Consider the following 60,948-nt stretch of genomic DNA (forward strand, 5'->3'; position numbering starts at 1 on the left):
TCTATATTTCAGTTTGTCAGTGAAGCCTTCTTGGATTTGTGCAATTACCCCTACATGCTTCATACTATGCCTGTCTTTGGAGCCTTTTCTGTCAATTGGAGGATTTGGTGGTTGTCATGTACCTTCTGTATTTGCTGTCTTCTATCTTCATCATCAACTTACTGTCACCAACTAACTGCCTTCATATACTGTTCTTGCGTATTTGACTTTCCAATCATTGTGTTATGTTGATAGCTGTGTAGATCGCTATATATATATATATATATAATTTATTATATATTTTGTAACACCCACATCTAGCCATTCCCTCCCCAACTTAAAACTCAGTAATACATCATAGTGTCATCGAAAGAAGAAACAACGTCCCCAAATGCAAGACCATACTCTAATGCAATTCTCCTTAAAATTAACTTTGCATTGTACTCACAAAGTTTAACCGATAATTGTTCAGAAAGATTCCGGAGAGCTTGATTCAAAGTAGTCTCAGAGAACGTCGTTGTTTTCAAAGCTATAGTTTTTAGAGTCTTAAGACTGGCTGGAGTCCAATATCCCAAACTTTCTATAGAGATGGGAAAGAAATCTGCTACACATTGAGTCACATTAAACTCATGTCTCTCGTCTTTTTCCATTTCTCCAGCATTTCCGGTTGCACCAGCTTCAATGGCAGCAGTGCAGACAAAACGTGGTTGCAATGAATTGCAGACTGTGATGTCAAAAAAGCTGGGTTCCCATTAAGGAAGTCCGGATGATAAATGTCACCAGGACGAGACTGATGATTAGCAGAACATTTCTGTTTTCTTCTACAAGATTTGTTGTCAGACAGTAATGCATGCCACATCACATCACATAAAGCATTGTGAAGTTTCAACAAGGTACTGTCATAGCTTCAACCTAACAGATGATTGCCAAAGCGGTCAATGACTTGACCACATATACATCTTACAGCGTTGTTGGAATTTGCTGCAGGAAATATAGGAATGCCCAACCATAACCTGATGGCAACTATAAATTCATGTTGAAGCATGGCCAGGCTGAGATTTCTGTTTGGTGTTGTCCTTAATTAACCAAGCTCCAGCATAAGGAGAAGCTATAGTATTGATTCTTGCCCTGTCTCTGATGCTACACCCTTGTTACAAAAGCCTGCAGTTGAATTCTGTCAAGGTGTGACTGCAATGATTTTGTGAAGCAACAGAAAGATCGGGAAGAGTGGCTGGAAGGACACTCGATAACTGCTGACAAAGCAAATCTTTTATCACAACTTCTCCCTGCATTTCAACCACATCCACTGTAGAAGTGGAAGAAGCATCATCTAATCCTGATGACAAAGATTTAGAATATATATATATATATATATATATATATATATATATATATATATATATATATATATATATAAACTATGGTGCTACAACACCAAGATGTCACATGCACGTATGCAATTAGAAGTTTTAGGTGTTCGTAGTTGGGATTTGCCTACTTGACTTGGAAGAGATGTTGGGGTATTAGGGTATTGTAACATCTTGGCGTTGTAGCACCATAGTTTTACAGACAACTGTTCTAATATGTTCTTGAAAGCTCGAGGAAACAGTATCCCACTGATTGATGATGTCTTTGAACATATTCCTTTCAAAGTCTTCGGAGTGAAAGATGATATGAAGCCCAGAGATTCAAAAACTAGTGGATAGAATAGACCACCTTCTGTGGTAACATTGGCTTCATGCCTGGCATCTTTATCACATTCTGCTGCTTCTGCTGCTGCACCAGGACTGATTGCTGCTTTCAATATATAGGAAGGTTGTAAAGAGTTACAGATTGTAACATTGAAATATCCAGGTTGACCATTCATGAAATCTGGATGATGTATTTCTCCTGGTCTGCTTGAATCATAACCTGAGCAGTTCTGTTCTTTTTTTGACCTGCTTGTTTTCAACAAGCAAAGCTTGGAATATTACTTCACAAAGAGCATTGTGAAGTTGAACACTTAGCAGACCTCTGGGCAGCTGATTAGGTGGTCACCAAATGGATCAATTGTAGCGCCACAACTTCATAAAACGGAAGATGGTGGAAGAGGAAACATCAGAATGCCGAGCCATGTCCGGATCACAATTACGAATTCATGCGGAGCAATGATGAGGCCTAGATTGGGGTTGGGTAATGCCCGCAACTAAGCCCCTGCACGGTTCGATGAAATTGTGTTCAAACGAGCTTTGTCTCTTAAACTCCCGTTTTCCATTAAGGAGTTGAAAACATTGTAATGTATCTGTTTCTGAATATTCTGCTGAGAAGCTGTGTTGAGATCCAAAGTGTGCATTGCAGGCAATTTCTTTTCTTTCCAAGAATACTGTACGCTTCATTTTTGCCTTGAACTTGAAAATCAGGACAAAATACCTCTTCAGCAAATTCGGTGTTCGAATTGCTTGCGTTTCTTAAGAGATTTTGAATCAAGTTTGGTGGTATTGCAACTTCCTATGAAAGCAGCTGCTGATGAGGTTAGTGCTTCTCTGAGACTAAGACCTCCTGTGCGAACTGGTAGTGTCGCTTGGAGCCACAAGGAATCTGGAATAGATGAACGAGTGATTAGTTCAAGAGATTGTCTCAAACCTCTGTCAAAACGAGACAGACCAGGTGTTATATATATTATATATATATTATATTGTTAGAGGACTTTGTTCTGTTGGACACTTAGAGTATATATATTGCCATAACCTTACTGATATTTGCTCATGTGAATTATTAATTAACAGCTATGCTAAGAGTTGTATTATAAACAGTAGCTGAACGAGATGCTATTATTTTCAGTGTTTCTAAACTAGACTTAGCCCAATACCCAAGACTTTCTACAACTAGTGGTATAAATGAGTAACCAGATTTCAGGACTTCGGCGCCATGTTTCATATCTTTCTCTTCAGCTCCAGCCTCTGCAGCTGATTCAGGATTTGAAATGACATGTATAATGTGACTAGGCTGTAATGAGTCCCTCACTGAAACGTCGAAAAAGGCAGGACGTCCTTCTACAAAATCAGGATGATACAAGTTTGAAGTTTTCTGCACTGCCACAATGTTCAATTTTTGAGCCCTTGTTGTCAGAAAGGAGATAATGAAATCATGTACAGCATCATGGTGTTCCTAAGACTTCGGTTTCCACAATCTAGTAGATGATCTCCAAAGACATTGAGAATGTGCCCACAAGAACACCGGGAAACATTCGGTGGAGGAGGGAAGAGTGGTATACCGAGAAAGATCCGAATAGATATCACGAATTCCTCTCTAGACATGGATAGGCCAAGTTTAGGTTGGGGGTTGCCCAGTGCCATGCTCCAGTGTGAGGAGTCGCAAAAGTCTAGCTTGATCACAAAGACTACTTACAGACTTCAACTTACAGACTTCAACTTAATAAGCGCTGATGATGTGTCTTTGAAGCTGACATTGTTTCAAAGCTAATTTCTCGGAACGGGGCACTCTTCAGTGGGATATTAACAATCAATCTAATCAGCCCAGGCAAAGAACGGGATCTCATCTAGTATCTACATATATACTAATTGAATAACCCGTTCTCCACACGGGCAGATTAGATTATTAGTTGTTAGTTAATTATTTAACATTCTATACAAATATATGTTGTTGCATGAGTATCCCTTTCTGAAAATTTATCATGAAGTATATCTCATTGATTCACATGCAGTTTTACTTCTTTCTGAAGAATTATCAGCTAGACAGAATTCTCATAAAGTATTTAATTATTTCAGAGCTAGATCCCATTATGAGAAATTAGCAACGAGTTTCCTGTCAGAGTTGTATATCCAGGCAGCAGTAGTAAGACTATCAAGACATTGTGAGTATACACGGTTGAATGTGCACATTTAGGTAGACTGGTTTTGGACATCAGCAAAGGAGAAATTAAATACAGTACACCTGAACTCTTATAATCCTCAACATAAAGGCAAGAGCTGTAGCGGCACATATTCAGTATGTAGTCACTGAGTATGCATGTGTGCTTATTACAAAGTAACAATACACGTACTTTAATATGTAATGTTAGTCCTAACTTCTAAATCTAATGTTTCATATTTATTTTTAAAATTTATAATTCTAAATTAAGTTATTGTAGTTTTAATTTTGTGTTTATGCAAATTTAGTTTAGTGGTTATTATTTTTGGTGATCCTGTATTACTACATGACTTGCATGGCAGGTAGATGGTCTTCATTTTAACATGCACTAATACAGAAGTCTACAAGTAAAAAATATGGTGAAAAAATTCATTTTTTATGGAAGTATAAGTATTTCACTAGAATGTGTGTGTGTGTGTGTGTGTGTGTGTGTGTGTGTGTGTGTGTGTGTGTGTGTGTGTGTGTGTGTGTGTGTGTGTGTGTGTGTGTGTGTGTGTGTGTGTGTGTGTGTGTGTGTGTGTGTGTGGCTCGGTGGAGCGGATGGTAGAGCGTTGGTGATGACATTCAGGATCTTGTATTCCGTGATGAGGGTTGAAGGTTTGATCCTGGTGGAGGCGACACTGTCGCAGTTTCCTTGAGCAAGAAACTCACCCACACTTGCTTCTCTCGACTCAGGAGTATAAATGAGTACCTGGTCATTGACTGTGGTGGACAAGACCGCTGGCTTGGCAGCAACATCATGCAGCAGACGGGTACTTGTGGGTCTTGGTGTCCAGTCCCAGAGCTGCGCCATTCTCAGTGCCCCTGGATGACGCCCCAGATGGATTGTAGCGCTGGCCCCAAGACTCCACGTAGCGCATGGAGGCCCTGTCTATAGAGGCAGGGGAGCTATCTCCGCAACTGACCTCAAGGTTGACGTCGAAAGACGTGGAGGGCTTAACATTTGTCCATTTGTCCATGTGATGTGTGTGTGTGTGTGTGTGTGTGTGTGCGTGCGTGCGTGCGTGTGTGTGTGAAATACTTATACATATATACCCACATATTTATTACATACACGGACATTCCCACCCCAACATCCCCAACAACTCATGTATGCATATCCCAACTACATACATCCACTGTATCTCTAAATTCAAACGTTGTAAAACCAATTTAGCATTATATGACGCAATATATATGATAGTATGTCCACTGTAATCAGTGATGACCCTCCAGTGTCTTTGGCCACGTTGATAGGATACCAGACCAGACCAGCCCTTGACCAAACTTTTCCACATTGAGACAGGTTTGGATCCAGTTGATTTATCCAAAGACTGGTGACAGAGTTTACGCCATTGGCTCTATAAGTAGCAGAATGTTCAAATGTGTCCAGATTGATGGAACAAGATTTAAGACTGCTCTTTAGGGAGGCTTTTGAAACGGAGATATTGACGACCCAGGCGACGCTTTTCATGTCCGAGTTCTCCGAATAGCAGCTGTTTTTGTATTCTGTCATCATGACATGTCCAGCGGAGCTGACATTTTATGATGTAATATTGTATGCCAGTCATTGTGCAACGAGTATATATGTATGTATATCTATGCTTGGTAGATAGCTAGGTGTCATTTTGATGCAACTATATGTGCCTTTGAATATAGCAGTGTCATAAGCTCTTTCATTCACTTTAGAGAATTTATCAGATGTGAAGCTAGAAGGTGGAAAGTTCCTCTAAAGGACAAATGGTCTTGCAGGATTGGAAATGACTTGAGTATACGTACAGTGATTGAATGTTGTAAGCTATATGGTCAACAGCATGCTGTTTATCAAACATTGGGATTACCATTATTATTCTAATTGAAGCACTTCTCTTACTGAAGCGCCATCTGGAGTTGTAATTATTTATTAGGCCCTAATTAGAGCGCCTCTTGGAAACAAATTTATTGTTTAGAGGCGCTAACTATGTAGAAGCATTGCTAAACAAGTAACAGCAAGTCTTGATTGCCTAAATGGCGCCTCACTACTATATCCTGTAACGTTTTCTAGATGGTAATTGAGGAACAGCTGTATTTGAAGATTTGCAGAGCACAGTTTAGGGTGCACCTAATATGTTTTCCTTTTTTTCTAGTAGTGTAGTATCTTACATTCTACAATGAGCACTATGACTCTAATTACTTAAGCACCCCTCTAAGTGAGGCGCCTTGTGGAGCCATAATTATTTCTTAAACTCTAATTGGAGAGCCATTTAGATTGATAATTTTTATTTAAAGGCGTTATAATTAGAATAATGGTACAGCTTCAAACAGGTACACTTTACTTTCAGTTTGGGTGTATTAAAGGTTTAAGATTTTGCTTTTGCAGTTGCACATGTCAATTGCAAAACAAATGTCAATGGATTGCAAGTGTTCTTTGTTTACTTATAAATGGTGCTGAAAACTGGTTGGTGGTGCCCTGTTTGACCATTTGTGCTGTGGTGTTGTACATGTCTGTTGCATTGCATTGTGAATTTTCTAGTCCATGGAGGCCGACTAATACCTGTGGCCTGTGAAGTTGTAGCAACAAGTGAAGACTCAAGTGCAGAGAATGAATTAAGATATAAATTGCGCAAATGATTGTGGCGCTTGACCCTGCAGGCCAGCTAGATACTCTAATTAATTAACTACATATGCTGTCTAAGTCTGTCTTCTGTCTGTCTGCGATACATCTATATCAAATACAACAAACTTTTCATCAGCAAATCAGAACCAAAACTAAAGTCCTTTTTATAATCAATCTCTAATGACTTCATAATTATTAATTATAAAATTAATGATAAAAAATTTAGAAGAAATTACTTACCACAAATCTTAACTGACAGTCTCTAAAATGTGTGTACAGCATACATTTGCAATGTGAACAAACTGATATTAGAGATGCTTTTTCTCTACAGCTCGCTTCGTCTCCTCCCTTTCCCTCTAGATGTCTCAAATTACCTTGCACTCTAGCGCTAACATCAGTATGGTCAGATGAGTCACTGTCACATTGAATCAAGTCAATGCTAGTTTGTTTGTCATCATCCCCTTCTTCACAAGAACACCAAAAAAGTGATCATGCCTATAGCTGGCTACAGCTAGCTTCCCAGTCAAGTGTTTCTTCATAGAGAGAGGATCATCCTAAACAAGACAACAATCAAAAAGCAAAGCAAGAAACGGCACCATGAAATACCGTCTCCACGGAAAGGTGTTTATCGCTTCTTGGGGATTTATTGCCCGCCCTAGCTTCTAAAGTCTCAAGCTGCTTCTGGTTTATATGTTATACGCAAAGCATGGACATGGAACCGTGGATTTCTAGTTTTTCCGGGTAATTTGAGGGTTAGTGGTAGGTTTAGGGTTAAGGTTAATTCATGGTTAGAGTTAGGCTTAGCTATGCAAGGTTTGTGATCCATGGTTTGTATTACAATAACGAACGTTAGAAGCCCTAACCCATATACTGTTAATCATGTGATTAAATTGTCAATTATAATTGTTACGTTAGATTTTTATTTGTAAAAAAAGAATCACGTGATCTAAAATAATTGATATTAATGTATTTAAATCATTAATGTATTTAAATCATTAATATAAAGCGTACTTAATATAATTTGTTACATACAGAACATTGACACATTTCACACACACACACACACACACACACACACACACACACACACACACACACACACAGCATGTGAGGGTACACAACTTGGCACCAGGTGAGATCTCATGATTGTGAGTCAGAAAGTTGAACAGTCACAAGTCAGCACTCTGTTGGTGTGCAAACAGATGCTTGAGTCAGTGACTATAGTGTATGCATGTGTTATCGGTTTCTTCTGAGTTATTTGTTAGGGTAAACTTTAAAAAGGTGCTGTTTCAAGTGCGCAGGCGTGGTGTATGAATCTGCAAGGGTGTATAATCTCTACACAAATACGTATTATCTTGAACATAAAACACGTCCTTATTTTCAAAGACATAAATAGATGTGCCTTTATTAGAGATGTGTCTTTGTTGGAGACCGTGTCCTATATAATTTCAACCGTGCTTACTTTAATAATACAATATAGCTATCATTTATTACCATTTAATACATTACGTTTGACTACTGGTAATAGTTACTTCGCGAGATGTGTGCTTTTATTGGAGACTGTGATTTTTATTCTTTGGATGAGGTCCCGTAGTGTGAGACGTAACTGTATTTGTGACCTGGGTTTATGATAAAGATAATACGGTGACTTATAAGAACCTGTAGTCCACATGCATGCATGCATGCGCGCGCGCGCACACACACACACACAGTGACACACATACACACGCAGTGACACACACACACACACACACACACACACACACCACAGTGACACACACACACACACACACACACACACACACACACACACCACAGTGACACACACACACACACACACACACACACACACACACCACAGTGACACACACACACACACACACACACACACACACACACACACACACACACACCACAGTGACACACACACACACACACACACACACACACACACACACACACCACAGTGACACACACACACACACACACACACACACACACACACACACCACAGTGACACACACACACACACACACACACACACACACACACACACACCACAGTGACACACACACACACACCACAGTGACACACACACACACACACACACACACACACACACACACACACACACACACACACACACACACCACAGTGACACACACACACACACACACACACACACACACACACACACACACACACACACACACCACAGTGACACACACACACACACCACAGTGACACACCCACACCCACACACACACACACACACACACACACACACACAGTGACACACATACACACACGCAGTGACACACACACACACACGCAGTGACACACACACACACACACACACACACACACACACACACACACACCACAGTGACACACACACACACACACACACACACACACACACACACACACCACAGTGACACACACACACACACACACACACACACACACACACACACACACACACACCACAGTGACACACACACACACACAGTGACACACACACACACACGCAGTGACACACACACACACACACACACACACACACACACACACACAGTGACACACATACACACACGCAGTGACACACACACACACACACACACACACACACACACACACACACACATACACACACACACACACACATACACACACACCACAGTGACACACACACACACACACACACACACACACACACACACACACACACACACACACACACACACACACACACACACACACAGACAGACATAAACACACAACCACGAGCTCTCACTGTGCATGTGTGCAGTCACTAATCACACACCATGCATAACACAAGATACGATATCGAGGTAAGAAACAATTGATGTAATGCTAAATTCAAAATATAGTTACACCTGTGTAAGTACACTCTTAGCAAATCCACAATAGATCATATATAATAAAACAACCACGATTGTGTATAGTCAGACTCCCTCATACGCAATAACGAATGGCGTCAATATCAATACCCCAAGCTATTCACAAAAATTGACATCATTTAGACCTATTTCGTATAACCTTCATGTTTAATTCCATGAGATCGAGCTAGACTCGGCGAAGCAGCAGATCTCTTTCCCAATTTCTTACATTTCATTAGCATTCTTGCCTAATATATTGTAATTCAAAAGAAAAGGCAAACAACCATTCATTGTGACAGTCAACCAACAAAATAACTTACACTAACCTGCTCCGAACACCGCGTGATCACAATAGTACAATCACCATCCTGCATCCACGGCTCACCATCGACCTGCAACGGTATCGGGCCTCTCACGGTAAACTTGACCTACAATACAATCAACATAGATACACAAGATGTAACAGTCGTTGCTCAAAAGTGTGATATTACGTGAGAGCACTGAGCTAGCCGAATGCCTGTCCGAAGACCTCCCTGAATTTGTGCCTAAAATACAATACATAAACTTTGACTTTGCATCTACACTCGACGTCGAGTAAACAAACCATGTGCATGACTCCGTTCACGCCCACAACTTCAATAAAACCATCGTTAAATGCCGGAGTTAAAAACCTCTGCAAACACAACACCAAATCAATGCAATGTCACAGAGTTTAGTAAACAAACACACAAATAAATAAAGCAGAAATGAAATTTCTTGACGCTGACTTACATCGTCCCTATCGGAGCCCCATAAGTCTGCACCTGATCCCCAACTGCCGATGTTGAGCACTATGATCCCTTCCACGTCGGGCAACCGCACAACTTTGCCGTCACACTGCAAACAGCCGAGCATTCCACCAACTTCAATATACATAACCAAATCAATAATACTTACCTCCATTATAACCCGCCTCACGAGATCACTCGTATTACCTTTGCTTATCATCTTTGATAAAGACAGACGAACGTATACGCCCTTGTTATGAAATCTAGCAAATACATAACAATACAATACACAAACTGACAAACAACAGACGACTTCCACAAAGTCCTGACCTACTACTAAATTTTTCAGGCGCTTCTTCTCTGGCTTTATGAAATCCCAGTGTGATATCGGCATCAATTCCGATTCCAAAGTAGTTATTCAAAACTGTGATGTTCGGAGATCGTGAGTGTAATCGCATGTTGCCTGATATGCTGCCATTGCCGATAGAATCCATGGAACCTAATCCATCTCTTCTTCTTGATACAGATACCGTCTTTGAGCTTCGTTTGAATTCTGGACTTTCTTGCTCGGATAGCATTTGATCGGTATGTGCTCGACTTCTATGTGCATCTTCAAACTGTTGTTTCATTTCACTCACGTTTGTATGACAATTCCTTTGATCAGTCGTGACCGACAACTCATCTGAAGTCTCACTCAAATGTTTCAGTCGATTAGCTAATGTTTTGTGTTCTCCAAAATGTACTCCTACCGTTTCTTCAACACAAACTGTCCACCTGAATACAACAAGACCATGACAATGGCAGCATTGTGGGTATGTATGTATGTAGTGTGTGTGTGTGTGTGTGTGTGTGTGTGTGTGTGTGTGTGTGTGTGTGTGTGTGTGTGTGTGTGTGTGTTGTGTTGTGTACTAGCCTGTCCATGGATGTAAATTCTGCATTGTCTACTGCTATCAGGTAGTTAAGAAGTGACTCGTCAGTGCTACCATACCCGGAACCCCAACGAAGAACTCTTGAGAGATCGTTACCTGCAAACAGAGTAACCACATCAGACTACTGTTTTTGAACTGATGTAAACACGACTTGCACAGCACACTAGTAACATGTTTTGAGGATACCAGCTGCTGTTGATACCCTGTTTACACTGATAACACTGATCGTGACCAAGCAGTTTGATCGACTGTTTCAGGCAAGATGGAACATGAGCTGGCATCTGTTTACATGCACTGTGATTATCGGAGTGAGACAGATATTGTGTCACGCAATATATAAAACACGAATGTCAGGATCGCTGCACTTTGTTGGCTCTTACCTCAAACAAATACAAAGTGTTTGGTACAAAACAAGATAACCATTTAGTTTATCATGGCCGGCCACACATAGTACGACAACCTGTCCGAGATGCCCTGTACATATTTGCATCCAGCCGACCCATTCGGTGACCAAGTCAGCTTTATGTTCACAACTAGGAAGTTCAAACACACTCTGCCAAGCCAGCACAGTCTGTATCACTTAAACATGCCAGTGTGAACACGATACAAGACTTACAAGTCAAAGCACAAAACACAAGATGCAAAACACAGGATGCTAAGCAAGCCACCAATCATGAATAAAAACAAACTATACGAAGATTATCATGTAAAGTATAATGGAAAAACATTGATGTCTTCTTGAAAACTGTACGTATACTGACGTGACCAATGGCTTACCTGTGCCAAGAGGAAGAAGAGCTGATGGAGGATATTTACACGCCATATTCTGTCTTGCTTCATCCAGAACTGTCAAAACCCAACCAAACGTGCCGTCTCCACCACAAATAAGTATACGAAACTTGTGAACAAACCGAAAAACATGCAAACTAAAAATCACATTTAAGCCAAATATTCTCGTGATAATACTCGATGTACACGTACCCCGGAAGGGGACCTCCTTCACCCAGATTAAATACTTGAAGTGGGTTAACGAGCCTCTTCAGTGCTAAATACAACTCTTCACCGTATCCACCACCACTCTTCTTGTTAACAAATATAAGCAGCGGTTCAATGTCTTCTGGTAATATATGTGGCTGCAACGAAACGTCGTAAGACTCGGTTTCTAGCCATTACGCTTTGACCATGCATTCACCTCTATGTGTGGCAGTGAGAACACCTTCAACTGCTTCAGACCGGGTCTTGTTTGTTGTAGAACGGCACTCATTCTGGCTGCCGTGTCAGGAGCGTTAAATTCCATAAACATACAACCTATTGCCAGACAAATAAACTGATGTCAACCAAATCAAGTCAAGATGTCTTGTGTTAGCCTAACCAAAACTTGGATACACGGGACCGATGTGGGTGTCACTGTCGACTAACACAACCGATTACGTTAATTATTGCCACCTTGTTAATATCTACTCTTACGTGTTCCCACTAAGCCCTTGATCGAGCGTTCATAAAAGTCTTCTGGTTTGTTTTTCGGCATGCCTCCAACATAAAGTCCAACGCTGATGCTGTAAGACACTTCAGCGTCTCGTCGAAGGTAAAACCTCATCAGCTTGGCCTCACGAAGAGATCGCTACACGACAGACAACCTCAGAGATGATTCAACGCCAAAGACATACACACTTGAAAGCATTACAGCTGTTGCTGCTTTGATGACTTGCCAAGGGTGAGCGTCTTGAGGCAACACACTTTCCTGAACTACACAAAAATAAAGCTGTTGATGTGTAACAAAACACAGACGGCGCTCTACCTCCGTCGTGCAAAGTCACTTGAACTAATGAGAATGCTGAAGAGCCCTCTCCCTGAAAGACAAAATTGTGTGTAGCCATGACAAACACCCACCACACATACACACACACACACACACACACACACACACACACGAATACCACAATAGAGGTACGTACGACAGCGACTAACTGATCGCATATAAACACACACAACACAGCAAGCACCTTCAGCCCCATTTTATTCAAAGCCAATCGAATTATCTCTTCGGTACTTGTGTCTACACTGGCATTAACGGTCTTGAACTTCAACGCACTGTCAATGCTAACAGTAAAGCAGCAGAGAATGCAAACTTGCCATCCAACATCACAACATCATTGGTTACCTATTACCTTTGCATTCCTGAATAGACTCTGATAACTCCCTTGTCGGCATCGACATTCTATAGACATACAACAGTAAAGACTCGCTCACTATTTTGCCATTATCACAAGCATACAAACCATACGGGTGGGAAAGGTTAAGCAAGTGTGTATGCTTTTGTAAACGGTGACACACGATTTAGAATAATGCCATAATAGCTACAGATAGTGTAAACAAAGGATCAAAGACACATAGTAAAGGAACATGGCATCAACTTCTGTTTAATTAATTAAGGGTATAGCCAATTAAATAAGTACTATATTTGCAGTACTTTGTGTGTCAACCTTGCATTTTCTGGACATCAGTACTGCACAGTGCGACTTCTGTGTCAGTGAGAGGCAGTAGGATCAGAGCCCCAGCTGCTGAGTGAGGCTAAATTGTGTGGTAATGCATGGAAGTTCAAGGTTGCTGTAAGAGGTGCGTAGTGTGCAGGGACTGGTCATCATTCGCTTCCTATGCTCTGCAAAAAATAGACCACTCCCACATACTACTGTAAACTATCATTTAGTCTCGAGTGATGGCTAACATGTACGTATATGATGAAAAAATTCCTGACAAACAGATGGTTCCCTCTAATCCCAACAATCACTATCAGCAAATTACGAATGCACATGTTTTTGTAAACTTGAACGATCAATGTTGGGATGTTGGGAGCAGACGAATGTTTGGCAAAAGTTATCCAGAAATGAGATAGAGATGATCTACAGAGAGCTACCACAAAATGTCAAGGCCATGTAGTTGAGCCGTTTTCAATTTTATTGCTATAATACGTGAAGATGGCGCGTGGTGTCTGGCTGCAACACATGATCCATTGTTTTTCAAACGTTGACATTCCAGATATTAAAATTTGCATTAAGACTACGACAGAGACCACCTATTGAACCCTCAAATGCATCGATTGACAAAGAATGACTGCAAACTATTCTGAGATTCTCTGATCACAGTAACAGTCCAGAGTTTCAAACTACAACTAGCATCACACACAATATACATACTGGTAACGTTTACAAACAGTAGTAAGTTGTACTGTCAGCAAACTGGTATGTATGCCTTTGTCATAAGTAGTGTTGTGCATGTGCACAGTAATCCTGTATGTATATAAGTTGGGTTTCCAAAATATAGACAGTCTCGTGTTGCGTTACAGAAGAGTACTAGACACTTAGGTCACAGTGGTGACGGGAGTGGGATGGTTGTACAAGACTATCCAATAGGACCTGTACACTAGCAGATATGAAGAGATTGAGTATTTTAATTGGATGGTTTACCTAATTTGGTATGGGGAAGAGTGTCATAAGTAGTGGTGCACATGCGCATAGTATGTATATAATTTGGGTTTTCCAAATATATAGACAGTCTTCTGTCGCGTTACTGAAGGGTACACTTGAGTTGTCACACTTTGGTAAAGAGGGCAGGGAGTCAAAGAAAAGCATAGAGTTTGTACACTTGTAATAATGAGTGACCCCTAACTCTAATCACAAAACAACAGCTTTAATCTGACCCTGGCTCTCATGCAGAAAGTGAGCGAAGATCCACTGTGAGATCGAGAACGTGTTGGAACATCAAGCGGTTGTAATTCCTTTTCGACTTAGCAACAATAGTCAATTAACGAATGACCAAACTGGACATTGAAACACTTACTGCCATCTTCCACTTGCACTAGACAATAATTGGCAACATTATCACAAATTTGAAACTGTTTCAGAGACGCCGCCTGAAAAACATCGGAAATTAAATGGTTTGCAAAGGACGTCAATTCAATGATCAAAATCTCACTAGAATTTCCTCGGCTGTCGCTGAGCCATGAATTGGCACCACTTTATATGGTTGTTGTGTTGAACTGTCACATACCTTGTAAGAGTTTTGATCTTTTGAGCCTGCAATGAAAGACATATCATATGTACATTTCTATCCAAACATACCAAGTAAAGGAAAGAACATGACTAGAAAAAAATCAGTGCAAAGGAGTATATAGTACAATACGTACAAATGCAAGATTTCCCAGTCCAGTGAACCTTGCATTTAGTAACCTAGATTTAACGACACTTCCGTTCAACAACATGATTTCTTGCACACAGCAAAATAACCATAGGCCTTGTGTACTGACTATCAATCTAAAGACGAAGCACTTAAAGTGCTAAAGCCTCTCGCTGCTACCTTACTTTACGGAACAGCTCCTGCACACATACTGCACCTTAACTTAACATGATGCGAGCAAGAGAAAGGGGCTGAACACATTGACTGGCACGTCAGATTGTCGACATATAGCACACTAATTAACATCAGCGATAACAATAAGTGCATGTATGCTACGTCCATCCGTCTCTTGGGTTGTCTGCATCACAAAACAAAACAAAACAGTCAAGTACACATACTTCTACGAAAGACCAAGCCAACATTCTAACAAATGTGATTATTAAATTAAGATACAAACTCAAGGCAGCAAGAACATTGGAATGCAATGACAGCATGAGATAATTGGTGGAATCTGCTCTCATGACAATTTAGCACATGACCATAGGGTAACAATAAATAATGCTGTCATACCCTAAAGACCTTGATAAGCAAAATCCATATCCTCACGTGTAGATCTGGGTTGTGGTACGGCTGGCTGTGCTATTAGAAAAAATCCAAGCTCTAGAGATTTCAAATGATGCCAAGATCGTCTCGAGGGAGTTATTGCAATTTTTGTAAGTCTAAAGTGAGACTGAACAGAAAGTTAGACTGACATGTGCGGGTGTACAATGCACTGCTAATTAAAGGCACATTCCAGAGAAGTCAATCGAAATAGTGAGGTTCGGTGATCAACGGCGTTCATGCAAGTGTTCCTGAGTAGGGATGAGTGCCTCGTAAACTGTTAAGAGATGATTGACGACAGCGTACATTGCCTTCAATGCCAAGAATATCTCAAAACAACGATCCTCTTGAATGTTACTGGATGGAAACAAATCGCATGAAAAGGTCAGTCTCTAGACGATCTGAAGCACCACGACGGTTTCCAACATGCTGGGAGTGATGGAAACAACAGACAGACCACTTCTGGGAACGTGATTGCGTCAGAAAGGCTCACGTGATCTAACTGCATGTCAAAGCAAACACTCCACTTGGTGGACAAAATTCTTGAAACGACCTTGTCAGTTTTAAAATTTTTGAAAATTCTTAACATTAATTTGTCGGGTTTGCTCTGAGACAGTGCTCAGATACCCTACTTGTCTCTAGTAACGATCTCCCATTAGCTTTTAAGGTGGAGCCTAGCCTTATGCACTTCTCCAGCGTGTGCATTTAAAGGAGAAGTCCAACAAAAATGGAATTAACTTGCACGAGTAGGTGATAACTTATGAAGACAAATTAATTAGTATAAGTTACTCCGTTATGTTCGCTTTCGTTAACAAGAATGAGTGATGCTTCTGTGATGTGCAATGCCCACGCCCTCGCTCTCTGCTTCCTGGTCGATTACGTTCTGCCCACTGCAAACGAATCAATGCCTTTACGAATGACTGCTACGGATATATTGAGAATACCAAGATTTTATAAAAATCTGCCTTCTGCCGTCAGTGGTTCCTCTCTAAAGTAAAACGGTGTCGATAAAGCTCTTTTTTCCGTCAGACTTTCCAGCAGAATTCATCATTACTACGGCTTACCTAGAGAACACACCTTTGCTTGAGTATTTGTTTATCTTTGCTATTTTAATATCCGGAGAAATGTTCAGCGTGCCATCTAGCGTGTGCTACAGAGGACGTTCCTATTTTCATATCCGGTCTGTCACTTTCTTTTGCCGCTGATTGGTAGAAGGTTACAATCAAGCTGTGAGATCATCCTCTGTTGCAGACGCTAAACGGCATGCTAAATGTTTCTCTTCAGATATTAAGATAACAAAGATACACAAATACTCAAGTAAAAGCGTTCTCTAGGCAAGCTGTAGTAATGAGGAATTCTGATTGAAAGAGAGCTCTACCAAACACCATGTTACTTTGGAGAAAAACCACTGACGACGGCAAGAAGGCAGATCTTCATAATATCTTTGCATTCACATTTGGCCTTGTTGATATACCTGTAGCAGTCAAAAACTCATTGATTGGTTTGCAGTGGGCAGAGCTTAATTGACCAGGAAGTGAAGAACAGGTGTGTGGGTGTTACACATTACAGAAACATGGTTCGTTCTCATTTATGAAAGCGAAGATAACGAAGTAACTTATATCGATCTATTTGTCTTCGTAAGATCTACTCATACAAGTTACCTATATTTTTGTTGAACTTCCCCTTTGTAACATCTACTCATACAAATTAACTATATATTTGTTGGACTTCCCCTTTAACACCAGCAATATGATGATGTCACATCCCTTCGTTTATCTGTACACAGAGGTATGACTGTAACCCTAGCTCATACACCCTCGGGTTAACAACTTTACATTAATTAACAACAACTGACTTTTAGCGAATGCCTATTTGGACATGCTGTAGACTCAAGTACAACAAATTGATGCCATGTAGGTTGCCCCGTACGTTTAAAAAATTGTCATTTGCATTTTGTTTCTAAACAAGTGAGTTCATCAATGGAACAGAAAGATATATTCTTATCAGGTAAAGATGATGTCAAGGTTGTCTAGGAATAAAAACTGTCAAAACAAAGACATGAATGTGTACACGTTCAATAACAGCAGCTCAAATCTATTGACACCAGGCATTTAACAACAACAACAGTTTACTGGGTTTAGAAGTGTTGTTAAATCTGAGATTACTGTAATTTGAAAAAGTGCAGAAAAACCAATTTCAAAAAAACTGCACTCTACTAATACCCATAACCACTGACTGGGTTTTCGGCCTTCTTTATTAACTAAACCTAACATAATGCCATTCCGAATGTTCAAAACAGGAGACATCCATATTTTTGGCATTCCCAAAGTGTGCAAACATGTTGAAATAAAGGAGAATAAAACCAGATGCAAAGTTTTGGAAAACGTGTTTGCTTATGTACAAACAGTCACAGCAAGCAACAGTAACAGCAGGTCAGAATGCCCAAAAGGTTTAGGAAGACAGTAACAAAAGAAATATTTCATTAAATTTTTGGAAACCTACGAGTAGCAAATGAAATTGCCACACAGTTTAGACAACATTTACAAAAAAGTGAAATAAGATGGAAAGAAGTGCCAAAAATATGGACAACCCTTCCATCGGTAAACATTCACTACCAAACCTATGAACTGCACAGTACACCAGTACACCAGTAGCCTGTACCTGAGTCCCGATTTTTTTCAGTTGACGATGACACATTCTTGTCAACAGCTAGACAACCAGCGTTGTATTTATAATCCTTGCTGTCAGTATATTAGATATTCTTACTAGTGAGAACTTCATGTGTCGCACCAGTGCTCAGCTTGATTCTCGGCAAAGAGCAGCAGTATCGAGGCAAACTAAGCCTCTTCAACACACCCATATCACAATGTTGCTCCAAATGTTCAGAACAACCAGAATGTGCCTAAAGAGTAAATCACGTCCTAAATCATATCGAGACAGTGACAAAAGGTCAACACCATACTGATCTCCGACACCAGCTACAATGCACACTAGACAAAAATTCATTGGTTCCACAGTCTTTGTTGCACATGACACACTTCCCTCCAGGTGGAACACCACCCTCTCTCCAATGATGATTGAGTACGTAACCCTTTAGGACGACAACCACAATCCCACGTGGGGTAACGTATCTACTTAGAAATGTGCAAATGTTGGACAATTAGTGAACTGGCTTGCCACCTCATCCTGATTTGAAGAGTAAGTAGCACAGTTCCTACAGTCGTTGACGGCTAAATCGTAACATTCTTCGTGCACGTGGTAGTAACAAACTACCAAGAGAACGAAACTCTCAAGCTCATGCAATTACGTACATGTAACGCAATACGCGGACTTGTACCTTCACAACGCACTGCCCAGTTGTCTTCCAACCGCCGTCGACAAACACTACAAAACTCCTTTCGGAATTTCCCGGCCTTGCTCCAAGTGTGAGCGACTGGATTCTGCACACACACACACACATCCACACGTTTACGTACACGCCCCCTCGGTGGCAGTCCAATTGCTGCATACCTTAACAAGAGAAGCGGCAATTGCCGAACATGGCGTCCGGATGACCGACATACAGCGGTCGTGCGTTACGAAATTGCAAACTAGAAGAGAAAGGCCGGTTAGAAGCGTGTCTGAGACGACCAATGCCGTTGCCATCGCGAACGGCGCAAGAAAGGATGCGAACAGCTACACGTCGAATTACTCACAACACACACATAAACACAAAGATAAATGTTTCAGACTACAGGCTTTATGACTGACTGACTGACTACTTACTCCGACAGATGTTGCCTTGGTTGAGAAATCCCCACAACATGTCGGTGCAGTGGTGGCAGTACGTTAGTTTGCGAAACGACTTCTTGTGGAAAACGTGGCCTAGACGCTCCCCACTGCTCTGCCGACCGGGAATCGACTCCGACCGTCCGAACTGTTTGTCCGCCATCAGATGTCGACAAAAGTAGATATAAATAAACTCCCGAGTGTGTGTGCACACGTGCAGACAGTCTGATCACGTGACTTGACGTGTAGCACTAGACACTCGACTTGTTCTTGATCTCGAGAGGTAATGACTTCTCGTGAAGCACGTCATCGTGATGTCTCGACGCAGTCCGACGATACTGAGACCCAAAAGAAGGGCATGCGAGGTTGGGTGAGGTTGAACGTCGGAGGCACTTGCTTTATGACGAGTAAAGCCACCTTGTGCAAAGAACCGTTGTCGTTCTTGTGTCGTCTCGTACAAGATGATCCGGAATTGCCGTCAGCTAAAGTAAGGGTTTGCATAAAACATTGTGATTGACGCACGAGGCTTCGATTTCGCTGTCCAATTTTTGCGTTTCGCTCGAAAGTGTGCACGTGTCGAAGAGTTGCAGTTGCAGGCTGACACTTTTCGAGCGTGCAATTAGAATGCAGGTGGGTCTCTCCAAACGAGACGTCTCTGATTAAAACTGGTAAAAATCCCTGAATAAATTTTGTAATATTAAACTAGTATGTAGGATGTATAGTAATTAGATCAATGTGGTGATGTTATCTTGGAGTGGTTTGGTGGGCACGCTGAGTGATGAAAACTCCTGCAACTCGTATGGTTGATACTAGATTTTTTGAAAGGAGATGACTATTAAACAGTTTCCTCTAATGAAGGCGATATCCGTAAACATTTGTAGTAATCCATCTTGCAGGGCCATGGCCAGACCTAAAAAATAGAGGAGGCGAGACTTGTACTTATTCCAGACATGAGTATTTTCCAATCGTGTGAATACTACCCGTTCCTTTCCTTGCCTTGGGAACATAAGGTGTGTATTTTTGGAGCTCATTTGTTTTTTGAATTGTATTTTGCTCACTATGATATTGTCTAGCCTTTCTTGCATGGTTGATGATTCCTGGATCTGGTCCACTTCCTTGGAGTACCAGACCAGCTACTGGGCTTTTAACGCTGGCTGCAAGTACATCCCTTGTATGTGCATCTACTGTCTGACACTGAATTCTGCTCGTTTCGTCTACAGAAACAGACACATTTACCACAATTATGGCAGTCTAGCATATGGCAGCAAAATGTTGTGCTTGTATACCTGCCGAAAAATGTGAAAAGATCGATCCTTGTACATGTCCCTTTGTCTAGAGAGTGTTGTCATCATTCTAAACTCCAATTTCATAGCAGCCTCTGGTACTGTATACAGCGTCTTTCTCTGTCCTTGTCTTTCTCTGTCCTGGTTATTGGTTAGCTTGAGCCGTATGCCAGAGCCGTGAACTTCCACCTGTCTGTTGCCTGCACTGAAGTACCAGGCATTCTTACACTAAAAATTTTAAGGCTAGTGCCTAGAGTGAGTTAGTTAAGAATTGGCTTCAAGTTGAGCTTACAAAAGAGCAAAATTCGAATGCTCTTGAAAAACCAATAATACCTAAAGATTTATAAGCAGCTCTCTGTTATAGGTGAGGTACACACCAGAGCGTCTACTTCAATAGTTATGGCTGCAGCTTGATTATTGTGACACACCCTAAAAATCAGAGGAGGTGAAGACCTCCTCTGCCTCATCCTGGCTACGGGCCCTGTCCTGATAGAACTAGACGCTTAATTAAGGTAATAATTATTAGTTAAATACTTACATGAGGTATTATGTCAGCAGGCAATGTCTAAGAGTTTGAAAAGGTTAATCTCGGTATTGACGATTGGTTCAATCAGTTATTTTAGTTAGAGTGGCAACATTAGTAGACTGTGTTATAACACTACATATGAGCTGGTAGTATTTCATACTAATTAACTGTATTGAATTAGGACAGTTGTCCAATTTTTACTATTAATTAAGGATGTGTCGTGAGTGAAGATGATAGAAGTTTATCGACTGGTGACTAGAGATGAAGCAAACAGTGAGGGCATAAAACATTTCAATAATATAGTAGACACTTTGTGAAAATGAGTCACAAATTGCTTGTGTGAGCAATGATTCACTTCACATGGAAAACTGGTGCGAGCATGAACAGAGAGTAACTTTTGTCTGATTTATTGGCTTGGCATGAGTACATACAAACGTAACTCTACCTGTGTTTGCTGTAATCTATTTTACACGTTATCTACCAACCTTCATATCTGCAAGAGTATCTTTGAAGTGTTTTGATGTGAACTTGTTGCCAGTTGGTGTGAGTGTCCAATGAAGTTCATGAAGGAGCTGATGGGTATGTCGGTCAGGCCATCCCACTCTTGCGAAATGCTAATCTTTTGAGTAGAATATCATTATGTGGTCTACAAAGTGTTGCTTGTTTATTCAATAAGTAGTCCAGGAAATGTTTGTGCAGTCCTACCCAGTAAAATACCCTTGTAAGTGAGATAGTCTGGCATTCCTTTGACTGTTTATATGTATTTAGCAGGGTGTTGTTGTCATGGGCATCTTTTTAGCTAATAAATGACTTAATTGCTTTATCATCAGTGTCTTGTATGGGCAATCACTGGTGCTGCATATGGCTCTTACTTAACTGAAAGTTGAGATGTAGAGGAGTTAACACAAATATCAGATTACCTTTAGGTGTTTGAGACTATGTGCGTATCTAGCCATTGTTTTGTCATGTCTTCTTTTCTTGAATGTCCATGTCATAGGATTAATTGACTCTACAGTACTCATGTATACCCTGTATTTTCATTAACCCTTCCTCCTTGGTACCTTATACTAATGCATTGACAAAGTTTGAGCAGAGCCGTTCTGCTTTTTCTAACAAACAAACATCGTTTTGATCTTATTTTTACAAGCAGTAATATATAGATATATATAAATGCACACACACACACACACACACACACACACACACACACACACACACACACACACACACACACACACACACACACACACACACACACACACACACACTCAACAAGGTGAAATTAGTCTGCTGTCAGATAGTGATGGTATGTACGAATTTTATGATGTGTGTCAGTTAATTTCGATATTTACACTGTGCTGTAGGATGAAAGTGGAGCTTATTTGATTGATCGTGATCCAACCTACTTTCCTCCTGTACTAAACTATCTTCGTCATGGCAAGTTGGTCATCAACAAACACATTGCGGAAGAAGGTATGCATAAAGGTATCACATGATGTGTTGTATAGTAAGTTATTATAAAATGCAGGAGTCTATGAGGAAGCAGAGTTTTATAACATTCCTACATTAGCTTTGATGGTTCAAAGGAGAATTGAACAGCGGGAATTAGATCGATGCAAGGTGTTATACCTTAAAGCAGTTTGTAGTTTTAATAATGCATTTGTTTGTATGAGAGTTGTAAGTTGTTTGTCACAGTTTTTACAGTGTGACAGTCACTGCAGAAATATGGAGTTGCAGTTGTTGTTGTTGTTGTTGTTGTTGTTGTTGCTGTTCTTGTTGCCACTGTTTTTGTTGTTGTTGTTGTGTGTGTGTATGTACATGTGATAGCATGTAGCATGTGAAAGTACCAAGAAAGTATACTGTAGTTTCTTTATATGTTTAAGATAAATGTTGTTTTGACAGGCAAATGTAAACCATGTGTACAGAGTGTTGCAGTGTCAGGAAGGTGAGCTAACACAAATGCTGTCTACTTTCACTGACGGCTGGAAAATAGAACAAGTAGGAATTAAATTCATTCCACCTTCACTCACATTGCTTTCAGTGTCTTAAATTTTTAGATTGTAAGCGTTGGATCGCAATACAACTATGGTGGGTCCGACCAGGCAGAATTCTTGGTTGTCGTGTCTAGGGATGTGAGTGATGTACACAGGAATGCATCACCAACAGAACAGGCTGATGGAAAAGCAAGGGTGAGGCATGGCTGTACGAATGGTGTTTATTCTCACTCACGATATATTTCACTTGGGTATAATATGATATAATAATATTGACATTCATATTCTATAATTCTGGCTCTGGGTGGAAAGAGATGCTCATGACCACACTGATACATCTTGTGGTGGTGCATAATGTCCAGAATGATCTCGTGTCAGTGTAGTGTAGAATAGAATTAACCTACAAGTTATAATGATGTTGCAACCTGTGCCCTGCATAATGTACATGTTGCTTTGATATAGAATGTACATGCACCAATGTCATTCAAATTAAGCATGCACGTGTAGTTTATCAGTATTGCTGAGATGTCTGATATAGGCCCAAACTTGATAAGAAATGGCATTGAGATGTACATCTAGAGCAATCAATGTGTAATCTAGATGCGAGTCAACTATAGTACAGTGCTGTACCTGATCTGTATTAGATATAGACAATTAGAGGATTACACTGAAGACTTAGTAGCAGAAATGCATGCAGTGCATGAGAGAAGATAGAGTCAACACAGTATGATGTTGTTGTTACTGCTTTTGTTGTTGCAATTAATTTGCACACTTTTATTTTTTCCATTGCAGGAGCTGCTTGATCGGGGGTCAAGAATGTGGTAGATACTATTCATTGAGACATATATATATATATGTGTGTATATCTGTTGATTTGAATAAACTAAGTGTAGATATGTAATACCTGATTTAATTAAATCAGATGTCATATTCTTGATTATGAGTTACACACCAATCCATGTGGATCTCATGGACTTCCATCGATTTGTTGCAAGTACTGTATACTAAAAGTAATCAAAGCCGTGTATGTGTGTCGTTATGCCCCTCCATGATGGGCAAGCGGGGCCTTAATTATTATTATTATATTATCTACTATATTTTTCATGGTACTATTACCAAGTTTGGGTGAAAGATAGAACATTAGGCTCGAGAGTCCAGCCGGCATCTCCTCCCCCTCACGGCGGAGAAAGACCTACACTACAGACACAAACGATTATATCATAAATTCTAATTTAACTCTGGTTTTAGTTCTAGATGACAAACATCACTTTAGACCTGGCCTTACACTGGCCTTGGCAGATCTTACCACAGAATTATGAATTTAGATGATATCTGTCCCACAAGGCCACTCAAATAACGGTATAGTCCGTAAATGGTCTCTACACATTATGGAATTTACATACACACATGTACCCACCACTGTGGGTACACTCAAAACTAGAGCTAAACACCAAAGAGTAGATGATCATTGCATTGTAGGACGGTAATACCCTGGTTTTCACTAACATGACAATATTTTGTTCTTAAGCTCAAAAATACTATGATCCTTCATACACAAGTCTGCAAAAAGCAGTCTTCCGAAACGCCCAAAAAGTGTGTTGAAATGCATCAAATACCTAACCACAAGTGCATCACGCGAGTGTTACTCCAGAATTTCCCTGTCAGTGTTATTTCTTTTTCTTTGTGAACGCTATATCCTATTTTCGAATCCTTATGCCTTTGGCGTATGAGAGAAAGAAACGTGGCCGTGGTATGACATACGCCGAGCAAGAGCAAAAGGTCATCAAGTTTCTGCATCTGCATGGTCGTAAGCTTGCAAGATCGAAGCTGCCAGAAGGCAAACCGATTAACTATCCATAGCTAGTAGTGTCTGGTAGTCTGGTCGCGAGTGACATGGGAACGCCTCCTACGTTTGAAAAGCAATGGACGTACATGCATTGTGCTGTGTGATCGCAAAAATCGACAGAAACAGCATTCGCGCTACCTGTAGCAAAAACCTCGATTTTTGCAAGCGAGAAACGAGAGTTTTCCTACCTCAGTATCCAACAGGCATTTTCTCAAAATGTCCGTTACAACAAGAAAAAAATTGATAGCTTAGCACTGGAGCGTCGTAGAGCAGTGAAAATTTGCACACAACTCCTAGTCACGTGTTCGATTAATTGCTTTAAATAGATTCCCGTATGTGACAAAGAGCTAACATTAGCACCACGGGACGAAAAGTCATGTTTGCGTTAAGAAAACGTTAAGGTGAATATTTTCGATTCAACCGGATAATGTCGTTCTTTTCTAGGTTTCACAAACTTCCAAAGCTCTAGATGTCAGGAAAAATTTTATATTAGTATTTATCCGGGACGTGCGCAGCGTTGTTACCACGGTAATTAAAATTTGTATTTTGGCCTTTGAATCGGTGTCAGTTAAATGGTAATAGCCTACGTTCAACATTATATGTGCACAGAGTTGCCAACCAGGAATACTGAAAATGTGTGAGATCTCAGATTTTCATCAGTACTTTATATCTACATATAGGCGTGGTCACAAAACTAATACCTAAATATCTAAAAAACAACATATAGTGTGTCAATACGCATTAGACAATAATTATCTAGCAAGTACTCGCAGAATTAGAATTTCTGCTAGTAACGATAAACCAATATAGTCTAGGTATGCAATAAATCAGTCTCGCGTAATCAGCCCCTCCCTGTTTTGGACTTCCTGACGACATCCGAAAGTTGAAAAGGAGGAGGGAAATTAGGGATGCGCGGACTAGTACAGTACTAGAATTGGCTGAATATGTTTGACAGCTTCAGAACTAGACTTGCCTGGGGTTGGTTATTCGTAATGATCGATCACTCTAGGGCAGTCTCGTTAGATTTTAGATTTCTATCAGACGCTACAGATTTTTACGTGAATCTACGGTGTACCTACAGTTTCACTGTACACGTGTGCCTAGATCTTCCAGCAATCTAAAAGTTGCGTGAGATCTGGGTTCCTTGCGTGTGAGCGTGTGACCTGAAGGAATTCGCGTGTGACCTGAAGGAACTCGCGTGAGACTCACGCAAGTTGCATGTGAGTTGGTAACTCTGTGTGCAGAATTTTGAAGAGTCTGCTTCAATTTTTGATTTCTTACAATTCATACAATGTAGACACTGTTCTAATAAGAAACTCTTTCATAAACGTTTCGCGGATGTGATAGACGGTTCGCCCATTTGGTTGCCATGCTGGACCGCAGTGAGAGAATTTCTGGCCGGTCTGGTCGGACAGACGAGGTCACCGCGCTCTTTGGTCTGGAATCCGAAAATCTGTTGCTACACTGTACAGTACTTTTGTCACGACCTTGTCAGGGTTGCAAGGTTTGTCCAACACAGTTAGAAAGCGTATCAATCGTAAGTAGACGTTCAGAATCGACGTTTCGATACGTGTTACTATATGATGGTACTCTCTCTCTCTCTTACAGTTGTTTGACGTAACCGGGCGCATGAACACTAAACACTCGACGAAACACATATTTAATCCCGACAGTATTATGGTCAACACGTCAGATGGCGATACCCTACCTCTTCTACAGTCTCAGAAGTCAATAACAAGGCAGGGTGTGGTTCGGATGTTCGTTGCCACTGTCGTGGCCGCTCTCGGACCCGTCTCGTTCGGATACGGACTGGGATTTGCCTCCCCAGCTACAGCTGATCTCAGCAATGCCAACAAAGGTCCGAGAAATGCGCTGTCCAAGGAGAGTATAGCCTGGTTTGGGGTAAGTGGTTTGTTGAGTTAGAATCAAAATCAGTGGATCATGAGTACAGTAGCTGTAGTGTTCTTCTAATTAGCATACGTAATTGTATCAAGAGTCACTTAATGCTAAAGTTAAAACAGTAGACTTTCTAAAATTTTTGGTCTGATAAGATACGTGCTGTATTGTAAATGGCGTGAACTTCTAGCTGTCTTGTGAAATTGTGATTTACACAAACTTTCAGGTTGTACGTGTGTGAGCAGATATTTTGGCTTTGAGGTGCCTTTGGTTAGTTAGCTGACCTTGTGTAAACACGCTAGCTAATGGGTTTGAAACAATCTACACACATTATTACAGTTCTCCTCAATGATTGTTTACCGATTTAATTAAGCATCTAGAATTTGGTTTAGTGTTCCCTGCATGGGGCTGTTTTTTGCCTAATTTATGGAGAAGGCACCATTTTGTGGTTCAGCAATTTCTTGTTCTCCTCCCACTTTGGCCTTTCATAAACCCTTTTACTAAAGCATCTACTCTGGGCATGGCTTTGTTTGTGAAATTGGACTGAATTTGAATGACATTTTAGAGACTGAGGGTAGGCAATAAGTGCATCGTCGGAATTAGTCTTTCCTATGGCATTGACTTGCTTTTAAAAGCACAGAGTGTGCAACATTGCAACTGCTGTTTCAGACTGATGTCAATCAGACAGGTAGACTGGTAACACAGAATGCACGAAGATGGATGAATAGGGTGATGGACAAACATATACGCTTGCATACGTACATACATCCATACATGCATATGGATAGACAGACAGATAGACAAACAGACAGACAGATGTAATGCTAAAGTTTTGTCAAAGAAGATTAGCCATCAAGTGAAAAACATTGACTGTATTAGAGACGCTATTCACTGCAACTTTGTTTCTGTTAATGTGACTTGTGTAACTCGACCCATGGGTTTAGAACTCACTATTCAGCTGTGGTGCCTTTCACTGATAATCACTGTATGGTAGTATTGATGTTGAAAATAAAGAAAGACAGACAGACAGACAAACAGACATGCAGACAAACAGACAGACAGACAGAGCAGAGTCCAGTATAGTGGTGACTCAGTTGGTGCCTTGAGTAACTCTATTAGCTTATTGTCAACTGTTTTGACTCTTAGTTGTATGAGGGACCTCTTCGGTCCAAGTTGACGTAGAACTTGCTGATTTTAGCATGTTGTAAACTGTAATAAGGTCTTGTATAAGAAATATATGTATTGACAGACAGATAGATAGACAGACAGACAGACAGACAGACAAACAGACAGACAGATTGTTTTATTTGAACGCTTACTCTACCGATAACAAGCGCTAACTTTATGCAAAACAAAGCAGACAGACAGACAGACAAAATAGAGAAAATATCTAGAATGACATATATACACTTCAAGACTGTAGACTGTAGCTGCTAGCTCTTTACTAAGTACATACGCTTACTCCACTAATACATGGTTTGTTGTCTGATGCGTGTGGCTCCCATATGAGGCACAGAATGTTTAGCCTACAGTAGCTTTGTTGTAATAGCTGAAATTATGAAAACATATGTATACAAACTGAGGGACAGATAGACATACAGTTGTAAGGAGGCAGGCAGGCAAGAGGGCGGGGAAGGCAGGCAGATAGGCAGGCAGATGAATGGAAATGTGATATGCATAGTTTGTGGTTGTTTTGTTTCCCTCTTAGTCTCTCATCAATATTGGTGCCATAGTTGGTAGCCTACTTGGTGGTCAGTGTGCAGAAAGATTGGGCAGAAAAGCAAGCATCATTCTTTCTTGCCTGCCATTCACATTGGGATGGCTACTTATTGTCCTGCCGTCGTCATTCAGTCAGCAAGATCAGAAAGATGAATCCCACATTCTTGCTCCTCTCTGCATAGGTAGAACACTGTCAGGAATAGGCCTCGGGATGGCATCAGTGGCAGTACCAGTAAGTTGATGTCATACAGTATCTCTACCATATTAGTGCATGATGAGTTTTACATCTATCTAGATTTATATCGCTGAAGTATCAACAGTTTCCTACCGGGGTTTCCTTGGGACATTAAATCAAGTGGCAGTCACCGTTGGAGTTCTTGTTGCATATTTGTTGGGCGTCTGGATCAAGCCATACTACTGGCTTGCTGTTGTAGCTATGTGTATAGTGGCTTCACTTGCTGTTTCGATGCTCTTTATTCCTGAAACACCAAGGTGGCTGCTTGTGGATGGTCAGCAAAAGAAAGCTATTGCAGCCCTGACATGGTTGAGGGGAGATTGCGCAAACATTGCAAATGAATTCAGTGAGATTGAAGGAAGCTTACAAGAACAGGAAACATTATCGTGTTCTGAGTTTCGTAGACCAACTTTGTACAAGCCACTTTTCATATGTGTTATGCTCATGTTCTTCCAGCAGTTTTCTGGCATCAATTCTGTCATGTTCTTTGCTAGTGTTATCACCAACACGACACATCCATCACATTCTTTAAAGATTTATGAACCAACAATGATTGGTGCCGTACAGTTTGTCATCACCATAATTGCTGGATTGGTAATGGACAAATTTGGTCGGCGGGTGTTACTCATTACATCTGGGTCTCTAATGAGTATCAGTGCAATTGGAATAGGTGTTTACTTCAAGATCAACTCAGCTCTCAATGATCCAGACACGATTCCTGCACATTACCACATTTCTGTACCATGGTTATCTCTTCTTTGTCTTATGGTTTACATCACCGGTTTTTCTCTTGGTTTGGGTGCTATACCATGGCTCATCATGTCAGAGATTCTTCCAACACGTGCTCGAGGAACAGCTGGAGGAATAGCGGCTTCTGTCACATGGTCGTCATCATTCATTGTCACTTATCTGTTTCATCACTTTACAGACACCATGAGGTACTATGGAACATTCTGGTTTTATGGAGGGGTGTCACTACTGGCTGTGTGTTTTGTTGTTGCTGTTGTACCTGAGACAAAAGGGAAATCACTGGAAGAGATAGAACGATATTTCGATTCCAAACAAAGAAATTCTTTTTCTCACAAGAGGCAGTGACGTTCATGTCAGTGTACTGTCTTTATTTAACCTAGTACTTTATGTAGCAGTCAGTTTTTTGTGTGAGTTGGGGTTAATATTAATGTTAATGAGTGCATATTTGGTATGGAAGTTATGGTATGCATCAACTTTATTGCAAATCAGGGTTTTCTTATTCTAGAAACCTTGTGACTCTCTTGCTGCTGTTGCTTGACGTATTTCTACAGATTTTGTCGATCCCAACGGCCTCTCATGCCTAAGTATAGCATGTAGTTCTATTTAGGTTCCTACGCCTATTAAGCAGAAAATAGAGTGGTGCCAGAACAGAAGCCCAATGAGGTAAAACTTGTTATAATATGTGAGCATTCCCAAATAGGCTTTCAACTCAGAGGTTCCAGTTGGTGTCGGCGCTTCCTGAATAGCTTTCACCTTGTTCTTTGTGGGTTGCAACCCCTGGGCGGAAATTATATGCCCAAGATAAATAACCTCCTTTTCTATGAACCTGCACTTGTCACGTTTCACTCGGAGCCCTGCATCTTGGAGCCGTTTGAGGACCTGTTCATCTTTTTACTGGGATTCTTTCGTTCGAACGGGACTGGGAAGAATCTTTCGTCCCAATGGGATTTTCATGTTTTTCGTCTTCGGTTGAGACGTTGAACTTTCTGAATGCAATACATACACATTTCGCTCACTTTTACACAGTCTGCAAAGTCTAGTCGTTTTCAGAAACGACGTAGAACGCCAATGAACCCAAGACAAGTTTGCCTTGGTAACAATCTCGACGCTAGGCGTTATCTACTAAACCTAAAAATTGTCTGCGCTGTTATGGAAACCACTTAAAATGCTTTTGAGAGTCAGAAAAGCAAATCAAAGTTTGACGGCCCTGTCAACCAGACCGTACTCGCGCATCTCGACGGGTAGATTCGACTCTTTCATGTTCACGTCTTACGTCTGCCGATGCTGAAAATGCAATGACACTACTTTTCACAATAGAAGCAACCCATTCAGTACTTTGAAACAGCTCTAGATCGGTCGGAAATGTCGAAATCCCGTTCAGACGAATTCGTTCGAACGGGATTTTGCTATCTAGCGTGATCTTTTGCGCGTAAAACACGACAAAACGTTAGACGCTAAACGTATCAAATCACGGCATTGCTTTCACGATGGCCATTGAAGCTTCTTGACGTCAAGAAACGCAAGGTAAGATTCTGTTGTCCTTGTTGACCAGACCGCACTCGCGCCTTTTGACGACTCATTTGCCATTTCATGTTCACGTCTTACGTCTGCCGATGCTGAAAATGCAATGGCACTACTTTTCACAATAGAAGCAACCCATTCAGTACTTTGAAACAGCTCTGGATAGGTTGGAAATGTCGAAATCCCATTCAGACGAATTCGTTCGAATGGGATTTTGCTATCTAGCGTGATCTTTTGCGCGTAAAACACGACAAAACGTTAGACGCTAAACGTATCAAATCACGGCATTGCTGTCACGATGGCCATTGAAGCTTGGAGACGTCAAGAAACGCAAAGTAAGATTCGGTTGTCCTTGTCGACCAGACCGTACTCGCGCCTTTCGACGACTTATTCGCCGTTTCATGCTCTCGTCTTACGTCTGCCGATGCTGAAAATGCAATGGCACTACTTTTCACAATAGAAGCAATTCATTCAGTACTTTGAAACAGCTCTGGATCGATCGGAAATGTCGAAATCCCGTTCAGACGAATTCGTTCGAACGGGATTTTGCTATCTAGCGTGATCTTTTGCGCGTGAAACACGACAAAACGTTAGACGCTAAACGCATCAAATCCCGGCATTGCTGTCACGATGGCCATTGAAGCTTGGAGACGTCAAGAAACGCAAGGTAAGATTCTGTTGTCCTTGTCGACCAGACCGCACTCGCGCCTTTTGACGACTCATTTGCCATTTCATGTTCACGTCTTACGTCTGCCGATGCTGAAAATGCAATGACACTACTTTTCACAATAGAAGCAACCCATTCAGTACTTTGAAACAGCTCTGGATCGGTCGGAAATGTCGAAATCCCGTTCAGACGAATTCGTTCGAATGGGATTTTGCTATCTAGCGTGACCTTTTGAGCGCAAAACACGACAAAACGTTAGACGATAAACGTATAAAATCACGAAATTGCTGTCACGATGGCCATTGAAAGTTGTGGACGTCAGGAAAAATCAAAGCGAGTTTTTCCAGTCCTTGTCGAACAGACCGTACTCGCGCCCTATGTCGACCATTCAGTATCAGGGAGACTGAGTGCTCAGTGGTATACTACGTACGAAGAATAAAGACTCACTTAACCTACATAGCTAAAGAGTGAATGAAACAAGTATAAAAACACTTTGAGAAAATGATCGGTTTATATTTAGGGATGAGTGTGTACTTTTAATTAATTAGTTAACTTATAGATTGTTCATTGCTCATTTCTTACGTCACAATCTTTTTACGCTTTCGTCACTTGCAGCAGTTGTGTGCATCTCGATCTTTATATTTACGCTGAAGTCAAGTGTGACACTACTCTGGTATGCAATTAGAGATGTGATGTAGGAGATGATGATGACATGAACGAAATAAGTGTGCATACCAAACACTACCTAGTAGACCCATGCGTCTGATCACTTTCTCTACTTGTATTATCAGACGTTCTCTAGTTATAGTTTACAATCTAAAATAGTTAGGCTATGATGGACTTTAGATCGCTGTAAATATAAGTTCAGAAACGCACATCCAAAGCACTATTTGGAAGAGAAATATTAATTCATGTAAATATATTTGCTATTCTTTCTTATCTAGAGATAAAACTGAAATTAATTTGAAAATTTTAAAACAGCACGTTTCACTTATCTGAAACCGTCTAAGCATAAAATACTTATTTTTTCTTTATTCAGTTTTTTATCAAATTCGTCAGTAGCCCATCTACGGCGATGATGATAAGTCAGTATGTGGTAAATAGCGTGCATGGATTTGTTCTCGTATCTCCAGTCCCCTGTTTCTCCCATCCACTGCATAAAGTCATCGATTTCATGGCTCTTGCACGGCTGCACTTCGTTTTGGAAATACCAAGTTTTCAGAAACATTTTGACTTTAGTTTGAATAGCCTTTGGAAACTTGGCTCCTACCAGGAGGTGTTCTGCTTCTTGGATTTCTTTCCCATGTCGTGAAAACTGAGCGATCTTCCAGATTTTCGGGAGCTCCGGACAGGACATGCTTTCAGCAATGCTCTAATATACCCGTTCTGTTCCAGGTATTACAATGTCCCGTCTATTTCATCAACAGTACATTCGATAACTGTAGAAAGATGAACATGTATTTGAAGCAAAAAAGAGCCAGGCTACAGCATGATACCTTCAGTTGATTCAATTCATCACTCGAATTGTTTATTTTCTGAGTATGAAATGAAAAAGACCGTGAATACAAAAAATTCGACATTAATATACATATATGCGAGATTGCTGCATAATGTTTAGAGACGAATTGGGTAGGCATGCTTAGAATATTATGCACAGCAAACATTTACCTGTTCTTTTCCGTTTTGCAGACGATCTAATATTATAATCACGTTTTATCAGTTTCCTTTCTTTGACTTTCTGTTTAACAACAACAAGGAACGTATGGAACACAGAAACACAATACACAATGTATGAACCTTCGGAGAATAGCTGCTGATAAACAATAATACACATTTTTGTGCTCAAATATGCTACTTGTAGATCACGCTCCTATACCTTGATCTGTCGGGATCTGTTGTGCCTTCAACAGAAAAGAGTACTTTTCCTGGCTTGAACGATACCTTGCATAAGCAGATTAGTGATAACCATATGTCCAAATAGATACAGTGTGTATCTGAATTTTTTTGCAGTGTTGATACCGTTAAAGAGTCATTAGCTGTAAGGTGTTCGCCTGGTGAATAAGGTTTACTTTTCGCATCTGAATTCTGAAATCATACAAAAATTACAATTTAGTAACAGTTAAAAATCGACGTAATGGACTCAGTTAATGTTTATACCACTCCAAATCTGCCATACGTTGCTGGCTACACGAGGATTGTCCACAGCTGCTGAAAGCATGTTCTGTAACAACAAGTATATTCATTTACTTTTGGAATTAGTAGACGAGTTTATACAGACTTACCACACAAGTCCATATTCCACAATTAAATGGATCGGTTTGTTGCGGATAATTCTAGATGCATGAAAATTTCTTCTGCTTAACTACGATAGTACTAATACATCCAATTTTACTTGAGGTATTGGGTATATCAACGACGAGTCGGTTACATCTAGAGTCGATCCATTGACTAAACGGTACACATCCGTAATCCACAGTCTGTTAGATACAAAAAAACGTTGTTAAAATTAAGTGACTTCGTCGACTCTATACTCCAGCATGCACACAATTGTAAGTAGCTATAGAAAAACTAAATCACTTTACTTCAAGTCAAAAACAACTTGTTCGTGCTTCTTTCCAAGCGAGTCAAAGACAAGAAAGGCTTGATGAACTATATCTATAATCTTAATTCATTGAAGAAATACAAATGAACACAAAACTTAGGAAACAAATACATTCATGGCTTACAACTTCTATCCAATGATTGGTTAAGTAAACTGGAATGGCAAGAAGCTCATAATGAAAACATTTAGCTAAAAAATCAACACAAATCATTTTCTCAAAGTGTTTTTATACTTGTTTCATTCACTCTTTAGCTATGTAGGTTAAGTGAGTCTTTATTCTTCGTACGTAGTATACCACTGAGCACTCAGTCTCCCTGATACTGAATGGTCGACATAGGGCGCGAGTACGGTCTGTTCGACAAGGACTGGAAAAACTCGCTTTGATTTTTCCTGACGTCCACAACTTTCAATGGCCATCGTGACAGCAATTTCGTGATTTTATACGTTTATCGTCTAACGTTTTGTCGTGTTTTGCGCTCAAAAGGTCACGCTAGATAGCAAAATCCCATTCGAACGAATTCGTCTGAATGGGATTTCGACATTTCCAACCTATCCAGAGCTGTTTCAAAGTACTGAATGAGTTGCTTCTATTGTGAAAAGTAGTGCCATGCATTTTCAGCATCGGCAGACGTAAGACGTGAACATGAAATGGCAAATGAGTCGTCAAAAGGCGCGAGTGCGGTCTGGTCAACAAGGACAACAGAATCTTACCTTGCGTTTCTTGACGTCAAGAAGCTTCAATGGCCATCGTGAAAGCAATGCCGTGATTTGATACGTTTAGCGTCTAACGTTTTGTCGTGTTTTACGCGCAAAAGATCACGCTAGATAGCAAAATCCCGTTCGAACGAATTCGTCTGAACGGGATTTCGACATTTCCGATCGATCCAGAGCTGTTTCAAAGTACTGAATGAATTGCTTCTATTGTGAAAAGTAGTGCCATTGCATTTTCAGCATCGGCAGACGTAAGACGAGAGCATGAAACGGCGAATAAGTCGTCGAAAGGCGCGAGTACGGTCTGATCGACAAGGACAACAGAATCTTACTTTGCGTTTCTTGACGTCAAGAAGCTTCAATGGCCATCGTGACAGCAATGCCGTGATTTGATACGTTTAGCGTCTAACGTTTTGTCGTGTTTTACGCGCAAAAGATCACGCTAGATAGCAAAATCCCATTCGAACGAATTCGTCTGAACGGGATTTCGACATTTCCGACCGATCCAGAGCTGTTTCAAAGTACTGAATGGGTTGCTTCTATTGTGAAAAGTAGTGTCATTGCATTTTCAGCATCGGCAGACGTAAGACGTGAACATGAAATGGCAAATGAGTCGTCAAAAGGCGCGAGTGCGGTCTGGTCGACAAGGACAACAGAATCTTACCTTGCGTTTCTTGACGTCTCCAAGCTTCAATGGCCATCGTGACAGCAATGCCGGGATTTGATGCGTTTAGCGTCTAACGTTTTGTCGTGTTTCACGCGCAAAAGATCACGCTAGATAGCAAAATCCCGTTCGAACGAATTCGTCTGAACGGGATTTCGACATTTCCGATCGATCCAGAGCTGTTTCAAAGTACTGAATGAATTGCTTCTATTGTGAAAAGTAGTGCCATTGCATTTTCAGCATCGGCAGACGTAAGACGAGAGCATGAAACGGCGAATAAGTCGTCGAAAGGCGCGAGTACGGTCTGGTCGACAAGGACAACCGAATCTTACTTTGCGTTTCTTGACGTCTCCAAGCTTCAATGGCCATCGTGACAGCAATGCCGTGATTTGATACGTTTAGCGTCTAACGTTTTGTCGTGTTTTACGCGCAAAAGATCACGCTAGATAGCAAAATCCCATTCGAACGAATTCGTCTGAATGGGATTTCGACATTTCCGACCGATCCAGAGCTGTTTCAAAGTACTGAATGGGTTGCTTCTATTGTGAAAAGTAGTGCCATTGCATTTTCAGCATCGGCAGACGTAAGACGTGAACATGAAATGGCAAATGAGTCGTCAAAAGGCGCGAGTGCGGTCTGGTCAACAAGGACAACAGAATCTTACCTTGCGTTTCTTGACGTCAAGAAGCTTCAATGGCCATCGTGAAAGCAATGCCGTGATTTGATACGTTTAGCGTCTAACGTTTTGTCGTGTTTTACGCGCAAAAGATCACGCTAGATAGCAAAATCCCGTTCGAACGAATTCGTCTGAACGGGATTTCGACATTTCCGACCGATCTAGAGCTGTTTCAAAGTACTGAATGGGTTGCTTCTATTGTGAAAAGTAGTGTCATTGCATTTTCAGCATCGGCAGACGTAAGACGTGAACATGAAAGAGTCGAATCTACCCGTCGAGATGCGCGAGTACGGTCTGGTTGACAGGGCCGTCAAACTTTGATTTGCTTTTCTGACTCTCAAAAGCATTTTAAGTGGTTTCCATAACAGCGCAGACAATTTTTAGGTTTAGTAGATAACGCCTAGCGTCGAGATTGTTACCAAGGCAAACTTGTCTTGGGTTCATTGGCGTTCTACGTCGTTTCTGAAAACGACTAGACTTTGCAGACTGTGTAAAAGTGAGCGAAATGTGTATGTATTGCATTCAGAAAGTTCAACGTCTCAACCGAAGACGAAAAACATGAAAATCCCATTGGGACGAAAGATTCTTCCCAGTCCCGTTCGAACGAAAGAATCCCAGTAAAAAGATGAACAGGACCTCTTCCAGGCGCTGAAGGTGCTCCTTCCTGCTCCTTCCCATAATTAAAATGTCGTCCAGGTACACCATCTAGGCCCTGCAACAACTCTTCCATTACCCGTTGGAAAATGGCGGGAGCTGAATGAACACCAAATTGTAACCGGTGAAATCAAAGTAGCTCCTTGTGGGTGTTAATTGTAACATACTCCTGCGACTTTTCATCGTGCACTGCTTGCTGGTATGACTGGCTGAGGTCTAATTTGCTGTAAGTTTGCCCTCCTGCCAACTTGGAAAAAGGTCATCGATGTCTGGCAGTGGGTACTTATCCAGTTGACTGGCTTGGTTCACTGTCAGTTGGTAATCTCCACAAACTCTCACCGACCCATCGGCTTTGACTACTGCCACCACAGGCGCCGCCCAGTTAGAGAATGGTACAGGGAAAATGATGCCCTGTTCTTGCATCCTAAACAAAGACTCTTCCAGTTTCTCTCTAAGTGCATATGGTACCTTGCAAGCTTTGAAGAATTGAGGTGGTGTGTTGGGATCGACGTGGATAGTAGCTTAAATCCCACGCAACTTCCCTAATTCATCTCTGAAAACATTCTGGTATTCACGGTCCAATTCCCGGTCCCGACCTACCTTGAAGATTTCTCCCCAATCCAGGCGAATGTACGATAGCCAGTCTCGGCCCAGGGAGAGTGGGTTCTTTCTCCCGCACAACATGCAACTGCAAGGCCTGGGGCTTGTCCCCTGTATTTGCCTTGACTTGAACTGGTAACACGCCCAGTAATGGAATGGCCTTCCCTCCATATGCCCTCAATACCGTGGAAGTGTCCCGCAGAGAAGGTGGATTGGGACCCCATATCTTCCTGTAGGTCTCCTCAGAGATGACAGCGCAAGACGCACCTGTATCCAACTCCATCTCTAGCTGTGTCACATTTACTGATAATTGAATTTTAAGGGCAGCTGGCTTCCTTTCGTTGAGTCTGTGGATGTATTCCAAACTGTGTTCATCTCCTCCGTCCTGCTGATAGTCCATCTCAAGGGTGTGGGTAGCTCATGCTGGCTTTGATGAGACTGCCTGGTCAGGTGTGCCATTTGATCACACTTTTCGCTGCGTGCCCCAGTTTCTTGCAAGAAAAACACTTTGCGTTTTTGAACCGACAACTAGCCGAGTTGTGGCCAGATTCACCGCAACGGTAGCAAGGTGGGCTGTTCTGGCGTTTCTGAACGTACTGGACCTCGGCCGTAGTCGACAGTGAGACAGTGTTACTGCAGCCCGCTTGGATTTTCTCCGTGTTTTTGTTGGCATCTTCCGTGGCTCACACTGTGTCCCATGCTCTACCAAAAGACAGATCCCGTTCCGCCAGCAAGCGCTGTTGGATACGCTCATCCGCAACTCCGCACACAAGGCGATCCCGGAGCATGTATTCCAATGATTCCCCGAATTCACAATATTCTGAAAGCTCCCGAAGCGAAGAAACGAATACTGAGATAGACTCACCTGATTGGCGAACACGGCTGTTGTACCGCAGCCGTTGCAGCGTGACTGAAGGACGTGAATTTTGATGCTTACTGAGAACGTCACAAAGGGCTTGAAAAGACCTGAGCCCAAGTTTGCTAGGAGCTACGAGGCTGCGCAACAGTTTGTACGTTTTGGCGCCAACTGCTGAAAGAAAGGTTGCCCGCTTCTGACCATCGTCCTTGATACCGTTGAGTGCGAAGTAGAACGTCATGCGTTCAGCGTAATGATTTCCGTCGTCTGTGTGCTCGTCAAACGCGTCCAAGCGTCCAAAACCGGTACGCCGATAAAAGGGGCCTCACCTCTGTGGACACCTCCGCATCGCTTGTCCCGGTCGTAGAACACTACCCGCATTAGATTCTGTCATCCTCGTCGCCAAAATGTGATGATAAGAGACGCTATGCTAGCAGATTACACGCAAAAGATATTGTACACGTGAACAACCTCTAACTGTCTCGGATACTACAAGCTAGAGCACGACACTGCCCCCGGATTACATTGCCAAACGACAACTTCAAAAATTGCTGCTGCCAGACATTCTAGACTTCGAAGATTCAAGCGTTGACAGTGATGAACAGGACAAATCTAAGTGATTGGGTAGACGAGTAATGTAATTGTTGTTTGTGCAACGAGACAGGTAAAGCTCTTAATAACGAACCATAAAGTGTCTATAAAAATTATATTATACACATGTCACACTGAAAATATCTAGACTACAAGTTTTTGCATGCCTCCAGGCCTCTAAGCACCTCTGGATACGCCCTTGAGTCTGATCGGCCGTGTACACGCAGAGGTACACTTTGAGTACAAGCGGACCACCAACTGATCATGAAGAGGGTCGGTTCGTTCTAATCACCCCCGAACCGCCATAGGGACGCGGCTGCCTTACAACCTTACAATAAATCGAGCAATCTGTGGCAGTACGGCACTCGGGCTTAGTCCGGGGAACCCGAGTAAGAGAGAGTGAGTGGGAACACTAGTTCTATCCAATATATAAAAGGTATCACATTGGCGACGAGGATCAACTATGGAAGAGGAGCACGATCACGCAGCGGCGACTATTATGATTGATCCTAACGAAACACCACGTTTCTGTAAAGCACGCGGTGTTCCGTACGCTTCGAGACAACGAGTAGACGACCAGTTGAAGAAGCTAGAAGCAGAAAGAATTCTCAGACCGGTGGAACATGCAACTTGGGCGGCACCCATCGTGCCCGTGGTGAAACCAGATAGATCAATACGCATATGTGGTGATTGTAAACAAACTGTCAACCGATCGGCGCGGCTGGACATTTATCCAGTTCCCAAGGTGGAAGACATGATAGCAAAATTGTTTCAAGGAAATATTTTTCCAAGCTTGACCTGAGACAGGCTTACAACCAAGTTCCTTTATCGGCTGAATCACAAAAGTACACGAAGATCAACACACAAAGGGAACTTTTCCAGTTCACGAGATTGCCGTTTGGAATATCATCGGCACCCAGCATTTTTCAGAGAGTTTTAGAGAATGTTCTCAAAGGAATTCCTGGCGTTGACAACTACTTGGACGACAGTCTTGTCATAGGGGCGACGGGAGCAGAACACGCAGAACGGTTGGAGGAGGTGTTCCAAAGATTAGAAAACGCAGGATTTAGGTTACGAAAAGACAAGTGCGCGTTCATGGTCACGTATCTTGGTCATGTCATAGATGACCGGGGCATTCACCCGGATCCAGACAAAGTGAAAGCAATCAAGGAAGCCCAGGCTCCGTGTAACCTTCAGGAATTACGCAGTTTTTGTGACTAATAAACTACAATAACAGATTTCTACCTCGACCTTCCACCACACTAGCGCCAGAAAGGAGTACGTTGGCATTGAGGACGGAAACAGCAGAGAGCGTTCAAGGAGGCCAATAGGAAAATGTTGTCCTATCAAGTGTTGGCATGTTATGATCCCCATGTGGACATTGTCGTATCCTGCAATGCTTCTCCGTACGGAGTATGCAGTCCTGTCTCACAGGTGGCCAAATGAAACGGAACGCACGGTCGCGTTCACGTCGCGTTCATTGCACAATACAGAAAAGAAGCACTCTCAACTCAGGCGTTGGCCCTGGTGTTTGGCGTGGATAAATTCCATAAGTACGTGTTTGACCACAACGACGGACCACAAGCCGCTGCTTGGACTATTTCAAGAAGGGAAGCCATTTCCGAAATGGCCTCTAGTAGAGTTCAACGTTGGGGGTTGAAATTGGCGGCTTACACCTACCATTTACGATACAGGGCAGGGTTCCAGAATGGGAATGCAGATGCATTGAGCCGTCTACAAGTTAAGAAACCCGAGAGGAAGCGCCGGGTGAAATTGTTTTAGTTATGGAGCAGTTAGACGAAATCGCCAGTAACGGTCCAACAAATAAAGGCTCAAACGGGTAAAGACCCTTGTTTTTTTCAGTTGTCAGTTCGTGGGTAATGACTGGATGGCCAAAATCGTTGTCAAATATCGTTTATGCAGACAGGGAGAACTTCAAAGCATACTGGTACAGACAAAATGAACTCTCAGTACATGACGGATGCGTAATGTGGAGTCACCGTGCAGTAGTCTCCCTACGAACGAGGACAAAAGTGCTAGACACAGTGCACGAGGGCCAGCCCGGCATTTGTAAAGCGAAGGCCCTAGCAAGAGGGTATGTGTGGTGGTCGAAGATAGATGCTGATTTGGAACGAGTAGTGAAATCATGTGGTCGGTGTCGGGAACACGGGAGGATGCCTTCGGTGGCTCCATTACATCCGTGGGAGTGGCCAAACCGGCCGTGGTCGCGATTACAAGTGGACTACGCGGGTCCGATTATGGCAAGAATGTTGTTGGTCATAGTTGACGCTAACCTCGTACCAGACCCTCTCGAGCCGTCGTGCCCGGTTCCCGTATAACACGACAACGCCGGAGGGGGTCTGGGATCATACCGCCTACTTTCTTCACCTAGTATCACCCCACGTCACCAATGTCAACACTCTCGTGCTCTTAGTTAATTATGAAGCTATCCTTCCATCAAAGTTATGCTAGCTGTGATATCCAATTGCATACATTCACTGTTTACATTTCGTTCCTGCACAGCTGCATGAGAATAGACCCACCTTGCCGCATGGAGATTCATTCACAGAGGGAGCTCGATCCTGAGTTCGATTTACGTTATCTGAAGCTGTGATGTCCAATGTGATTCGATCAGCAGTCTAGGTAGCTTGGAATAGGGATGCACTAGGTGCAGCTCTATTACTGTGCTAGGCTACGGGAACAATACAAATCGGGAAGCTCGAGTACGATTCGGGAACATTTGGTGCCTGGCAGAGCGTGCTGTCAGACACGGTGTTGACTTCCGCTCTAGAGTCTCTTGGAGAGGAAGTCCTCTTTCCCAGAGAGGTTGGCAAATACGTAGAGCTTGCATAGAGACAGGATACCAACACTGAAAGGAAACAAGTAGAGTACGAATGGAAGGTCAAGTCTGTTGCAAGACATTCCGTGTGACACATAAGAATAACTATTAGACTAATTGTATTAGTAGCCTGAGGCTTGGTGACATACGAGCTAGTTTGATCATTTAATAGTATAAACGGTAGGCCGTATGATTCCAGACCCTCTCAGGCGTTGTCGTGTTATACGGGAACCGGGCACGACGGCGCGAGAGGGTCTGGTACGAGGCTAGTTGACGCGTTTTCAAAATGATTAGTGGTACACACCGTGTCATTAGCTACGTCACGGGCAACAATTGAGAGTATCCGAGCATCCATTGCAACTCACGGTATACCGGACATCATAGTATCCGCTAATGGCTCTTGTTTCACAAGTCAAGAATTTGAGTTCTTTTGCAGATCCAATGGTATCACACACATCAACTCAGCGCCCTATCACCCCGCTTCAAACGGGCTTGCTGAACGGATGGTACAAACGTCGAAACAAGGTTTGGAAATAAGATGCATGGAAGTAAGAACGTTTCAGGAAAAATTACGAGTGCTGGCGGACAGCAATGGCACACCGGAGGACAAACAACCAGTTACGAAGGAGATGTTGGTAAGCCCACGGCACACGCGCAAGAGAAACAAAAAGAGACCCATCGACAAACAGAAGAGCAGAGGGGAGATTTTCAAGGAAAGGAGGACGAACAAGTTTCGGCACAGACGCCGGTACAAACAGACAACCAGACAGAGAAGGGGAATTCCTCAAAAGGGAGACAACGAATCGGCTCAGACCAGAGGATACTATTAGAACGGAAGAGAGGGAACCCCAAATGACGGAATTTCGGAGGTCGCAACGAGTGAGGAAGGCACCGAAGCGACTAGATTTATAAGTAGTTAACAATATGACTGTAATTTTTATTTGTCTTGTTGCGTTATTTTGTTGTTGTTGAGGAGAGGGTAAGGAATGTGGTAGTACAGGACTCGGGCTTAGTTCGGGGAACCCGAGTAAGAGAGTGTGAGCGGGAACAGTAGTTCTATCCAAATATAGAAGATATCACACAATCGTTAGTGCATTCAGAATCGCCGCTTAGCTAACTATAACTGTACGGTGATATTCTTAGTTATCAATTGCTCTCTTACATGCACAGTTGTGACGAGCACATGACCAGCAAACCATTTGACAAAACGCGTGTCCTATGGTCAACACATCAGATAGCGATACGTTACCTCTTCCGTTCGTCGCCACCCTTGTGGCTAGGTACTCTCAGACCCGTCTCGTTGAGGTTTACATTGGGATTTGCTTCCCCAGCAAGGAAAACGAAGGTCAGGGAAATGTGTTGTCTGATGCGAGCATAGCCTAGTTTTGGGTGAGTGATTCGTTAGTTTGTCCAGCTAATATGATTAGCTATGCATATCATTGTGATGCATATGCGTAAATCTTCGTCCTCAAAAGGCTACAGTACCAGTAGCTGAAAGCACACTATATCTGATAGGGCTCCAGATCTCTTAAGCAACCGCTCACGTCATTCTCCGCCCTCTAGCAGTAAATATATAATTTAATAGTGAGTCCTACTATGACCACCACAAACTCGTTCCAAATTCAGGTTGTCATTTCCATGGTAATGAGGTAAATTGTGGCCCCATGCTGAAATATTGTGGCCACAAGGAATGATAACTAATGACATTATACACTGGACGACAAGGTTTCAGATTTTTGCAGAAGAAAATTGACAAAAGATGTGTACCTTATTGATTTCAACACAATTTACATACTCATTTGATGAACCGATTGATCATGTAACCATTAGGACTGTGGAAGACTCCAGCAAAGGTGGTGTTGGTTCTTTAATTAATTAATTTATTGTTGCTTCACACATTTAAACATAAAAACAACAAAAGAATTTGTAGCAACATAGTGACATACCAAGGAGATGTATTTGGGTATATTTATTCAGCAGTTCTTTCTATATCACAGTACAATATGTTTAATTAATACCATATCAATTACTTCTCCCCTAGCAACGCTGCAAATCGTTTTGATCCTCTCTAACAGGTGGCTGCAAAAAGCTATATCCAGCCAGGTTTTCAGATAACTTACTTGATCTCCCTCCAAGGCAGTCTCTCCTATGTCATTTGCCCCTCCTTAGCACACATTGTCTCACACAAGTTAAATCTTGCAATTCCTAATGTGGAACACGTTTGTTGTCGTCATAAGAACAGTCATGCAGGTACGACACCATGCAGCATTGACTTTACTATTGCAAGCTCCTTCGTTGTTAATATTGCTGTGACAGCAGCTTAGTTGTGACTCACGCGTGACGTGACTCTAATCCTGTTTCAGTAATTGGGCAGTTCACTGCATGTGGCAATATATATTATGATTTTACCAAGTTGTGTGACTACTGCTCTGTATCGTAATGTAAATTGCATGGATAGTTAACCTTCTGTAAAAGCATGATTTACAAACTCTGATTGCAAAAGAAGAGTGAAGTCCTTGTGTGGACTGGCACGTATGTACATTTCATTAGCTGACCAGGTGTAACAATGCCAATGTTGGATGATCTACCTGCTCCTTCTGATTACCTACTCCTGCCAATTATGTGATTAGCATCATCTAGGCTATAGTTAACGTTTTCTTTACTGATGAGGAATACAACAGTGTGTTCCTCAAGAAAATGCAGACTGGAACTGTCACTAACATTTCAGGATGTCAGGCTGGTGGGCAGACAGGTAGACTGACAGAAAGCTAGGCAGGCATGTAGTATGGGATACGGATGAATAGAAGATGGGCATACATACAAACAGACAGACCAAAGGAAATGTGATATCCATTTTAGTTATTGGTTGTTTTATTCCCTCTTAGTCTCTCATCAATATTGGTGCTATAATTGGTAACCTAGTTGGTGGTTGGGGTGCAGAAAGATTGGACATAAAAGTAAGCATCATGCTTTCTAGCCAGCTATTCACATTGGGATGACTACCTATCGTCATGCCGTCGTCATTCAGTCGACAAGATCAATCCCAAATCCCACATTCTTGCTCCTCTCTGCATAGGTAGAATACTGGCAAGCATGGGTCTAGGGATTGTGTCAGTGACAGTACCCATAACTTAATATGACCTGCAGTATCTCTCATGCAGTAGGTGACGATTTCATGTCTTTGTAGATTTATATTGCTGAAGTATCAACAGTTTCCTACAGGGGTTTCCCTGGAACGTTAAATCAAGTGGCAGTTGCTCTTGGAATTCTTATTGCATACTTGTTGGGTGTCTGGATCAAGCCATACTATATATACTGGCTTGCTGTTGTAGCTATGTGTATAGTGGCTGCACTGGCTGTTTTGATGTTCTTTATGCCTGAAACACCAAGGTGGCTGCTCATAGACGGTCAGCAAATGAAATCTCTTGCAGCTCTCACATGGTTAAAGGAGATAATGCAACACTGCAAATGAACTCAGTGAGAGTGAAGGAAGCTTACAAGAGCGGGAAACATTCCCATGCTCTGAGCTTCGCAGACCAACTTTGTACAAGCCACTTTTCATATGTGTTATGATGATGTTCTTCCAGCAGTTTTCTGGCATCAAGTCTGTCATGTTGTTTGCTAGAGTTATCACCAATTAATATGACACATCCATCACATTCTTTAAAGATTTATGAACCAACAATGATTGGTGGCATATAGCTTGTCTTAATTACAGGACTTTTAATGGACAAATTTGGTCAGTGGGTGTTACTCATTACATCTGGGTCTCTAATGAGTATCAGTGCAATTGGAATAGGTGTTTACTTCCAGATCAACTCGGATCTCAATGATCCAGACACGATTCCTGCACATTACCACATTTCTGTACTTTGGTCGTCCCTTCTTTGTCTTATGGTTTCCATCACCGGTTTTTCTCTTGGTTTGGGTGCTATACCATGACTCATCATGTCAAAGATTCTTTCAACACATGCTTGAGGAACAGCTGGAGGAATAGTGGCTTCCATCACGTGGTCATCATCATCATCATCATCATCATCATCATCATCATCATCATCATCATCATCATTTGTTGTCACTTATCTGTTTCATTACTTTACAAACACCATGAAGTACTATAGAACGTTCTGGTTTTATTGGACAGCGTCACTCATGGCTGTGTGTTTTGACATTTTTGTTGTGCTTGAGACAAGAGGGAATTAAATCATTGGAAGAGATAGAACAGTACTTTGATCCCAAACAGATACACAAAAGGCATTGACTTAGTTGTGTGTATGCCCTCATTTCCACTGTTAATTGCTACTTTATGTGGTAATCAATTATCATGTGAGTTGGGTTTGTTCACAGCTATTTCATATTTGTAAATCGATTTTACTCCAGGTCAGGCCAGAGGCATTGCGTTAATTAAACTAAATTATATATTAACTAGAAGCCATCTACAATGGCTTTGTACAACCTACATGCCAACCGTAAAGTGTGCTCTCTAGGTTAAATTCCGGGGTGACAATGTCGGTGTCAGTTTAAAATTTGTGATAATCTCAGAGTTTACTACTGAGTGCCCATTTTCAAACTCATCTGAGATTTTGGCAAGATCTTCATATTCTAAAATTTTCATATTGATATGTTAATTAAGCCGTTCAAGAGATATCACGTTTACAGACAGACACATAGACAGACAGACAAACATCTCCAAACATTACAACTTTGCTCCGCTGCACTACACGGGCTGGTTTGCTCGGTTTCACTACACGGGCTGCTGAAGTTTGTACAATCAGTAGGCGTCCAAGCTAATGTTTGTGTAATTTGTGTACAGCCATTCTAATTATCTCTATAAAGTACATATACACTAACTACATACAAAACGAATAGATGTCACTAACCTTTTACGTGCTAATAACCCTGATGTAGACGGTAGACCTACCATGTACAACAACATTATTATCTCGGTTCTGTCACGGTCACTCCCGAAAAACATGCAAGTTGGAACTTCATCCTCTGTAAGAAAGCCTTGACCTGCAAGTCCATGATCCTATATGCATACCATTGCTGACATAAAAATAGTGTGAAAGAATGGCTAAGTGTTGTACTTTATTTTCTCTGAGTTGTTGAGGTGTGGAAGAAAACTAAACGCTTCTCCGATATGAACTCTGTTGACACAAACAGTTTACAACACTGTGACACCAGTCTCAATCTGTATTTTCATTAATTAATAGTAACCCATAGAGCAGTAGTAGTTTTGGCTTGTCCAGATTGCTGGTTTACTATTCAAGTAGAGCTACTACTGTAAATCACTAAATTTTTGTAAGCTATTTAATTTCATAATTTTGTAAATTGCAAAAAATTACTAACTTAATTAAATTGGCTACTAAATTTTGTAGCCCAAATATCCATGCACATTTTTAGCCCAAATATCCATGCACATTTTTAGCCCAAATATTCATGCGGATGAAGATACAATGCTGTCTAAATGATCGTCTTCATTGTTTGGGTTGGGCACATGGCTTTCTCGGCTCAGGTTAGTGTCTTGTCATCGAATTGGCTTTTGCAAGCCAAGAAATTAGAGACATAATGAGAATAAAGTAGGTATGTCAGCAGGCCTTGTCACTTCCACGCACGTGTTCAAGATGCACAAGGAAGTTTTACAAACATTTCTTTACTACAAAATAGAGTTTGTGGCAGTTTACGAACATTTGTAGTTACAAACATTTATTGATTTACAGTATTTGAGTGGAGTTGTTGTTGAGTGGGCTGTTATTGTTATCCAACTCTTGGTTCTCATTGTTAGTGGCAATTGAAACACAAATATAAAAATTAAGATTTGTGCAACACAATGTTATACACTGTATGTGCATGGCTTCTATTACTTTACAGCCTTTGGTAAGAAATACATAACATTATCTTTAATTTCAGCAGACATTGTGCACACTTCTGCTTAATGGGTATTGAGGGTTACTACTGGAGTGTGACGTAAATGTCTTTGAAAAAGGTGAGAGCATGTATTGCTACATGTATTGCTTAAGAAATGAAAGTAAACACATGAATTGCTTTTGTGAGCAGGGTAACTATGATACACGTATGTGACTTAATTACCTCGCACGAGATGATAGACATTTGGACAATGCTTTCTCGATGGCAGTCAACTCAAGCCGAGCCTGTTCATAATACACTCAATCCTACTTGATCTTCTAGTTAATTAAGAAACCAAGAGGCAAACCTGAACTGTTCCATTTTCACTGAAACCAGATGAACATTGTAACACTCGAGTAATCTCTGCTATAACAGCCTCAACGATATGTGAAAGAATGCGTCCAACAAAAGGAGGAATCACTGAGTAGACCTAAAATGTAAGGTAATGGATAAAGTAGACTAGTAAAGTAATCAAAGTAAAGGACATGTTTCAGAGGCTTCTAAGTCTGGACTCTTATATGTATGACTGATATGGATCTTGCTTGGTAAGCATCAGCATGAAAATCTGAACCAACATACTGCAAGTTACATATGATGCAGTGGCATCTTGTTTATCTAAACCCACACATGCCAACTATCAAAATTGCACTGTAATTATGACATTAAAATGTCATTTACTAGTACAAACTCAAAGTGGGCACATATCTGGTTATGTTACCAGCCTATTTTACTCTCTCTTTAGTTTTGGTTGTAATCAAGTCCTTTAATCACAGTCTTCAACATAACTATGTTTTTGGTTTTCAAATGCCCAGCACTAAAGTCATTTTTGTTTCTGTAAAAAGCATTTCAGGTAAGTTTGCTATTTCGCTATCTTAAATGCAGGTGTGTCTTCACGTGTACACTTTAGGACAATCATGATTCTACTGTAAACACGTGTGTAAAATCAGTAGATGATGAAATGTTAATACCTCTGCATGAACCTTTACCAGCTTCAGTAGTGTCTCTTTCACGTATCCTCTCACTTCTGTAGGAGCAGGGCATTCCTCCCAGTCCCATTCACCTGCGGTCATTCCTGGCTCCACTGCACCAACAATTGGCAGTTCCTTGCTCTCAACATACACAGTGTTGATCTTCGTATCCAATTCTTCAAGAAAGCTTCGAGCAGTCTATTAAAAAATATAAACAATAAGCACTCGTGCAGGCGTGTGGTGTGGTGTGGCGGCGGCGATGGTGATGGTAGTGGTGGTGGTGGTGGTGGTGGTGGTGGTGGTGTGTGTGTGTGTGTGTGTGTGTGTGTGTGTGTGTGTGTGTGTGTGTGTGTGTGTGTGTGTGTGTGTGTGTGTGTGTGTGTGTGTGTGTGTGTGTGTGTGTGTGTGTGTGTGTGTGTGTGTGTGTGTGTGTGTGTGTGTGTGTGTGTGTGTGTGTGTGTGTGTGTTACATATCTGTCATCTGTTTGCCCGCCTGTCAACCCACACTTGGGGTCACTTGAGTTTGCCTTAGTGTCTTGTAACAGTATGTTGCAAACGTCATTGTTTGATTTTCAAATTGTACTCTATGTACACCATAAGGTTTTAGCACCAAAACTTCACTATTACAATGACTCAACAACTTCTACCTATCTTAATCATTTAAAATTGCTGTCATCCAGATCAAACTGCTATCTATTTTGCTGTACAGTGCTAAGTCTCTCTGTCTATTGGATTTGACTACAGGGAAATTAGCTCTCTGTTTCCCTCCATATCCCTATCTGCATTAAGCTCCCTTAAGATTCTCTATCATAATAGTATCTGATGTTGACCTGCTTGTTGACCACATCTGCTATACCTACATGTTCATCAATTTAGATCACAGTAGTATGACCCACCTCTGCAACAATAGAGTATTCAGCATATCCATGACTTTTAAAGATCTCCACAACTTTTGGCAGCACTTGGATAGAAGTGTAGCGACAATTGCTCAAAGCAATGAGCAACTGTTTTTCCTAAAGAAGTTGCTGTACAAGTGCCATGTACAACGTCCGGTAGAACAATTAACAAACTCTTGTAGGTGTGTAGTCATCTTCATCAACATCCAGTGTCTCCGTACTCGGAAATACTACATATGGTGAAGGTCCACCTCTACAGTCAAACAATGAAGCAGTAGAGCAAATATAGACAAAAATGCTATTAATTGAAAAATGTTAACAGCCTACAGTAGATATGCAGCCCACTTGGTGAGCATTGAGGTGGCAGGCAGCTAAAACTGCATCGATTTTGCTAGTGCTATTAGCATTCCACAGCTGCTAGGGTTTGTTTAGGTTTAGAAGTGAAAAGACTATTATGACTCTGACTGCATGTGCACATTCAAAATATGCTCATGTTAACAACAACAACAACAACAACAACAACAACAACACCACCACCACACACAGTAGACCAGCAACAGCTTAGTGTGTGAACTCTATTGAGTAAATAACTTCTATATTTATTTCACAACCACAATGGATCAATACACTAGTATAAATTTGACTATCAGGCTAATGCAGGTGGTTTATATTGATATGTTAATTAAACTCAAGAGATATTGTGTGTACAGACAGAGACACAGACAGACAGACAAACAGGAGCCCATTACAGTAATTAAGTGTTTTACTCACTCCTAATATAAGAGAAGCTATTTGCTTTCAGTTGTGTAATCCATAATATGTAGTCTTGGACAGCACACATAAGTCTTTAATTAACCTTTCATCACATGTACAGTTAGCATTGATGTATTAGCTTAGATGTACAAAAATATAACACACAGACAGACAAACAAATAGAAATTTTTCTGTTATATTAAAAGAGTCCTTAAGACTCAGTATAAATCGTTTACATTGCAAATCGTACGCTTGATACCATTGTCAAATTAGCATAGTTATAACTCCCGTCTTTCTGCAAATGGTATCCAATAGCTTTTATCCATTATTAAAATTATTAATAGGCTTTCTTTAAACTCAATGGATTCGATGTGTATCTTTGATTTATGCTGTCTGTTCTGTTACAATGTAGACTCAAGCCATATAAAAGGAAATATGTAGTTTTTCCTCAGCGTCGCTTTGTGCGCCCCTTTCGAAGTTTGCTCTTCTGCTCGATGACCAGTGATCTAGATCGTGTTCTAGATCTGGATGGTGATTCTGTTTTTCTGTCAGGTGATTGCAATGTTTACAATTTTGTTGGAGTGTAATGTTCAGTCTTCTTCCGTTTCCTCTTCTTCCTTGTCTAATACTTCAATCTCAGACCAGCTTTAGACTGTTGTTTGTGATCTGCCGTGCTGTCTGTTCGATTGGATTTTGCACACTGTTTTGTTCCTGGCAACGTGTTTGTTACTGATTTGTCCCTTACGCTTTGGTTGTCTGTTTCTGGTTGTGATTGACTGGTGGTTTCCATTGTTGAGCCTGTCATCTCTTGTAGAGGTTCCACGGTGTCTTTCGTACTTTCAGGATTCTGTTCTGATTGTTCCATTTCTGTTGCTGTTTGATTTTCCTGTACTTTCACATTCTCTTCTTCCTTGTTTTCTTGCTGCATTTCTAATCATTTTTTGTTGACAGTCCTTTATCATATGAGTGGTGCTTCCGCATCTATAACATGTTGGAGCTTGTCCAGCATATATTGCACATGCAGACATAAATTGTATTTCCCATAAATTATGCGCTCTGGGAAATAACCTCTTGATTCTGTACTTTGTATACTCTCACTCCTGTTTCCACGTGTTGTGCAAAGAAATACATAAGTATGCCTTGTAATTTTTGCAACTTGACCATTTTCTGCAATTCTTGAGATAATGACATTATCTGCCATTTCAAAGGGCATTTTGACTGAGACAAAAGCTGGTGGATCTTGTTGTGGCAATACTTCCAATCGAACATTATTCACTATCAGGTCTGTCAGTACCAACCTTTCTTTGGCTTCTTCATTCAGCAAGGTAATCTGCCACGTTTCTGCTATCGTTGGACATACGCACATGATGTACTCTTCCGGCAGTTGCTTAAATAAAGCCTTCACTATGCCTTCTGCTGTCACGCCTTCAGCAACAAATCTGACTGACAACGGCCTCTTCAACTCGTCGGCTGCCATTCTTTCTTCTTCTTGATTATGGTTAGTCTTCCTATAGATTAGGCTCGCAATGTACGTAGCCTGTTCTGTTGCTAAAGTTCTCCAAAATGACTTGGAATTCACTCTGTATTGGGAAGGTTGGCGGAGCTACCAAAACCTCGTGGCATCCTCCGAGCCTCGCAATACATACATACATACATACATGATGATGGCATGTCCACTGATAACAGTGATGACTCTCTTTAGTGTCCTCTGTGTCTCTGGTGGGATTTAACACCTGCTTTTGAACGGCATTCCTTGCCACAAGATTGGCAAACAAATGACTTGTTCGTAGGAACAATTTGTTCTTTCCGTTTCTGACGTTGAGCTTGAAGATGTCTAATACGATTTTCTTCAAACTGTTGGAGTGATGAATGGCAGAGAGATCTCCAGTTTCTTCTATCACTGGATAGTTTCTCAAAATGCAGGAAGTCAATCCCACAAGATTTCATATTAGCCTTGATAGAATCTTTATAACGTAATTTAGGACCACCTTGATGACGATGGCCCTGTTCCAGTTGACCAAAAAGGAGTTGTTTGGGAATTCTATCATTAGGCATTCGAGACATGTGACCAGCCCAGCGAAATTGGCATTTCATAACAAAAGATTCAATGCCACTGATGTTACAACGAGATAACACTTCTGTGTTGGGTATATAGTCAGTCCACTGGATTCCACATATGCAGCGAAGACATCGCCATACATACATACTACTGGAGAAATTGAGTGGCCATCCAGCTTCACAAAAAACAATGCAAGAGTGTTCCTGCGGAAGGCATCCAGCTTGGTACAGGCATTCCCAAGCAACATCTCTGACGTATAAGCTAGTTTTTGTTGAACAGGGACATTTAAGTCCCTTTACTTAATTTGCGTGTTGTAATTAGCAGTTGGACACTGTGAACTGTACTTAGCCTTTGCTTACTATTAATAGTATCTAACTTCATTTATGAAAATATATAATTATGACAGACAGACAGCCTTTTGTATGCAGTTTGCAAGTTTTAGGTTGTTTAGTGTTGGACTTTAGTTACGTGCTTTGCAGTGAAGTATCATCATCCTTGTTTGAAAATATCTGTATTGACAGACAAACAGACAGATGACATTCAACAAATGTATGGTCACTCTAGCTCTCTTGTAATTTACAAGGATCGTCATCAGTTATCATTCCATCTCATGGAGTCCACCAGGCGATCCACTAGGACCAGTTCTCTTGCGATGACCATTCATCCTATTTTATCTGAAATACAATACAACATTTGAAATCTTCTGCTTGCATACTTGGATGACGTTTTCTTGGTTGGTAGTCCTGACAGAGTGTTTGCAGCTTTCAATATGCTCTGAAAAGTCTTTTTCAACCATCAATTTGTCTATCTCCGAAACCAATACAAGTGTGAAGTTTTCAGTCCCAATATTACTCATCTCACTGGCTTTGAAGGAATTCCAGTGAGTCATGATGGTTTGATTTTTCTGGGGATGCCGGTTGGTACATCTAGCTTCGTGTCTACTATGGCCATGTTTCCACTAGCTGCACCTTAAACTAGTTTAGATTAAACAGGTTTAAGAACTAAACCAGTTCAAGAAAGCGACTGTTTCCACTAGGAACTTGCACATCCGGGATGTGCAAAACAAACAGTCTAGGAACACCTTATTTTGAAGTATTGGACTGCTTTGTCGCCAAGTCAGAGCAACTGTTGGTTTTCACTGATTCAGCATCTGCTAGTAGGAATTTGCATGATGATGACCAAGGACACCGTCTTGTCTCTCTCCGTAGCTACTGATTTCCTTCCCCTAGTTAACAACCTTTACATCTTTTAGGGCAATTCTATCCCAGCAAAATAGTCAATATCATCAAAACGACATTGTCGGAAGCCATCTAAACAAGTGCGCTACAGTCACGTGACAGTTAAACCTAAACCACTTTGCTAAACCTACTTTGAAGTGGGTTTAGGAAAGCGGTTTAGGTTTAAAATAGAACTGGTTTAGTGCAGGTGGAAACAAGTGAATTCTTAAACCAGTTTAGCTTAAACCACTTGTTAAACCGGTTTAGGCACTTGTGGAAACGTGCCCTATGTGTACTAAGGCTGCACATTCTGGGAAACAACTTTGCGACCAACTTGAAAAATTAGAAGATCAGTAGAGTTCAATGCTATACTTTTAAAACATTGTCATATTCCTAGACTTGACCATTTGGCTAGATCTGTGGAGCCTAGCTTGCTATCTGAAGCCGACTCCATCCAAGATTTGTGAATGATCAGGTTTGAAAACAGGCACGTCTCCCTATTCGTATGGGTGGTTTTGGTCTAACCCCACTATCTTCCATACATGGTCCTGCTTTTGTCGCTTCTTGGTCCCATACCATATCTGAGCTACCATCCTGTTTCCAAAAATCTGAAAGTCATCATGGACAAATTCACTTGTGATACATCTAACCCTATTGGATGTGCTTTTTGATCATATATACCTTCCAACAAACAAGAAGATCCCATATTACAAAGGAATTAAAATTGTCTATTTCTAATTACAATGATGATTTCCAGACTTGGTTGATGCAGTTCCAACTGCAAGAGATGAAGACTTTGATCTCTCTAAGGACAGGGCGCAAGTGCATGGTTGCATGCATTACCAACCTCACACGGATTCGCACTCAACCCTTGCAAATTTCACTTGGCGTGCCGTGTGAGATTAGGTCTGCCTATCACCATTTCAGAATGGGTGGAGTCTTGCAACTGCAACTCACCTCTAGACAACAGCGGCTACCATCTTCTTACCTGCAAGACCATCGATGGTCCTGTTTGGTCACACAAATGTATTGCATCAGTTTGATCAGAATGCTTGCAACATATCAGAATTCACCATCGCTGTGAGCCACGTCATCACTACAGATGATTGCCAGGATGTAGTCATCTTAGATTCAGAAACAGGGTCAGATATTGATTTAGACATTGCCCTAGCTCACCTGTGGAGCTCAGATATTTTCCAACAATGAGCAGTGTTGACATAGTGGCATCCAAAAAGTGAGAAGAAAGAAAACATGCTAAATACAATAATGAGAAGCTGCAAGGAGGAAATCTATAAATGATTCCACTAGTTATGGAGCATTCTAGTAAATGAAGAGATTAAAATAGAAAATTTCTTCAACATCTAGGCAAACGATCAGTAGATGAAGTTGGCAGACCTAACATTGGCGAGTTCATGGATTTTTGGAGAAAAAGATTTTTGATACAACTGCAGAAATGTAATGCAAACATTATTATAAGAAAACTGTCATTGCTCGAGACTGAAGGTGAGTGCTGAACCATTCAGCAACCAGTTTTTCAGTCATTGACTATAGGACTTTAATTTTTAGTTTAATTACTTAAGTAAGATTTCAATAGCAATTGCATTTTATCTTAGCTTTAGATCGTATTGTTTTTAGATTACTTAATAGCTGTGGACTCGTAAATTTTGTGATTTAGCAGCAATGTACAATAGTTTGATGTTGGAAAATATATAAAAGACAGACAGACAGACAGACAGACAGAAAATGGAGAGTAAAAGGGTTTCAATATCTGCAACATCTATCTCGCAGTACAGTCAATGAGGAGGGCAAACCAAATGCCCCAGAATTCTTAGACTATTGGAGGAAGAGATATGCCGTCCAACTCCAAAAACACAATAGCAAGACCCTTACAAAGTTCTCATCTCTCTTCAACGAATACAGCTGCAGGAAGACTTCAGCTCTCTGTGGACAGTCATAAACATTTAGAGACCGAGACCATAGGTTCCTTTCGTCTAGTCATAATGTGTAATAATGTGTATGTTAAACATCCAACTTGTGTAACCAGCTCTTGAAATTGGATGATGCCCAGGCTGCCAACCTATTGCTACGTAAGTGTCATGACCCAAGACTGAATAACTTGGCAAGAACTGTTCATCCTGACCTTTTGGTCCCAGCCACAACTATTCATGATTCACAAACACACTCAACCTTTGTCGTCTTATAGGCTATGATTCACTGCCTGACAACACCTGACAGCAAATTTCTCTTCCAATCAATATGGGAGGATTTGGCTTGACATATTAGCATCTGTTTCTCGTCCTGCATTTGTGGCGTCTTGGACTCATGCAGCTGTCGAATTGCCATTTCGTTTTCAATCTATATTACCATCCATCAACAGTTTCGTCAAATCATCAGATAGTCCAATTGGTAGGGTTTTGTCTGAATGTTTCCCAGATGACATGCCTTTCAGCAATTGTTTGTCAGGTGTTGGTAAGTTGCAGTTTCAGCTTTCCAAATGCCAACCTCGAGCCAATTCAGATAATCATTTGTCCAGTGCTGCTACAGCACGTGACACTGCACGACTGAGATCTGTCCGGGGCAAAAGTGCAGGTTCCTGGCTGTCTGCCTTACCAACTGATGAAGAGTTCGCACTCTCTACTTACAATTTTCGTTTGGCGACTCTTCTTCGTCTGGGGATGCCCATTCCTCTGTCTGATTGGTCTGGATCATGTAACTGTGGCACTCAGCTGGACAACAGTGGTTATCACTTGCTGACCAGCTAAACAGGCGAAGGGTCAGTTTGGTCCCATGACACCATTGCTGCTACTTGGGAGATTGCCTTCAAGATGTACATGCACACTTCAAGCGAGAACCAAGACATCTTCATTTTAGCTCTGATTGTACACCTGATCTTGTCATGTTTGACTGAGCTTCAGGGGCTACTGTAGAATTAGATATTGCACTAGCTCACCCTTGGAGCTCAGATACCTTGCCCAAGTCAGCTGAGACTGATGGAGCAGCAGCCAAGCGGCGAGAAGAGAGAAAGCACTCCAGACACAAGAAAGAGAGACTTCCTGGTGGCATGCCTGTTTACCTGATTCCTTTGGTCTTGGAGCACTACAGAAGATGGGGCGAAGAGGCATGGAAGTTCCTTCAAAAGTTGGCAAAGCAGTAGTCAGATGAATTTGGTTGACCCAATCCTCCAGAATTCTTAGATTTTTGGAGAAAAGATCTGCAATCCAACTGCAAAGATGTAATGCCAGTGTCATCAGAAGAAAAGCGTTGGCACTCTGTGCAACTGAAGAATTTAAACTGGACTTTACCAGCACCCAGTTTTTCAGCCAATAGTTCCATCTGAGGAGGGAGTTAATCAAGGAGACCCTCTGGGTCCTGTTCTTTTTGCTATGGCCATTCATCCAGTCTTAACTAAGATTCAGAAATCCCACTCTCAAGTATGCGTACTGGCCTACCTGGATGACGTATTTTTGCTGGAGGGGCGAAATCTTTTTTGGCTGCGTTTCATGACTTGAAGGAGACCTTCTCCACCATCAATCTGGTCATAGCAGACAAAAATTGCAAGATATTCTCTCAATCGTCCTCGACTGCTGTTGAAGGGTGTGAAGAAATTCCTGTGTCTTGTGAGGGTGCACTCTTCCTTGGTTCTCCAATTGGTTCGATGTCATTCGTTACGTCCTCTTGTGCCACCATAGCCCAGTCAAAGCTCTCACTGTGCGATCAGCTTACCAAATTGGATGATGTTCAGAGTGCAATGCTGCTATTACGATGCTGTTACATCCCCAACCTTAACCATTTGGCCCGAACAGTCCATCCTGATTTGCTAGTTCATGCTTCTACAATCCATGACTCTGGGACAAAAGAAACCTTCTCTCACCTCTTAGGCTATGACATGGTTGATGACAGGATTTGGCATCAGGCTTCTTTGCGCATCAGAATGGGCGGTTTCGGGATGATTCCTACCTATGCTGTCAATGAGACAACCAGCTTTTGTTGCATCCTGGGCCAACGCTTTTACAGAGCTGCCATTCCGATTCCCTGTTTTACGACCTATCATCGACAGTCTTTTAAGCTCTTCAACCACTCCAATCAGTGAGGCCATAGCAAGGTCTGTCCCTCCAGGAAAAATATCTCCGACTACCTGCCATGTACTGGGAAAGTTCAACAAAAGCTATCTTCTGTCACTGCTTCTTCTAATGCTCAATATCTACTCGAAAATGCCCCCACTGCCAGAGATGCAGCCCGCCTACGCTCAACAACAGGTAAGGGCGCTGGGGCTTGGCTTAATGCTATTCCTACATCGGAAGTGTTCGCACTCAATTCTTGCGATTTTCACTTGGAGTCCTTCCTTCGTTTGGGTTTGCCCATAGCCTTCTCCAGCTGGACAACGGCATGCAATTGTGGAGCTCTTATAGATGACAGTGGATACCATTTGCTGACCTGAAAGACTGGTGGGGGGCCGGTATAGTCTCACGAATCGATTTCGTCCGTCTGGTCTGATTGTTTCCGTGGGTTGCATATCCACCACTGCAGGGAGCCGAGGAGTCGTTATACAACCACAGACAACAGACCAGACATCGTATTTTTTGACTCAGACATTGGAAACAACGTTGACCTTGATATCTCCCTCGCCCACCCATGGAGTAGTGACATCTTTCCATCATCTGCTGGTGTTAGTGGTGCCGCTGCAGAGAGGAGAGCAGACAGAAAGAAAGAAAAATACAGCAAACAGCAATTACCAGGTGGCATAATTGCCACTGTAACCCCACTGGTAATGGAGCATTTTGGAGCTTGGGGGATCGATGGGTGGAAACTCCTGTGCAAATTAGCAAAGAAGTCATCAGACAAAGTGGGACGACTGAACACTGCGGAGTTTATCGACTTCTGGTCCAAACGCTTTTCTATTCAGCTCTTAAAGTGCAATGCTAGAGTCATCTCTAGAAAGCTATCTTTGTTGTCTGAAGACAACAGATGTGACCTCTTTGCCACCCAGTACTTCAGCCACTAGCTGGTACTGGAGGCTTTGCTTGTACACTGTAGTTTTTAAGTGTAGTACTCATTTTGTTTTACACGAGTTTCAATTTTAGCTTAGTTTAGTTGATGAACACTACTAGTACTTGGACAGTACATAGTACCCTGCATTGAAAAATGTATCATAGATAAAAGTTCAAATATATGTGATTGACAGACAGACAGACAGACAGACAAACAGACAGTCTTGTTTGGCAGCTTGCTTGAGACTGGGTTTTTCTATGCCATTTCATGGCTGTATCAACCAGTGTGATTGCGCCTCTTACCTGGACGGCTCGAGGTACCATCTCATGATTATGACATACAAATGGTGGGGTCTAGTTTGGACCTATGAGTGTATTTCAAATGTATAATCTGACTGCCTGAGAAGTCTTCAGATACATCACAGACGAGAGCCATTACATCACTACATGACATCTGACAATCGCCCAGACATCAGTTTTTGATTTCAGTTCACGGTCAAACACAGATCTGGATGTGTCCTTGACTCACCCATAGAGCAGCAAAGTCATATTCTCTTCAGCGTCAACAGAAGGTGCAGCAGCATTGCAAAGAGAACAAATAAAAGCAGAGAAGTACAGTAATAAACGTCTCCCAGGTGAAGAAGCAGTCTTTGGTCTTCAAACATTTTGGACGTCGGGGGCAACAGGCAAAAAATACTTACAACAGCTCTCTCTAAGGTCTACAGACGAGTGTGGAAAAGGCAACAGCTCACACTTTAAAACACACTTAAAGAAGTGTAACTCAAGAGTGATCTATAGAAGAATAGATGGACTTCAAAATATATTGTAATAATATATTGTAATGAGTAGTTTCTACAAGTTTCCAGACTCAGTGGCCTTGGAGTAGATAACGATAAAAGTAGCTTTAGCAATAAACAATTGCAGAAGTTTGTAATAGCCATAATGAACTCTAAATTGTGATTTATCAAATATGTGAAGATGACAGACAGACAGATCCCGGATAAAGAGTGGCGGACCACACATGTTTCTAGTCTGTTCATCTCAAGGATCAAGAAGAAGAGTTTTCAAGTCGTCGTCCAAGTCATCGTTCACGGCTTCGGCCGCTAACGCCGTTTATGACTCTGTTGGCCATTGGGGCCCCCTTTCGTGTTTGATCGTTTGTTTGCTCACCTTTTCATCTGCACAGTCTGCTGTCTACAAGTCATTGTTTGGTACTTCCCTCTTCGTGTCTTTGCGCCAACATTTCCTTTGCTTGAGCGTCGTCATCGTGGATTGTACGCATCTTTACCTCGCGTCAGCGCTAGACGTCTTCTACGGTGGCCATGCATGTCGTGATGTCTTCCTCTACCCATATTGTCTACTCCTCTGTATCAACATTGTCATCATGGATTGTATGCATCTTTACCTCACGTCAGCGCTAGGCGTCTTCTATGGTGGCCATGCACGTTGTGATGTCTTCCTCTACCCATATTGTCTACTCCTCTGTATCAACATTGTCATCATGGATTGCACGCATCTTTACCTCGCGTCAGCACTAGGCGTCTTCTATGGTGGCCATGCACTTTGTGATGTCTTCCTCTACCCGTATTGTCTACTCCTCTGTATCAACATTGTCATCATGGATTGTACGCATCTTTACCTCGCGTCAGCGCTAGGCGTCTTCTATGGTGGCCATGCACGTTGTGATGTCCATCCATGTTATCCGAGAGACAGACAGACAGTGTTCAGTTTTTTGTTTTTTAGTTGTCATTGTAATGTAGTGTATCGTGCTTTGCTTAATTTGATTTAGCCTGTAATAGTTCTGATTTATGAAAATATAATACCATTGACAGACAGACAGACAGACAGACAGACAGACAGACAGACAGACAGACAGACAGACAGACAGACAGACAGATCTGGAGGACAGCCAGAGTGCTCTGTTACT

The 60,948-nt window shown here is 41.6% G+C and overlaps 5 protein-coding genes across 9 annotated transcripts; 2 read left to right on the forward strand and 3 right to left on the reverse strand.

Moving 5' to 3' along the window:
• Nucleotides 1-9,313: 9,313 nt before the first annotated feature.
• On the reverse strand, nt 9,314-19,755 carry LOC134195537 (diacylglycerol kinase theta-like). The gene is made up of 27 exons (XM_062664573.1): nt 19,601-19,755; nt 19,346-19,425; nt 19,173-19,275; nt 19,016-19,104; nt 18,798-18,926; nt 18,602-18,737; nt 18,497-18,544; nt 15,035-15,135; nt 14,900-14,972; nt 14,760-14,845; nt 13,231-13,280; nt 13,066-13,162; nt 12,861-12,912; nt 12,747-12,808; nt 12,530-12,683; nt 12,435-12,476; nt 12,255-12,370; nt 12,044-12,195; nt 11,840-11,988; nt 11,047-11,158; nt 10,464-10,907; nt 10,303-10,396; nt 10,138-10,242; nt 9,971-10,039; nt 9,858-9,911; nt 9,693-9,794; nt 9,314-9,614 (listed from the first exon to the last, which is right to left on the reverse strand). Exons 1-27 carry the CDS (start codon nt 19,638-19,640, stop codon nt 9,513-9,515), a joined length of 2,841 nt encoding a protein of 946 aa, XP_062520557.1. The 5' UTR covers nt 19,641-19,755; the 3' UTR covers nt 9,314-9,512.
• A 97-nt stretch (nt 19,756-19,852) lies between these two features.
• On the forward strand, nt 19,853-24,307 carry LOC134195623 (BTB/POZ domain-containing protein KCTD5-like). The gene is made up of 6 exons (XM_062664677.1): nt 19,853-20,090; nt 22,777-22,885; nt 22,941-23,032; nt 23,315-23,410; nt 23,470-23,601; nt 24,199-24,307. Exons 1-6 carry the CDS (start codon nt 19,890-19,892, stop codon nt 24,229-24,231), a joined length of 663 nt encoding a protein of 220 aa, XP_062520661.1. The 5' UTR covers nt 19,853-19,889; the 3' UTR covers nt 24,232-24,307.
• A 2,391-nt stretch (nt 24,308-26,698) lies between these two features.
• On the forward strand, nt 26,699-30,360 carry LOC134195409 (solute carrier family 2, facilitated glucose transporter member 8-like). The gene is made up of 4 exons (XM_062664433.1): nt 26,699-26,789; nt 26,861-27,154; nt 28,857-29,099; nt 29,163-30,360. Exons 2-4 carry the CDS (start codon nt 26,882-26,884, stop codon nt 30,195-30,197), a joined length of 1,551 nt encoding a protein of 516 aa, XP_062520417.1. The 5' UTR covers nt 26,699-26,789; nt 26,861-26,881; the 3' UTR covers nt 30,198-30,360.
• A 3,348-nt stretch (nt 30,361-33,708) lies between these two features.
• On the reverse strand, nt 33,709-36,111 carry LOC134195820 (sentrin-specific protease 2-like). Of its 5 annotated transcripts, none has more exons than XR_009972432.1 (10): nt 36,018-36,111; nt 34,767-34,831; nt 34,623-34,702; nt 34,433-34,517; nt 34,323-34,373; nt 34,198-34,261; nt 34,060-34,125; nt 33,917-33,981; nt 33,838-33,850; nt 33,709-33,778 (listed from the first exon to the last, which is right to left on the reverse strand). XR_009972432.1 is itself a non-coding variant. In XM_062664904.1 (8 exons), exons 1-7 carry the CDS (start codon nt 36,052-36,054, stop codon nt 34,106-34,108), a joined length of 402 nt encoding a protein of 133 aa, XP_062520888.1. In that variant the 5' UTR covers nt 36,055-36,111; the 3' UTR covers nt 33,709-33,981; nt 34,060-34,105. The 5 variants fall into 5 exon arrangements, 1 of the variants encoding a protein (XP_062520888.1); XR_009972430.1 differs by having other exon boundaries at nt 33,838-33,853; XR_009972429.1 differs by having other exon boundaries at nt 33,709-33,853.
• A 10,878-nt stretch (nt 36,112-46,989) lies between these two features.
• On the reverse strand, nt 46,990-52,234 carry LOC134195447 (uncharacterized). The gene is made up of 9 exons (XM_062664469.1): nt 51,919-52,234; nt 51,387-51,687; nt 50,179-50,257; nt 50,005-50,121; nt 49,109-49,306; nt 48,448-48,570; nt 48,324-48,385; nt 47,321-47,380; nt 46,990-47,262 (listed from the first exon to the last, which is right to left on the reverse strand). The coding sequence occupies exons 1-9, from the start codon at nt 52,232-52,234 to the stop codon at nt 47,172-47,174; spliced, it is 1,347 nt and encodes a 448-aa protein (XP_062520453.1). The 3' UTR covers nt 46,990-47,171.
• Nucleotides 52,235-60,948: the final 8,714 nt, after the last annotated feature.

This window comes from Corticium candelabrum, chromosome 20 (genome assembly GCF_963422355.1).
Source record: "Corticium candelabrum chromosome 20, ooCorCand1.1, whole genome shotgun sequence".
Classification (NCBI taxonomy): domain Eukaryota; kingdom Metazoa; phylum Porifera; class Homoscleromorpha; order Homosclerophorida; family Plakinidae; genus Corticium; species Corticium candelabrum.

Bases quoted from the DNA above. Each gene is read 5' to 3' on its own strand.
- LOC134195537 (XM_062664573.1), bottom strand. From the start codon at position 19,640: ATGTTGTGGGGATTTCTCAACCAAGGCAACATCTGTCGGA. The intron at 14,973-15,034 runs GTGAGATTTTGA...GATGTTTTTCAG, and splicing joins CGACAGCCGAGGAAATTCTA to GCGGCGTCTCTGAAACAGTT. The intron at 9,912-9,970 runs GTTTGTTTACTC...ATTGTATTTTAG, and splicing joins TGAACGGAGTCATGCACATG to GCACAAATTCAGGGAGGTCT.
- LOC134195623 (XM_062664677.1), top strand. From the start codon at position 19,890: ATGACTTCTCGTGAAGCACGTCATCGTGATGTCTCGACGCAGTCCGAC. The intron at 22,886-22,940 runs GTATGCATAAAG...TATAAAATGCAG, and splicing joins CAAACACATTGCGGAAGAAG to GAGTCTATGAGGAAGCAGAG. The intron at 23,602-24,198 runs GTGAGGCATGGC...TTTCCATTGCAG, and splicing joins AGGCTGATGGAAAAGCAAGG to GAGCTGCTTGATCGGGGGTC.
- LOC134195409 (XM_062664433.1), top strand. From the start codon at position 26,882: ATGAACACTAAACACTCGACGAAACACATATTTAATCCCGACAGTATT. The intron at 27,155-28,856 runs GTAAGTGGTTTG...TTTCCCTCTTAG, and splicing joins AGAGTATAGCCTGGTTTGGG to TCTCTCATCAATATTGGTGC. The intron at 29,100-29,162 runs GTAAGTTGATGT...ACATCTATCTAG, and splicing joins TGGCATCAGTGGCAGTACCA to ATTTATATCGCTGAAGTATC.
- LOC134195820 (XM_062664904.1), bottom strand. From the start codon at position 36,054: ATGGCCATTGAAGCTTGGAGACGTCAAGAAACGCAAG. The intron at 34,374-34,432 runs GTAAAATTGGAT...TCATGCATCTAG, and splicing joins TGATATACCCAATACCTCAA to AATTATCCGCAACAAACCGA. The intron at 34,126-34,197 runs GTATAAACATTA...GTATGATTTCAG, and splicing joins CGTATGGCAGATTTGGAGTG to AATTCAGATGCGAAAAGTAA.
- LOC134195447 (XM_062664469.1), bottom strand. From the start codon at position 52,234: ATGGCAGCCGACGAGTTGAAGAGGCCGTTGTCAGTCAGATTTGTTGCT. The intron at 51,688-51,918 runs GTCAAGTTGCAA...AAAAATGATTAG, and splicing joins CTCAAGAATTGCAGAAAATG to AAATGCAGCAAGAAAACAAG. The intron at 50,258-51,386 runs GTATTAGACAAG...GTTTGACTGTAG, and splicing joins AAAGCTGGTCTGAGATTGAA to AGGTGGACCTTCACCATATG.